Source organism: Haemorhous mexicanus, chromosome 15 (genome assembly GCF_027477595.1).
Source record: "Haemorhous mexicanus isolate bHaeMex1 chromosome 15, bHaeMex1.pri, whole genome shotgun sequence".
Classification (NCBI taxonomy): Eukaryota; Metazoa; Chordata; class Aves; order Passeriformes; family Fringillidae; genus Haemorhous; species Haemorhous mexicanus.
Genome location: NC_082355.1, coordinates 6,271,986 through 6,330,405, shown reverse-complemented (window position 1 = coordinate 6,330,405; position 58,420 = coordinate 6,271,986). Strand labels below are relative to the sequence as shown.

Here is a 58,420-nt window from a genome sequence, read left to right as displayed (position 1 = left end):
TTCTGCTGCTTCCTCTTGTGGTGGTAACTGGTATTTTTTTAAAAAACAAAAGCTGTCTGCATTTTTCCTATCAGGAATGCCTGGGAGGTGAAAGTATGCAATGGAGATGTTTTACTGAACCCTGTCCTTGTCGTTTGTGATGTTTTTTCCCCCTTTGTTGGGTTTCTACTGTTCTCGACGTTGAATCCGAAGACTGCAGTAAGAGGTTGCACTTCAGACTTCTCAAAGTGCTTTTAACAGAAGGTTTTATAGCTCTTAACCAAATCTGCAAAAGCATCCATAAGCTTGAACCCCCTTTTTCGTAGTGGGAGCTGGACAGTTCTGGCTTGTTGCTATCTGATTTGAAAGAAGAGTGACAGTAAAGAATTTTAAAGGGTGAAGTGTGTGCTTGTTCTCATATGAATCATATTGAATATGTTGACCCAGAAAGTCATGTTCTTGTCCCAAGATGATAGGTAAATAAAATATTTACATAAAATTCTATGGGAATGTCTTGTAAAGAAATACTTTCAAAAAAAAGTTATGTTGTAGAGTGACTCTTGGTATTTGCATTTTGGTGTCTCTGTGACTCGCTAATAACAAGGTCCTCTGAAGAGACCTGCTGTAAGATGTTGCACATTGGTTTTGATGTTTAAGCTTTCTGTAGCCTCCAGCCCTTCTGGTTCCTGCCTTGCTGTACTGTTAAAACCTCAGTATCTCTTGTCTAAGGCCTACAGTGCTTTGAATGCATTCTTGAAGATGACTATGAAGAAATCATGATTTGATTTGCCTCAGCTGGCTGCAGTGGGCTACATGAGCTCCAAGGAGGCTAATAACCAAGGTAGTCCAGCTCTTTCTAGGAGCAAAATACTACAGTCTGAAATGAATCAGACTGTGCGTCTCCTTTCTAGTGCCTCCAGTCAAGACAAGGAGGTGGTGGTGGTGGTACTGAAGTGCTCTTGGTGTCCCAGTGCTGTGCAGGGGAAAAACTGAAGAAAAGCTGTCTAGAACTGTAAGACTTCTGCACCCATCACAGCCTCATGTACAGATCTGGAATAACCATCATGGTCATGATACCTTGATCTGTCCTGCTGAGAGTACAGAGAGTGTTTCATGTGTGAGTGGTGTGATCTGGCCTCTTCTGCCTGATCTTACTAGATTAAGACAAGTAGAAATGAGGGCATTTCACTTGCAGGGGTGTTTCATGGCACCCAGACCAGAACTGGAAACCATGATCTGCCCTCGCTGCCTTCCTTCAAGAGCATTGCACAATTAAGAATTTAGGTTACCCCTTGAGCACATCTGCAGTACTGGCATGCACCAGCAGACGTGTGTGGGGCTGTTTTGTAAAGCTGAACTGAGATCTTTGGGAATGCAGATGTTGGTTCCGCATTTCAGGATTCAGACTGAGATCACTTCCTTGCTCTGCAGGGCCCTTTTTTTTCTTATTTTTCTTTAAATTTGCGCAGACTGAAGCTCTAGTGTTGCTGGGTGTCCACTATCCACATACAGGTGAGTGTGGAAGTGGTGAGCTTGGCAGAGAGGATTTACTCCTGAGGCAGAAAACAGCCTGTGTGGTAACAGTGAGCTCTGACTTCAATCTGAGCAACTTCCCTCTGGTGCCACATGGCAGAGATGCCCTTGAGACCTAGGAGTTCACTGTGCATAGTGAAAAGGATGGTTCTGGGTGCAGGTATGAAGATCTGGAGTTGATCTCTGCAGCTGCTTATTCTGCACATCAAGGAAGGGCATATTTTTGAACTGTTTGTGCTCCATTACAAGGTTTTTGTTGGTGATAGGAGCACACACTGTGTGTGTTGTGGGAAGAAGGAATTGCCTCACTGATTTTGTTTCCCAAAACTAAGATCTTTATCCTTATTTGAATGTTATATGGAAGAATGGGGAAAAGGTCCATTAATAACTTTTATGGTTATGAGACGTGAAACTGAATAAAATTCTTTCAAATTCCATCATCACTAAAAGACAGTCTTTAGAGTAATGGCATGTTCTCAAATAAATTTGGAGGACAGGATGCTGCCTTTCTATTTCCTGTCACAAAATGCCATTTGCCAAGTCAAGGGGGACCTACTGTTCCACTGGTGACATTCAAACTTGACAAAGCACCTGACAATGGAAAGAAAACACTTTATTGTGACCATCTTTGTGATTCAGTGTGAGTCCTGCATTCTGAAATGTCGTTTTGGGAGTTTGCACCAAGGTCACTCCATCTACTGAAGAATTTTAAAGCTATATATAAATAATGTCCTAGCTTGCAAAATAGTACAAGAAATACATTTTTCTTTTTGTTTCCAGCTGCTGTGTGGAACAACCAGCAGTAAAAAATACATGGAGAGAAATTTCAGAAAAATCTTTAATTTTTTTTATTGGAATCAGCATGAATGTATGATTCAATAAATATATTTTATATACATTTAACAGCAGAAACTTTACATTCCATCTTCAAGCTGCTGAAATAGAACTTCTGTTTTAAAATTTTTTTACAAGCCAGAAAAATAATTTGCCACTGTGGCTGTGTGGTCATGCAAATTGTCTTAAGTTACAGGTTTATGTCTTCATGATGTAAAAATACTGATTTGAAGGAAGCAATTGCTTTGCACTCTGACCAATGTAGCAAAATATCCTTAAATGGAGTGTAAGGCCATACCAATTTTGTGTATGTATAGATTTATACATATATACATATAGTGAATTCATACAGAAAATACAGGGACATCCCTTTTTAAGGTGGGTAGGGAGAAGATATGTAAGTACTTAATGATTAAGCTGATTTATTCATTTTGAAAAATCTTACCTCTTAGGTTTCAAACACAACTGTGTTTTATATTTTGTATTTCTCACCTGCCTCCTTTGTTCTTGAAGAGAGAATAGCATGAAAATTACAAAGCACTGACTTTTCCATTCTTTTTTCAACTTGTGTAAATGAACCAGTAGAGGTACTCAGAGAGCACTTGCATTGCCCACTTCTTTCCTCCTTCTTACATTAACTCCAGGGATTCTTATTCTGAATGTTTTTCTGATTATCTCCTGTGAGATGTGGATATTTCAGCACCCACCTTGCAAAGAAGAAAGTGAAAACAGCTGCATATGCAGCTCTTCTTTGTTTTAAAGATGCTCATGTGAAGTAAAAGGGAGATGCTCCTTTTATGTATGCTGAAAGGTTGATCAGGTCAATGTAATGTCACTGCTTCTGCGATCTTGGTAAGACTGAAGAAGGAAAACACTCTGACCTTGTTGCCATCCTTTCCTGCTGATGAACAACCTTGGGAAAATGGGAAAATATCCTTTTTTTTTTTTTTTTTTTTTCCGCAAGCACATGAAACCCCGCGTAAATAGCTCCAGTCTGGATTCAGTACTTACAAAAGAACGCTGATACAGGGGCTGAGGTGGACCTGCGTGGCAAGAGGCTCTGTCCTACAGCCAAGGTTTGGGTCTGTATTCAACCTCACATTCTAACCCTGGGGGAGGGTGGCTGGCATTGCCCTCCCTGGGGACAGGGAGTGCTGGCAGAGGGATGGGGCACCCCAGAATATCTGCCGCTGCTGCTGCTGAGCCAGCCCAGCCTCTGCTGCCCCTGCTGTAAACAGCACCAAGGCGCTGTTGTGTTTGGGAACAAATGAGCTTTAGTAAGCCAAGTTTTGGAAACAAAGATTTTCTTCACACAAATGGCTTGCAGATGGGAGAAATACAGAAAATGGGGCACTACAATGCCACTGCTTAATAGCCTTTTTTTTTCCTGAAGTTTTTGTAAGGAGTTCTTCCTAGATACCAGATTTTGAGAATTTGACTAGTGAAGTAAATGCTGTGGGAAACAGATCATGTTTATCAAGGACAGAAGGAAAATGCTGTCTAGGTGCTGAGCTGTTCCTACTTCTATTTGTTTTGCATATTTTCAATTGGAGAATATTCCTGCTGTGTGTGTTTGTATCTCTCCTCCAAAACAAAACCAAATGTGCAATGGTTGTCCTGAAGAGAAATATCTTAATATTTTAATTTTTTTCCTAAATTCATTTACAAAACAATGTAAATGGGTGTGCGTTTATAGTTGGATGGGAGAAATTCATGGGTCCTCCTCCCCTTTTTTTATGTCACTTAAGTGTAAGTTCTTCATTACTCCTTAGTTGTAATTTAACAAGCATGATATGCTGTACACTGTGTTAGAAGGTGAGAGACAACACAGTCCATAAAATGTCACTGTCCACAATGTTTATCCTGTTCATGGCTGTGGTTTGATCTTGGGTGGATGGTGGCAAACTGCTTGGGACAGGCTTGTGCATCTTCAAGGTTCCAAGGCTGTTTCCAGAGTGGTGTCACCAATGCTGCAGGATGGCAAACTGTGATGGAATGCAGTGACCTTTGCACATCAGGCCATTTTTAGGTGAAGTCCTCTGTGTGTTGCTTTGTCTCTACTTCTCTCAGTCTCTTAATCCACTGAAGTGTTGCTGTATCTCATACACACAGACAAGTATGAATGGCCTTTAGCACAGTTACCTCCTATTTCAGTTCTTTTGAAACAGTCAAACCTTTGCTGCAGCTCGATATGTCCACGAAAGAAGAGGTGAGCTCTGGCCACAATTAGTGCTGTCAGTGTGTCATGGCCAGGCTTGGGAACCACACAAACTTCTCTTTTTGTGTAGGAATTCCATTTCATAGTAGGCTTGAGACGCTCCAGGTGCTATATTTTTCAGGATCGTTCATTCCACATGCATGTGGTGAGGTTAAGTCCCTTGGCCTTTGTGCCTCAGGTACCTCTGGAGCTGCTGGTGTCCCCTGACCCCCTGCCCCAGTCACAGGGAGCACCAGGCTGGTTGTACTGTGAGAAGGAGCTCCGAGGCAGAGCTCTTCCCAGTTGCTTACCTGCCTCTCAAATTCTCACATAATATCACTGTTTGGATCTTAATGTTTGTTTCCCAAAAGTTACAATTTGAACGCTCCCAAAGCTGACAGATCCCCAGATTAACCTGCTGTTGCGATCTGATGTAAGTGTAAGGATGGATGGATGGATCAATTATTGTTCTGAAATGTGTGTGTGACTTTTAAATGCCCTGTCAAGTTAAGTGACACTGCTCAGGGCTGGAGGGCTGTGAATGGGGTGGGGTGGGACATCTGGGTGTGGAGGTGCTGTTTTCACAGTTCTTCACTCTGAGCAGGTTAACTTGGGGATTTGTCAGCTTGGTCCATGCTGTTTTTGAGCTCATTTTATCTTCTGATCTAACCCTGGAATTGGAAGAATGACAGCATTCTGGACAAAAACAGAGCAGATGTGGGAAGATTGGAATAGAAAGGAAAGTACAGATTCAGTGTAGGCAGAGTAGAGTGTTTCAAAGCCCTGGTTCAGTTGTTTCCCTGGCTTAGAGAAGCACAAGGCAAAGGAACTTCTGCTCCCTTTGCTAAGATTTTGTTGGGTCAGCCTCTAGCTGAGCATCTCTTGTACAGCTGAGTTCTACTGCTGTGACCAAGGGACTGGCCACAGCCACTTAAAATGGTAAAGAGAGGATGTAACAACAGCCTAAGTCATTAGTGATTGGTTTTTTTTTATTATTCTAGTTATCCTGATCACAAGTGGGATTGATGGCAAGTGGAGGCATGCATCTGACCAAGGACTTGCCAGGATGGTCACATTCCTGCCTGTGAAGGATGTACCTGTGTCCCACACCTTGGCATGCAGCAAAGTGTGTTCCCAGCACCATTCTTAGGTAACAGGGGCTGTCCCCTCTCCACTTCCTTTCCTTGCTGGTTTCTTGAGCCCTGTTTTTAGAGATGACACTGCCCATGCTGTCCCATGTCCCTTCCTCCATGGGACAAGTCTAGGCTCCTGAATTCTCTTTCCAACCCTTCAAGGAATAGGCAGCACCGTATAAATTAAAGTCTTGACTCCCAGGAAGACTGTATTGGTTGCAGTGACTGCACTTAACTTCAGCAAGGAGTGAGTACTCCAGGTTCCTTTGTCTTATATGATCCTTGACCTGCTCTTCCTTTCTCTTTTCAGATCCCTGCCTTCACTCTGCTCTTGGCTGGGGAGCTGAACTCTCAGGATTCTTCTACTTTCTAACAGTGCAGCCTCAGCAGAGCAGACCTGGCTGAGGTCACAACATCGTTGTGGCACATCACAAGCTCCAGAGCTGGCCCTGCTCCTCAGGAACTCCTTGGTTCTTCACCCCAGCCCGAGTAATGTGGTGAGGACACTTCTGAGGATGTGTGAGTACATAGCCAGGAGAGGTGGCTAAGGCACCCCCTGTGGCACAGTCTTCAATATTGCATAGTTTTCATTCAGGAAAGGTCAGTGTTTTGGGATTGGGTGCCATGCAAGAAACACTGGAGCCCAGGCCCCAATTCTGTTCCCTTGCAGGCCATGTCCTGGTGATGTGTGCAGGGCTCTGACAGAAGCTTCAAGCAGTTGCCAGGCCTCCACTGTAATTGTGACTGCAATGGTGTCATCACTGCAAAAGTGGTTCAGGCTTGAACCTGGAGCAGTAATTTAGTGCCCAAATCCTGTGGTGTGTTAAACCTAGGCCATCTGGCTCAGCTGGTTGCAGCCTAAAGCCTGATTCATGTTTTTGTCAGACAGGTAACCCAGCAGGGCTGCAGTGTCACTAAGTGCCTGGATAAGGCAGATGTCTTCCCACACACCCTCTGGGGAAGGGGATTTTGGCTTGCTACAGTGCTAACAGTCCTGGGCCCAGCTTCCCAAAAGCCTTAGCAGCAAAAACTACCTGTGAACTCTGTGTCCCTCAGACCTGGCAGCTCCAGGCAGCTCTACCTGCCCCTGCTTGTGCCAAGCTTGACTCATGTGCCACAGCAGTGACATGATCAAAGCCTGGGCACGTGGTTACTGATGATACCTCATGCCCCAGTTTCCTGGATAGGTGAGGAGGATGTCCTTGTTTGACTTAAGCTATTTACGTAATTCAAGTGGAAAATCTGTAAATAAAAGCTAAATTCAAGCTGTGCTGATGGCTTATTTATGCTGGTATCATCCTCTGCCCAGGAAAACATGGATGATTTTATATTGGAAGCGCTGACATACTTGACCCTCAGTCTGGGGACAGGGTTAGTGTCCCCTCTCTTGGCTGGGAACTGCTGCTTCCTCTCCCTTGTGCTTTTTGAGGCTCTGAGTGCTGCAGGGATTGTTAAACCAACACACAGCAATCCCCCTGCCTTTCCCAAGAGTGGCAACATCAGCTTGTGCTGAATCTGTTCCCTCTCCCTGTGCATGGTCTGGGTCCAACCACAGCTGGCCCAGCCCCAGCACCGCTGGGACCCAGTCCTGTCCCAGGATGGGCTTCAGCACTGTCTGTAACTGACCCAGGAGCAGGAATATCACAAACACTGCTCAGAAACCTGGCAGTGAAGTGCACAAGGACTGCAGCTTAGGTTTGCCAGACTTGATGGTCTTATTTCAATACAATCATATAATTCTTGCTGCCTTGCACCACCCTTGTTGGCCTTGGATGGCAGGAGTGATGTGGCATGCAAACTAAACCTCTCCTAGTGCTTTCCCTTCCCCTTCTCTGCCAATCTTTGCCAGGATCCTCATTTGACAATTTAACCAGTAATTTCCTCTGCTGGGTGCTGAAATCATCCCTCTTCTTGTTTCCTGCCCCGTGGTTTGTGTCCTTTGCAATGTTCCAGCAGCAGGCAGGTGGTGCTGGGGCAGTATGATCAGGGGAGGGAGGAGCTGAAGCAGGAAAGCTGCAAACAGGGAGGCCACTGAATAACAGCCAGAGACTGGGTTCCCTCTCACTGGCCCTGCTTTCTTTCACAGAGCACAGTCAAGAAAGCTCTCAGTGGCCACCTTGGCATCCCCCAGGTGTCCTCTCTATGCCTGGCTGGCCATGAGAGCACTTCCCTGGGAGCTGTCACTGTGCCTACCTTGGGGAATGGTTTTAGTGCCATATTTTGCCAAGACACTGATCCCAGGCCCTTCAAAGTTTGCAGTGCTGAGGAACTGAGCCCCACAGGAATGAAAAAAAGGGAGATGAACACAGAGAAGTGCATTAGACTTGAGTGAAGTGAGAGACTTGTGCAGGTTCATTTGAGCAAGAGATGTGCAACTGTCCTTAAGAAATAATTGTTAAGGAAGAAGAAATAAGGAAATGGGAAGACTTAAAGAACCTGAAGTAATTTAAGATGCTAAAATTAATGACTATTAGCTTCTGCTTTGGTGCTCATCCTAGCGCCCTGAAGAACAATCAAGTATCTCAATTTTCTACTTAACTAGTACACTCTCTCCATGCAAATAATGGAAAACTATTGATGCAGGAGTAGCCCCAAGATGCCCCTTCCATCCACCTCCTTTGCAGAAGAAGACAGGAATGTGTGGATGCTTCCATGCTGGGAATGGACCAGATAAATCCTTTGCTGAGCTGAACTCTGTGGGTTGCTGCAGCAGGATTGGGGTTTCAGGTACTAGGGCCCACATTGTGCTGTCCACTGCTGCCAGTATCAAGATTTTGGAGTAAGGAATAGGATATTGAAAGAGATTGTCTGTCTTTGGCACAGGGATAAGAACTATGTTTTATTAAGTAATGGTAGTACAGTACAAAAATATGATTGGATACAACCTTTGAAAAATATGGCACCACTGAAAACAGCCTTTTCTCCTTTCATATATTCCTTTCTTTTTATAAATATACATTGTAAATGCTTCTAACCTTTTTTTCTACCAGCACTGGAAAATGGAGTCTTTAAATCACAGTCAAGATAAAGGGCAGCCAACAGTGTAATTTGAATTATCTTTGCTTTTCAAAATGAAAGATCTTCAGAAGAATAAGAAAAAGCTTCCAGAAAAGTCTGAGGAAAACAAAGCCAAAAAAAGTTCCTGTTTGGAGGATATGAGATTATTCAGTATTTAAAATTGTTTGATGGTTTTAGAAGCAAAGTCCCCAGGCCTAACAAGCAAAGTCTTCTAGGACAGGAGAATTAGGGCACCACCAGAGCCATGGAGGGAATGACCTGAGTGTTCCCAGGCAGCTGGTGCTTGGCCAAGGCCAAGGCTGAGCTCTGCAGATTGCAGCAGGCCACGTGCTCACTGCTCTGTCCTGGATCCTCTTCAGCACTTCTCTGGCTTCCATGGCACTGGGATCCCAGATGGATCAAGTATTAAAGTGGGAGAAACTCTTCTACCTGATCAAAATATAGTAAGCTGGTGGTTTTTTACTCTGGACAATTATATTTATGTGTAAGGAAAAAGAATTCCTGCTCACAAAGCATTACCTCTCCAGCAACATCTGGAAATATTTGGGATAAAGCTCTCTTTTTCCAAAGAAGCCAAGTGAATTAGGACTCAATTTTCTCTCTTTACTGCCAGACAACTGCTGTTTTATTCAGAGGTTTTGCTTCTGAGCCTCATTCTTAAGGAAAGATAACAATTATGAAGTTAAATTCCATCAATATGCTGGGAAGTTACCCTGCAATATCAAACCCTGTGCATTCTTACTAATAAGCATAATTGCTGGCACAATTAAAGCAGCCTACTTTAAAGATGAGATAAGTTATCAAAATGAGTTCTTTTGCAATAGAGACTAAACACAACCTGGCACAGATGGAGGAAAACCTTTGATTTTGAAAACTACCCAGACCTGCCAGGGGATCATAGGGCAGTCTAAAGTCTCGTCTAGGTGGTGAAACTCTCTGGCAGGACATCCCTGGGACAGTTAGCACTGTCACACCTTTACCAAGATTCCCATGTGTTTCCTGGTGGGATGCGAGTGCTGCTCACTGTCACCTGATGGCCCAACTGGAAACTGGCAGCTTAAGGAAGAGAAAAACCCACTGCTTATGGTGAGCATCAAATGTGCCCAAAGAGCTTGGCAAAGCTGAACTGGAAGCCAAGGCAGGCTGGTAAGAGTGTGATTCTTATTTCAGCCCCTAAACTTCAATGGGCTCCACTGGCAGCTGAAGTATGGGCAAAAACAGCATCTTTCTGATGATTTTTAGTTCCTACATGCCTTATTCTGTGCCAGGAAGTGGCACTGGAGCTCCAGTGAAGCAGCAGCTGTGACATAACTACATCTGCACCCCGGAGGTCCAGGATGAACACGGGATTCTCCCATGTACAGCTGGAGCAGAATGAAATGGGGTGGAAATACCTTCCTCTTCCTTGCTCTGCTCCTGCCCTCGGTGTTTGGGTTTGAGGTAGGACCAAAACTCAGCTAAGTGGGAAGATGGGGCATGGGACACAGGCAGCTCCTTTAGGAAGGAGCCCTGCAGCCCTGGAGAGCTAGCCCAGGTAGCCTGGGGAGACAAAAGGTGTGTGAGCCACAGCCAGATTGCCCCACTCCAAAGTGTAAGGTCCAGGCAGTGAGGCAGGACGTTTTTACCCAAATGACAGCAATCTGAGGGCATTCACCTGCATGAGGAAGGAGCTGTGGTATGTAGGTTGCCAAGCCTCTGCTGTGCTGCTGGGCAGGGAAGGAAATTCCCTGGATTTGCCTTTCATCTCAAACAAGGACATGGCATTTGAAGCAATGGCAAACCACAGCTGGCACAGCCGGCCCTGCGCACGCAGGGAGAGTTCAGTAATTCAGCAAAAAACCCAGAGCCAGCAGCAGACTTGGGCTCCAGCCAAGGCTTGGGACGCTGCCCCAGCATCAAACAACGCCTCTGCTTGACGTCTCCCTGCCTGGGAAAGCACCGTCTGCCAGGGGAAGGAGAAATCCTCAGCCCACAGGTTTTCTGCTGCTCCAGTGCGGGGAAAGGGCTGATGTGCTGGCTCATGCTCCCACTGAGTGACCTGGTGACCTGTCCCTGTCTAAGCAGTACAAAGGGACTCAGAAAACTGGGTGGCCTTTGCCAAAACATTTGCCCTAATCCACACAGTGACCACTGTGGTTTTTATCTTTTTTTCTCCCTTTTTTCCTCTTGCTATTTTTGTCCTTTTTTTCTTTCTTTTTTTTTTTTTTCTTTTTCTTTTTCTTTTTTTCTTCTTAAATGAAAGTGTTTGTAGTGCTGGTGAAAGGTTCTGAATGGCAGCCTTGGAGATGGATGTCCCTCTACGCAGCTCCAGTAAACCCTGGTGTTTTCTCTGGTGTTTTTCCTCCTGGCATCATCCCTGTATAGGACAGTTCCCAGGTTCCCTTGTCCTCTCACCTGCTTCTTTCTGTGCTGGTTGGGACACCCATGGCTAAGCAGGACTTCAACCTCCCATCCCAGGCTTGGGTGCTGCTGACCTGGGCCAGGCTGGACCTGGCAGTGCCTCAGGGCACTTTGCTGTGAGCTATTCCAGCTTCTGCAGGAGGGAGCTGTGTGCTCCCACAGCAAGCAGCAGATCCTCAGCCCAGCTCCCATCCTGAGCAGGAGAGGGAGGAGAGTGGATGCACCCGTGGGTGCCACTTTTCTCTCTGCCTTCTTTTGATGCCTAACCCAGAGCTGACCCCAAGTGCTTCAGTGCAGACTGATTGTCTCCTCCTTGGTGCTCTCTTTCCCCTCTCTTCCTAAAGTGCAAACGAACACAACAGAGTCACCCTGGGTGCTCACACCCAGGGGATCAGAGGGACAAGTGGGACATCAAGCCCTTGGCTTGCCCACAGGCCCCAAGCCAGGCTTTCAAGTAACACCCCAGAGGTGCTTGGCACATTTCTCCCCACCCCAAACACCAATGCCAACCTGTGCTACCTCTTGGGCAAAGAGAAACCCCTTTGCTCACCCTTTCCCACCTCCCTCCCCCCTGTCCCCATCCCCACTAAGCTGTGCCAGCCTCCCCCATCTCTCTGTCTAGCAGCAGAGAGGGGCAAAGCAGCCTGCTCCATCTTCCCATCCGTGTTCAAGGTAAAATGCAGCACCAAAATAGATACAAAAATAGAATTTTGGGTCCATTGGCCCAGCTTCACTATTAATATAACTGCTATGAAATGTCAGAAAATAAAAGCTGCTCTCTCTATACACACCTGTCCCCCCACCCCCCTTACTGACAGTATTGCCACACGCCCGGTCCTGTCAAAACAAGGCATCAAGATGCCTGTTTTCTCTATATTTTAAATACAATTGCTTCCATCCCCCCATTGTAAACAAACATGGCAGAAAGGGGTTTGGAAAAACAAACAAACAAAACTATTTTAAAAATCCTTCATAGTTTCTAGTGTTCTGAATAATATTTCTGCCTCCTGGGACTTGAATCCTGCCAGGTTGTTTAAAAGGACAGAAGGTACCTGTGATTTCTGATGAAGGCCCTGATGTCCTTCTCGGGTTTCCTTTGGATGCTCTCTGGTGGGGATGAGAGAGATAATGTATTTGCTTTTCCTCTATGCAAAAGTCACAAAGTGTTTGATCGGCAAACCCGTGACTAAAAAAAGTAAATATATAAAATAAACAGCAATCCACAGCCTCTTTCTTAAGTTTCCCTATCTATCCAGTTTTCAAAGTGCAAAACCTAGAGAAGCACAGAATGATTTTCTTGAGGTGTTTTTCCCCTTTTGTTAGGGCTTTTTCCCCCCACGTGCTTGACTGGAATGGCCTTTCTATAGCAAAAGTCAGATAAAGCGTAATTGAGTAGTTTCTGCACATGGAATCATGAATCATTCCAGTGACTTGAGAATCTAAGCTGTTAATAGGCTAAAAAAGGATTTTTTTTTGTTGGTCTTTTTTTTTTTCTTTTGTTTTCTTTTTGCATTATAATTAAGCATGAATATATATTACTATATTACATTGCTTGGATTGCTGGAGCAATCCACATCTTCCTATGCTGTAAAACTAACTCCCACCCTGCTCTCCCCAGATCAAGAGCTTCTTTTCTCCTCCCTGTGCCAGACACCCTCAGTTCACATGATTAAAAGTCCCTCCCAGCCCCCCTCCCCTCCCCATTTTTTTTTTGTTTTGTTTTTTTTTTAGTAGATATTGCCGCATTCTTAAATTCATGCATTGCTGCATTGCTATTGCACATATATAAAGGATTGCTCGCTCCCTCCCAGCTGCTCCCCTCCCCTCACTGGTTGTGCACATCCTCTCTGCGGACTATCTTGTAGATGATCCAGTAGAAGATGTTGAAGATGAGGAAGGCCATGGGGAAGCCGATGCGGGAGATCTTGTCGATCTTCTTGGCTCTCTGGATGAAGAGCTTCCTCATCTCCTCGGGCGAGCGGGACGGCGGCGGCACCGGGTTGGCCGTGTTGTTGTTGTTGGCTCCCTTGACAGAAATGCCATCCTTGGCTTGTAGGCAAGCTGGCCCCATCCCGTAGGCAGTGAAGTTGAACCTGCCTTCACCAGCTTCGTCCTCCTGGAACAGATTGAGCATGGGACTCTACTTAAAATGAGATATAGACAGTGCACCCTCGCTATAAGGCTCTCCGCTGACAGCGTCCTGCTCTGCACGGGAAAGATGCTCCCACTGTGCCCCGGCCTCAGCACCCTGGGGCAAACCCCCTGCTCTTGGGAGATCAGCCTTATAGAGGGGTGCCAGCTGCGTGATGCACAGATGCAAATCAGGGGATACAGGCACCCCGTGGAGGGTTTGTGGCACTGCTTTCATTTTTCCAGTTGCATCCCCTGTTTTGCTTCTGCCTCTCCCTACCCCCACCCACCTCCTATCAGCACCTTCTTTGCTTTGCCTGTGCAGTTTCAGCTTGCCCAGAAGGAGTGGGCTCCATGTAACTCAAGTAGCCAAAGCTGCAGCTGCTTCCTACAGAGTTACATGGATGTGCAGGAGCCAGGAGCTGTCCAGGAAAAGAGCTCTGCAGGCAGCGTGCAACCAGCCCTCACTCGCCTGCTCACAGCACCCCACAGCCACCCCCAGGAGCCAATTTTTAGGTGAAGAACTGAAGTGCCCTTCTGTGGGCCAATGGTAAGACATGGCTGCTTGTTGTAATGCCAATTACTGAGAAAAAATATAATTTGTGTTCTAATCTAAAGGCAAACAGCGTTGCTGTTTGGGGTTTTTTTTGTGAAAGCTTTGCTGGAATTCCAGAATGATTTAGCCCTATTTTATTGAACACAGGGATGTAATGACAGGGAAAACTAAGTTTGGTCCCAGTAATCCAAGCAGTGATTTGCAGAGGCAGAGTCAGAATCTGAAGTCTCTTGACTTCAGGTCATCAAGGCTAATTGTGGAGCAGTGGCACTAATTAATCATTAACAGAGGCTGATCCATGCTGTGTCCCCCAACACTGACCTTGCAGCCCCCTCCCTTGTAGCTGCCTATCCACTGTGCCCTGCTGCCCCTTCCCCTGTCCTTTGAAGAGAGTGCCTTTTCTGGATGGCCCCTACATCCCATGGGCAGCTGCACGGGATGAGGAGCAGGACACGCAGGACACTGCCATATCCGAGCAAAATAAAACTACCCAAATAAAATCAGCATCTGGCTTTCTGTGATGGACCTTCTCATCACGTCTGTAATGCAGGGGTTCAGGTAAAACTGCCTCTGCTTTTTTCTCATTGCACAAACAAACATGTCTGGCTTAACTAAACCACTCGATCTTTAATTTACTGAATTTTTTATCTTTTCATTTCTGAGGGCTCACTGGCTGTGGCTTTGTTTTGGTGAGTGGTGTACTGGGGTTAGAGCAGACAATAGTGCCTTTTTCAAGGTGCCATGTCAAAGGAGAAAGACAAAGATCACCAGACACACTGGGAAATATTTCCAAATACACTCTTTGTGGGTCTGATGATGGTGTCATGTTAACCAGACTGATCCATGCCACTGCATCATCTCACTGTTTTTTAGCCTGGTGTGTCATGCCAAAACCAGTCAGAGCTACCCAGACAAGTCAGGACATCAGGACAGAGCAATTAGTGCCTCTGGCAGCTGCATTAGCCAATTTACATATTAGCAGTCAGCTTAGTTTTCTGATGAGCCTGCAAACCTTGTTCATTCAGCTTTTGCAAGTGTTTTTGTTTATGCTTTGCTCCAATTAAATAGCTGTGGGATTGAGCAGGGACTGTGCTAACAGCCTTGTGTTCAGTGGAACAGCTCTAGCAAGTATCTCTTAAACTATCTGTGTATTAGTGGCTTTCTTTTCCTTCTTACTGTTTTATCAACAGACTAATTTGCATACAATAGCATAGCTCCAGAGATGGGATGCCTGAATCCAGATGAAGAGATAAATGCACTATGGAGGCACCCATGTGGGTGGGTTTAGCTCTGCCTCTGTTCAGCTGCATCTTCTGAACCAAAGCCTTGTTGATTTTGGAATGGCAGAGCCCTGTTCTGGTCAAAAAAAAATCTGTGGGTGCTGAGTCTCATCTGTTACTTCTTTTCCCTTGCATTTGTCCAACACTTTTCATCCCTGGTCCTGACTGGGTTGAGCACAAATGAACAATGATCTCCTGTTTTGCAGATAGGACGACTGAAGCAGAGAGAGACAAATCTAAAAATGCAGGGATTCCTGCTCCTCAGCCCCCTCTTCCTCCTGGAATGGAAGCAGTTTTGCAAGCATACACTGTGAACTGCTGCAGGACAGGCTGGACCCCGGGAAAGACTTTCAGTGGCTGGGACAGTGAAATGATGGAATTGGGAGAAGGTTTCTGGATGAGATGGATCATGGAAAGTAGACAAAACCGATGAGGAATATTTAAGGCAGACCTTGGTAGTCACCTATGGGCTTGCTTGAGATTTGCGTCAGCAAAATTGTCTTTGTTTTTTCTCTCCTAGAAAATGTACTGGATTTTAATGCTCTCCTGAGGGCTGCCTCTCAGGCCTGGTGCTGAAATTTTGCTAACCCCTTTCCTGATTCTACCAGTTATATTGGGACAATCCTTAACTGCCTCTGGCCTTGTGATCACAGCCACCTTTGTGTTTCTTTCTAATGTGAGGTGAAGTCTTTGCTGTTGGAGCCCAGGCTAGGGAGCTGTCGGAGCTGCTTGCATGCTCAGATTGGGATTGGGTCAGCCACGGCAGGTAAGCATGGAGCAGGCTAAGGCTCAGAATAAAGCTCTTTCCTTCCAGGAGGAACTTGCAGTCAGTCTGACAAGCAGATGCTTTTGAACATAGAGATGGCAGAGACAAAAGAGGTGTCACTTACCTCTGGGCTACTGCAGGCTGTTTTGTTGGGGGTGCTGCTCTCTGACAGACACCTCTCACACCTCCCTGCCTGCCTCCCCCAGCTCTGGCTGCAGCTTCTGGGGAGGAGAACTCACACCAGAACATTGCTGTGTGACACTTGTCCTGTTGAGAACAACCCTTTTGGCTGAGCTAGCAAAACCCAGCTTGCTGGACTCCTGGGGTCAGCAGGCTGTTAGAACAGGCACAATCCATTGAGGCAGCTCTGCTTTTTGGTGTGTGAGCCTCCTTAACATCTGACCAGACACTGGGGACTTCCCTGGGGGCTAGTGGCTTGGGTCAGTTGACCATAGTGTTCTGCTGGGACAGATTTCACTGTGTCCTTCATGCTTTATGTATTACCTTATGATGCCTCCTCTTCCTTCTGAACCTGAGCAGCTCTTTGTGCTGCCGAGACACGAAGTTGACGGCAGCGTATTCCAGAAGGGCAGAGAACACAAACAGCAAGCACACGGCCATCCAGATATCTATGGCCTTCACGTAGGACACCTAGGAGTCAGAAAAAGAGACAGAAATGGGGTGGCTTCCTTATCCAAATGCATTTTCACTTAGTGTTTTATGTGGCTGACATCTGTACTTGAACACCAGAATCATGGTCATTTAATGTCAATGTGTTATCAGGCCACTGAAACTCCTCGGGGGCTCTTAAGTAGCAATAATTCCATAGCTTTTAATTTATTCAGGCCTTGATTGTGATTGTTTATATGCAAGGAAAACAGTAATCCACCATACCAGAAGACCTTAATAAAGGGAAATTCAGTACTGTTATAAAGTAGGATGGTCAAGTGACTAAAAAGCTAAAATGTAGAGTGCACATCCATGTGAGATTGTTGCAGGGCTTTGTAAAGTACAGAGCTCCTGGTTACTGGGAGTTGTGGTGAGTGCTGAATCTTAGGGGAAGTTTTGCTGCTAGTCATAGAGAATATAAAATATTTTCAGGATGGGGCTGGAATTTGCTCTGTTTGTCCTTACACAGGAATTGTGCAAAGGCAGCAGGAGGATCTGTGTAGGGATTTCCTGAGGTGCTGTCCCCAAAAGGGGCACGAATTCCCTGGTGTTCCAAGGGTGTTCCCTACCTTGGGCAGTGAGGCTCGGGAGCCAGAGCTCTGGGTGGTCATGGTGAGCACAGTGGTGATCCCCAGGCCCACACGAGCAGGTGCAGCATCCATGTTGATCCAGAAGGAGATCCAGGACAGAATGACAATGAGAAGGCTGGGGATGTACATCTGGATCAAGTAGTAGCCCATCTGCCTCTCCAGGTGGAAACGAGCTTCTATACAGGTGAACTTGCCTGAGGAGGATGGGAGACACAGGGGAGGTTGTTGGGAAGGCACAGTGAGCCTCCTGTTCTCAGCCAGTCTGGGGATTCTCCTTTTCCTTGCTTTGCCTAAACCAGAGTCTTGTTAGGGGAGGAAATGAACAGCTGTTGCCCAGGGCATGTAGTGATAGGACAAAGGGGAATGGCTTCAAACTGAAAGAGAAAAGGTTTAGATTAGATATTAGGAAGAAATTCTTCCCTGTGAGTGTGGGGAGGCCCTGGCACAGGTTGCTTAGAGAAGCTGTAGCTGCCCAATCCCTGGCAGTGTTCAAGGCCCTGTTGGACAGGGCTTGGAGCAACCTGGGATAGTGAAAAGTGTCCCTACCCATGGCAGGGGGTTGGAGAAATATGGTCTTTAACCATATGGATTCTTTATGGATTCTATGAACATTAGCATAGCAAAGAAAACCTTTGGGCAGTATGTCCTTTGTCACTTAAATTTCAAAGACAAAAGAAGGTTCTAGGAGAGAAGATCCCAACCAGACACCCTCGAATTGATGCAGTTGTTACCAGGGACAAGAGGGTTTTGCACATTGATGTCCATTAGCTTTTCATTTGCTGTATATGTTTCCACATGTCTGTTATCTCTGGAAGTGTAGGACAAGGCCGGAGTGCCATCAGACAGAGCAAGAGAATCTGGCAAATGCACAGTCCTGAATTCCTCTCCACTGAACCCCTCAGGTAAGGGTTAACAGCACTGACCTGTGTTGTAGTGCTTCGTGCAGTATCTCAAGTCTTTTTCTTCTTTGAGGATAAACTGAGGCAATGTCAGCCCATCAGCAACTTGCACTGCTCCTTTTTCTTGCCACTCAAATATGAGATCATTCATTGTGTAGCCAACTGTTGAGAGGAAGGGACAGTTGTCACATGAATCACATTAAATACTGATCTGGAAAGGGACAGTGTTGCAGAAGGGAGCTTGGAGACAGGGGGGCATCCTGGCCTTCCTTGACAGTGCTGTCATGAATGGGATTTGGGTTGAGGCAAAACTGCTTGTTCATGGTAAGAGCCAGGGCAACCACCTCCACTGGAGCTGCAATGGATTTTCTGCAATAAATAACATTTTTTTCTTGAATTTGGCTTGCCGAACTGTTTTCTACTGTTTCCAACTCGACTGCTTTCTCTGGAAGAAGCTCATCATCTTTCCCTCCTTTGGGATAAGCAACATGTACAAGTGGCAGATGTTCATCCAGAGAGAAAAAATCCCACTTGCAGCTGAAAGCACTTTCACCTCTCCTGCAAAGTGAAAGGCCAATGTAAACACGAGCAAGCCAGGGCTCCTCACATGGGATCTTTTGAGGTTTGGCTTCTCTAGCAAATGTCACGTGGGCTGAATGAATGGAAAATCCTAACTAAGAGGTTCTCCAGCAAGCCTCCAGTGAAGGCTGGGCTGGGGATGGGCTGCAGCTGGGAAAGGAGATGGCAGGGGAGAGCAGCAGGGAAAAGAGGCTGTCTCCTCTCGGAAATGTGCACAGGACTCACAGCTCTCCAGCTGCATGATGCACGTCTGGACGTCCATGGGGAAGTTCTTTAGGTCCATGGGGCAGGCCAGAGTCAGCGTGATCCTGAGGAGAGAGGAGAGCACAGGGAATGGCAAACAGTGGCACTGCTGGGGGCTGAGCTGGGGGGATGACAGATCATCCACCTCTTCCTGCCTGTGCTCCCACTCTGGTGCTGGACAGCATCAGAAATGCTGAACATTTGGGTCTGTGAGCCCATTCCCAGCAGAGCCTGCTGCTCATTTCATTGCAGTCTGTTTGAGACTGCGTGCAGCAGAGCCCCCTCACAAACAGCTCTGCTGCTTTTCCTGTCCTGCCTCAGGTTCACAGCAGGCTGGGTTAGCAGAAAGCCCAAGCCCACTCTCTGGAACCCCCAGAGGCATTTCTGGAGACTGGCACTGTTTGTAAATCTCTGAAAAGAACATTTGTGTGTGATTAAAAAAACACCAAAAAGAAGTTTGATCAAGATCATATGTTTGTGTGTGGGGAAAGAAATACTTCAGTGGAATTTTCTGCAGGGAAAATGCCTTGTGCTAAGCCAATATGAACTCCTGTACCTTCTTGAATTCCTGCAGAGCCCTTGAGACCTCTATTTCTGTCTCCATATTCCACTAGGTGCAGGTTGCATTTTCTGTGTTATATTGCTGTGCTGCTCTGTACCATGATCTATGCTTAAAATGTTTGGTTGGTTCAGCAAGCTGATACTAAATGATTTGCTCCAGATAGTTAGACTTGAGTTATTTGGTTTGATAATGTTGAAAATGCTGTTGCCTAAAGTGTTTAGGGTTTTCAGCTTTTTGCCTTGATGTAGAAATAGCAGAATTACCCAGGGGACAGAAATGGAATTTTTCTATCATCAGACCTACAAGAAACTTATCAGGATGGAAAGAAACTTTAATTTAAAATCTTATGTTGTTAGAAATTCTCAGCTTGAATTTGGAGGCATGTTGGGACAGAAGATGTGACAAAGCCCACTTTCTTGTAAATGTCTTTCCTGGAGTTTGATTATTGCTAGTAGTAGCAAAGAACCAGTTAGAAAACGGCACAGCACCTCACAGAGATTTTTTTTTTTAAAGGGAAAGACTATTTCTCCTTCTGCAAACTCTTTGAATTTACAGTATGCTCTTCTTTCTTTTTAATTTTCACAGGAAAATGTACTTACAAAGAAATCTGTATTTTCATTCAGAGATGAGTGAGATAGGAAAGTTGTTCTCTTTAAACAAGAACTGAAATATTTTCAGGTTTTTGCCTTGAAAATGGTGATTTTTCCATGTTCCCTGCTGAGTCATTGCTCTGTTGGCAGAGCAGCCCCAGGGCTGGGGCACCTGTGCCCCTCTGTGCCCCTGCAGGCCCCCGGAACAGGACTCTGTGCCATGCTCACTGCCAAGCTGCTGCTGTTAGTTTTGCTCCCTGCCTGGTTTTTATAATGAAGAACCGTGAGGTTTGCCCATTCAGCCCACACATGTGGCAATTCTCTTATTGTTTTGGCCATCAGGGAGCTGGGCTGGAACCACCTTGGTGTTTGATGGAGGCCATCTACTTTGCAGCATTAAGCTGTTTATTTCCCATTTTACAGCTCCACACTGCTCATCCTTCCCATTGCTGCCACTGGGAGCTGCAGTGTGAGATGGGGTGTGTAGGCGAATTTACATTTTACATGAGGTAAAAAGGTCTTCAATATAGAGTTAAAGCTTCCCAGTCTAAGCCCAAGAAGTTCGATCTTAATTTCACTGGTTTAAAATAAAGTGTGAATGGGGTTGGAAGTGAAGGTGGGGATAAGGCTGATTTCCTCTGGGAAATTCAGTGCAAATAGTTCAGTTTTGCTGATGGATTCTTGGTTCTAGCAATAAAGGGATAATTGGGAACAACTAGGCTGAGACAAAGCCATGGGGCTCTACTTAGCATTTTCTATGATTTTTGCTTTTTTTTCTGGTCCGGAAATGCTTCAGCTTTGAAAACAGTGTTCATGAGCTTCTACTGGCTTTCACATAGCACAGCTGGTTTTAGGCTTGCACTAACATAAGATATCTGAAGTAATTTTACATTAGGGATGTTAAGGAATCTACTCCAAGCAGAAGTCCTTGAACTGAAAGAGGTAAAGATGAGTTAAATTCCATCCCAGGCCAATCCTCTGTCTCAATATGCTTTAGCAGAGGTCCCTTCCCACCACATTGCTTCATCACTGCTAATTGAATGATCTCACACCTTAAAAACCCTCTAAATTTCTCTTTTCCAACAGCAAGCCCAAAGCCTTGGATGGCCTCGGTGTCACCTCACCTGATGCTGTAGAGGACGTTGCCGTTCCGGGAGATCCTCAGCAGCTTGTTGTCTGTGGTAATCTCATGGAAATGGGCCCCTTTCTCATTAGCAAAGAACAGGTCAGGCTTCCAGATGGAGTCCAGCATGGAGGGGTCCAGGTCCAGGGAGTCATCGGGGTACTCGTTGTAGGCCAGCCGGGGGTCGTTCCACTGCTGCCGCAGGAAGATGTTCACCCTGTAGTCCTGTACACAGACACACAGCAGAGCTCAGGGCAGCCTCAGGGTGCTGGCAGATGGGGAGCACACTCTAAAATCATCCTAAAATGAGCCAGACTATGTCCAGGCCTGCGGTTCCCAAGCTATGCCAAGTGGTTTTGGTATTATTCCTCAAGGAACTGTTATTAATTTTTAGCTTCGTAGCTTACAGCTATGGCATAGCGTGAGCAGCTGCCTGTCCCTGCATTCCTCTGTTACAGCAATTGTCAGCTGTGTGGGAAGGGCCAGGACCTCTCTGTCTGGACCCTGGGGTTGCAGAGAATAGGAGCAGATGTGGAGAGCAGAATGGTCACTGTCAGCAGGAGGATGTTCCAGAGGAGTAAGTGGGGAAAGAAAGTGAAACCAGCTTTCTTTCAGTGCTGAACTGTCTCATACCGTGGCTATCTGTAGTTCCCCCAGCACTGGGAAAGGAAAAGGCACAGTGAGACAGATTGTCCATGAAAGAAAAATTCCCTGTGTGTCTGCTAATACAAGGATAACTCAGATGAGCTGATGGGAGCAGCTGCCCTTGGTTAGAGTTTATGAGCAGGAGAGGGATATGCATGAAGTCTGCTCTCCTAATCCTGAGCATTCTGGGTTCCCCTCTCTACTGTCAAAATGCCATAAAGGCAACAGATTATATTGGGTGACCATCTTCCTTAATTGAAGGTAGTCCCTCAGCACTATGCAAAATTATACTTGCTTGATAACCACGAGTCTTACAGCTCCCCTAAGTTCCCCAGGCCAAGGCCGGCTGCTGAGGCTGAGTTCAGGCACTACTGGAAAATTAGGGGCAGTTTCTCTTCTCCCTGTCTGGCCAACAGCTTCCCATGCTCCTTTTCTTCTGACTTTCACATAAGAAAGTGAGCCAACAAATTGAAATGGGGAGAGGATGTGCCAGCTATCAGGAGAGGGATGAAAGCTCCACAACCATAAATTAATTGACATTTTCTAAGTATAGAGGCAGACTGCGTCTGAAGAGCAGCATATAATGAACCAATTCCCCTGCCCAGGCCTAAATGAATAGTCCTTCTCATGATTAAGGGTTTATTTGCTGCATTTCTAATATAAATGTACTTTGAAGACTTTTATTAGGACACAGTTAATGGAGGGTGTCTGATGTGCTTGCTGGTGTCTGATACCTGCTGCAGGTGCCTGGTGAGAGGTTCCCCTCACTCTGCCACCAGCTCTGGAGAGCACAGAGCTCTGGAGATGAAGGGTGCCTGTATAGGAGAGACTTTCTGATGCTGCTGCCTCAAGAGCTCATTTGACTCTGAGCCTACAGCCTCTTGTCCAGGAGGACACAACTCCTGTGGTGTCCAGTGGCACTGGAGGTTTGGGAGAGGATGTTGCAGTAAGGTAGAAAAATCATGAAGAAAGGTTTCATAAAATCAAGCCTGCTCTCCTGGAATCAGTGGCTGGCCTTGTCAAAGCCAGCATTTTGCAAGTTCTCATGTGAAAGCAATCCTGGTGTGAGCAATTTGTTAACGTAATCAATTCCTAGGTAAAAACAACCAGCACCTTTATAAACTGTTTTTACACCGTTAGATAGAAAAATGAAAACTATCTCTTATGAACAACTTTCCCTGCACATACACACTGGGAGTTTGAGTGACCAATCAATGCAGGATAACAACTTGTTACTAACCAATAAAAGTAATTGGCAAGAAAACTACTGACCAACTGGAGTCCCACACTGTGTGTGAAACTGTATGAAAAGAAGTTATTTGAATAAAGAATAGCCTTTTTCCACGTGAAGAAAATTGAGTCCCACGTGGTTTATTCCCATAAGAGGAATAAACCTCTTATGGGAATAAGAGGTTTATTCCCATAAGGACTTCCTAGCCTGGACAAGGCACTTCCTAGCCAAGCACATGGTCTGGAGCCTGTTTCAGGCCACTTGGTGCCATCTGCACCCTCAGAGCACAGGAGCTGTTAATGACATTAATGATTGTGACAACAGCAAATGAACCAAGGACTTGATGCTGAAAGGAGCAGACCTCTGAACACAAAAAAGAGTTCCAACACTCTTTCCTTCTGCTGATATTCCAAGTGTCACCTTCACGAGTCCTAGTGCATGCCTCTGACTTAATTATTCATCTCTGTCGACCCTGGATAACGTGTCTGGAGGAAATGTGAATAGCTGGGGACAGCTGGGGACCAGGGTCTCAGCACAGGGCCAGCCCATCACTGTAGCCTGGAAAAGGAAAGGAACCATGAATTCCCACTTTCCACAGCAGGCAGCAGCTCCCAGAGCTACCTGTATATTTTCAATTCTCCCTTTTCTGTGCATCAAGATCTGCAGCCATTGCAGTCAGGGGAAATCAATGTCACTGACCTAATAGGTAGAAAGCAAAAGGTTGTTTTGCTTATTCAGCTACAAATAAGCTGGATGCTAGCAGGTCAGCTCCAGTTTGGGACTTCTGTCATGTACAACACAAATTAAACTCATGTTTGGAAGAAACTTCAGTGGTAGCTGCCCAGAAGTGTGCTCAGCCTGATGGAGCAGTAGAAGGGGGGAGGGAATGGAGCCAATTTCCCTCCAACAGCCTGAGTTACTGCGGGTAAGCTTTGTTGATGGAGAAAATTCACTGCTTCAGCTCCAAAACTTGCCAAAAGGACAGAAAAGGGTGAGACAGGAGGTGTTGGATGGTTCGTGTTGCTGCCACCACAACAGACCACAGGCAGAATGATATCCATAGTCTTTGTAACCACGAGGAGGCATCTTAATTAAACACTTGTAGGCCCAATGAAAATTAACTTCTCACAGTGGGTGGCTGTGAGAAGGCCCCTCCTAGCTCACCTCTAGAGGGACAGCGTCCTGTCCTCAGGTCCTGCTGAGAACAGCCCAGGGGCACCTTGTGAATGTGTGGTGGGAGAAACTGCACCACTTCCACCCCAGGGATGTGCAGCAGTGTGGGGAGTAGGTCTGATTTGTTTTCCTGTGTTCCTCCTCTGGAGACAAGTGTTTGCTGTGGGTATTTTTTGTTTTGGAATACAGAAAAAAAGGCATTTATGTTGTGATATAAAAAGGGCAAGGACGAAGGAATATGAAACATGCTCTGCATGCAATTCTCTGGCTTTGCCATTTCAGGGCATTAATATTTTACCTCTGTGTGTGCATTTATGCAGCTCTTCCTACTCAGGGAGTTTACTCCACAGTCCTGGCCTGCTCACGGAGAATGTGGTTTTCTCCCAGACCCTTCTGCCCTTATGTCATTGCACTGCAGTGTTGAAGGTTCTGAGCAGCCTTTTAGGTTCCTTGTGTCGAGCCTCATTTGAACATCAATGTAAAGCCAAGCACTGTGACTGCAAACTGGACGTGACACTGCCTGAGGAGCCAGCAGAAGGCATGGAGAGCAGTCAGGGTATGTCTGTGCTGTGACACAGGCTAAGAGAAGGGTTACAGTGCTCTGTACCAGCTGAGCACCCTCTGTGCTGAAAGCTTTGTCCTCAGCATTGCAGTCAGGCTGAGGTGATGAGCCAAGCAACACTCACTCCTTGGCTACCTGGAGATATGCAGCATTTCTCCTGGATGCTGTATAGGAGATCTTAATTAGCATCCCCAAGAAGTCACAGTTATTCCTAAATGATGGACAGCATTGGCCAATTTCTGATGTGAACTTTCAAGCAAAGAAAGAAGAGGTTTGACTGGGGCTGCAGACTTGGCAAAAAAAAAAAAAATCTCTCCATATCCTTCTTATCCCTCACATTCCTCATTTGTGTGCCCATCACATCCAGGCATTGATTATCTTGTGCATCCTGCTCCCCTGGCTGGCTTGGGAGAGGGGAGCAGCAGCTCTGTGCAGTGAAGGCATTCAGGAGCTTTGCAATTTGGCACAAAGGCATTTTACTCCCAAGAGGGAAATGACACAAGGCAGGAAGAGGATAACTGGAGTGATCAAAGTAGTTCAATTTGATAATGCTGAAATGAAATTCTGTTTAGTGACCTCGCAAGGAGACAAGGAAACAGAAGATCATTTGAGACCTTCCCTTGCCAGGATCCCACAGCCTTGACATCTCCTGCTGAAAGCAGAGGAGACTGGAGGCAGTGCTGAGCAGAAGGGATGGAGCTCCTCAGGACACTCCCTGGGTTTTCCCTCCTGACTCAGGGGCCCTGTCAGAGCAGCCTCTGCACTGAACAGTTTTGGGGAGAGATTTCCCCTTTGATAAATTGGCATTTCGCTTATGGAAAAAACAGGGTAGAGACTGATCTCCTTCAGAAGGGGATTGTGGGACCCTGCCAGAGCATGAGGTAATTACCATTGAGTTAATTCTCTAGACTGGGAATGAACAAACACTTTGAAGGCAACCTGCCTTGTCAAGGAGCCCTACAACAGACTGCAAAACCACCAAGCACATCAGGAGCAGCCCTAGGAAGGGTTAGTAGCCAAGTAGCCAATTTGAATCCTGTGTGAAACCACACCTGGCCTAGGGGAGGAGGAGTCTGTATCAGGGAGGGGCAGGCACCAGGTGAGGGGTGGGAGCAGTACCCTGGTGCTTAATAAGTGTGGGAATTTTTATGCTGGAACCCAAAGCAGGAAGTTTTTCTGTGTCTTCCTACAAGAAATGGGGGATTATATATCTTTCTGAGAGAGTAGAGCTGCTGGGATGTGAGCTGCAGCCAGCACCCAGAATTGCAAATGTAGGTAGTTAGTAGTGAAGTCTTGTTTTTCAGCTTGAGGGGGTTTTGTGTCCTTGTATTTGAGTTGCTCAGTCCGAATTCATGGCTTCTTTTTGTTGTTTTTTTCTTTCCCCGTTTCTTCTCCATTAGTGCACAGACAAACTCCAATCACAGACAGCTGGAACACTGCAGGTCTGACACTGAGATGGCAGCAGACTGTGAGTAGTTGTGAAAACCTTTTCATTTTGTGTTGTGTGACTTGTTAGGTGCTTATCATCTCTGTGGGACTGATGGTTGGGTTTAAGAATGACTGACTGCAGGAAATTTTGCTCAAAACCTAAGTTTTGCCATGGGCTTTGTGCATTGAAACTCATATCTTGTGCTGATTTTGGAGTGAGTGGGACCCAAGTTCTTAATCAGAATCTCTGCTGTACTGGGGTTTGTGAGTCTTCATTGAATTTCTTGGTCTGCTTTGCGGGATGCTCTGTTTTCTTGTTGGGAATCTCATGTGCAGATGTCTCTGAACAAGCACTTAACATTTGGACAGTTGCAGCCTCCAGCTTCTCCTGTCCCCAGGAGATGCTGGGAGCTCAGTTGTGGCTGTGCTGCAGCTGGCTGGAAGGTCACATTTGCTTTGCTCTTTTCAGATGAGATAACTGTGGCATGAAAGCAGCAAAAATGAATTTGCATATTTACGCTGTGTCTAAGGGAGGCTGTGCTGGCTCTTCTGTGATTTTTCTTTCTTTTTCAGTCTCTTTGCTGTGTGTGGGTCCGCTTTAAAAGAAGAGTCTAGAAAAGCTCTTCCTGAGTCCAGCTGCTAGCATTGCTAGGTGATATATAAAATGTATTCCTTCCTCTCCCTGGGCCTCCACTGTGTATAAAAAGCCAGTGGAAGGCCACAAAACTGCAGCTTCCACTGCAAGAGTAAGCAAGGACATCTCTTAGTTTCAAGTTTGCTGTTATAGCAGGGAATTTGTTAATGAAATGCCCAGATAATCCTATCAGTTGCCTCATGCCCCAAAGAAAAGCCAAAGCTGGTGCAGTTTATTCACTTAAAACCCAAGACCTGTTCCCAAGGTGCTTCAGTTCTGCTTATTTGGAATGAGGAATTTCTGCATTTGGTATAGGTTTCATAGTCTGGTATGGCTGGGGAGTTGTTTATGCTTTTGGACAGCAGAAAGGGATTTAAGAGCTTGTGTTTGGGGGTTGTTTGGTGCTTGTCATAATAATAATAATTGCAGAGAGTGGCTGCACCTTGCACTTGTCCTTGGGAATCCCTTGCTGTTGGATGCACTATTGCAGTGATGCTTTGGGACAGGAGGATCTGGCTGTTGGGGTTGGTCCTCTCCCTCCCTTTGGAGCATAACCAGGGATGTGTTCCCAGTGTCAGCCTCCCTTGTCCTCAGAGCTCCAGGCAAGTGGGGCTGGATACAAGCTCTGAGCTGCAATCCAACATAAATGTCCCATCAATTATGTGCACCACTAGAGGCTTTTATGTTGGGTCTCCAGCTCTGCAGGATGCTTAAAGGAGTTGCTTCACTTCCCTTGCTCTAAATCAGCTCTGCCTTAGGAATTCAATTTGGTGGATGACTTTGCCTTTTAATTTTTTGTTGAATTCCCCCTAACCTTGCAGCAGTTTTCAGTTCTCCATTTATTGCCTTGTTCTTTTTGAACCTTTGTGGGGGAGGTAGCAGCTTTCTGCCCACTCTGGGGAGTTTGTGCCTTCTCTTGGCTGCAGCTGATTTTCTTTCCTTCTGAGGTTTGTAGACCCAGTTGTTTACATCAAATACCTGGGTTTGTTTCTTTTTTTCTGTATTTTCTCCTCTTCCTCTACCTTCCATGAGGCTTCAAGCCATAACTGAGCACTTTCCCTCCAATTTCTCTAATCCTCTGCATGGTGAGTTCATGGTTTACACTAATTTGTGATATTCAGGCAGGAGATATTTTAAAGCCTTCTCTAACTGCATGTGGGGTACCTGTAAAACCCTGTGACTTCTCCTGCAGGTAATAGCAATGAAATATAAGGTAGTGTAGTACTCAGACCTGAACCTGACCAGGCTTAGAGTGCCTAATGATGGGGATTTAAAACATCATTTTTTTTCTCTTTTTGACCAGTGAAACAGCTGGGGGAGCTTTGCCATCATCAGTCCCAGGGGTTAATGATAGGCTATGGCTTTGTTTCTGGTAAAACACTGATTTGCCCTCTCCATTTTCAATCTGCCACCCCTTCCTCTGATGTTTGACCACTTGTTTGAATGCAAAATGGTCAGGTCTGTCTCAAAAACCCTTCAAGACAGGACAGTCTGTTCTTCCCAGAAGCTGTTGGGGGGCTGACACTGCCTGTTTGTCCTGCTGCATCCTCAAACAGCAGGGAGGGACTGGCTGCTCTGCAAAGGAAATCCCAGGTTACAAATCCCCAGGACCTCCCCAGCTTGCTGAGATCTTCTTTTCAGCTGTTCCAGTACCTGTGTTTCTTGTGTTGCTGTTGTTGTTTACAAGCAGAGCTGCTGCTCCCACACCAGAGCATTAGCTCAGGCTGTGTGCTGCTGACATCTGGGCTGGCTTGTCAGAGCTGCCTTGGATATTTCCAGACAAAGCAATGTGCCCACAGGGTGTTCTCGGGCTCCCATGGGGATTTTTTTTCCATGGAAGATTGCCTATGAAATCAGTGGTATCTGGAGATGAGAGCAAGTCCCTGCAGCGTGTCTTGGAGGTGAACTGCATCTCTTGTGCTAGTCTGTGCTCATTTTTCGGAGCATTCTGTTCACAGGGATCATGTGGCACCTTTGGCTGCTCCAGTGCATCTCTCAGTGTGGGACAGATGCACTGAAAAATGCTTCAGCGGAATTTGCTCTGAGCATTGCACAGATCCTTTGTGGGCTTGTCCTGCTCCCTTGCACTCTGGGTTGGTATGCAGGAACAGCATTCATGGCCTGTAAGGCCAAAGGAGGTAACCAATAAACAGTAAATTAGGAACAGATGTGCATTTCAGAGGCAGTTCTTCCTCTTTTCCTTTCTATACAAATGAATCCATGCTACACTCCCCACCTGTGAGCCCTGACAAATTCTGCAGACCAGGTAGGAAATCTGTTTCCTTGTGCTTGGACAGAATAACAGCTTTTGTTTTCTCTTCCACTACTAGAACTGAACCATCCCAACCCAAATATTTCCAGCAGAATGATGTAGTGTCAGAAGAGACTTAGAACCTGAGCTGTGGCTCTCCTCTGACAGTCTGTGCATGCCAAGTAATTTGTTCAAGGGGTGTGATCTCTATGCAAAGCCTAAAACTTCCTGCCTGAATGCACAGAATGCCTGAAGCTGGAGCTTGGCATTCTTCATCCAGCATTTTTCTAGAAAAAGAATTACCAGAGGGTAATTAAGCACCATATTTCTGGATTATCTTTAATTAGCACAGCAGTAAGGCACAGTACCTCCAGAGTTTTCCTTTGCTGTTCACTGGTTATGTCACAACCAATCTTTAATAGTTTTCAGATGGAGCAATTATCTCCTGTTCTAGTGATCCTCTGCTCCTAGTGCCTTGCCAATTAGATACAGCCTTTAGCCGTGCTCACTAATTTTGTATGAAGTGAGCCTTAACTCAGAAATATTGGTTTTGATTTTCTACTAAAAATCATTGTCTACCAGAAATGTCTCCAAGAAAAACAATCATTGTAATCTTTAATAACTCTCTTAGTCTTTGGGAATCTGAAATCCTGGTGCAAGCTGAATTTGAGTTCAGCTGATTTCCCTTCTCTTTGAATCCAGATTCATTTTGGATTTGTGTCCACTTAAACACTAAGTATCTGTAACTGCTGCTGAGCTTGGAGCCTCAGGCAAACCTTCAGAAAAAGATTATTTGTTTTCCTTTCTGACCCTTGTCCTTTGCTCATGGAGTGTTTTTATAAGATGCTGATGAAGACTCAGTGATCCTCAGCTACATGAAATGAGTCTTGTTGACCATTAATTGACTCAAACTTTGAGCAAGCTTGGGAGCACTGAGTGTTTTTCCCTGGTCCCTCTGAGGAGGAGGGTGATGCTGCATTTTCTGGGAGTGCAGTGAGGCAGAGGCAGTAGCTGAGCAGCTGTGCTGTGATTTTTACTTACCATAGTTGTTTCTGCAATCGAACCAAAGCTGTTGATGAAAATGTTGCAGCTGACATTCACTGGTGGGCCTGCATGACAAACACAGATTGAACAGCAGTTCAGGGTGTGCTTGTGGAACAAAGAATTTCCACTCTGGAGTTGAGTTAAAACCTGCTGTGGGAATGGGGTGAGCAGGGGAGGAAGGCCTGGGTGACCCAGTCTGGGTTCTGATGCCAGTTTGACACCAGGCAGTGCTCGTGCTCTGCCTCTGTTCCCCTCTTTGGCAGTGTTTACAGATCTCTGCTCAGATGAACAGCAATAGATCAGAGCCAGCCAGGGCAGTTTCTTGTGTCTTGACCTGGCTATATGAGTGGTAATTTCACCTTGAATGTGATATCAAAGTATCCCAGAAAGGGGCTGAGATACAACAGACTTTTATTTAGAGCTATACTTATGAGATCCTCTCTGTTCCTGAACTAGGATGATGAGCTCCCCTCAAAGCCAGTGCAGCAGGGTGAGCTGTAGGGATCAGCCTGCTAAAGCAGCAAATAGCCCACATGATGGTGGTGGTGTTGGGTTGACACTGCCTGCTTGACCCTCTGCATCCTCAAACAACAGGGAGGGACTGGCTGCTCAGCTGGGTGAATCCTGGATTACAAATCCCAAAGACCTCTCCAGTGTCCTGAGTTCTCCTTTTCAGCTGTTTCAGTACCTGTTTCTTGTGTTGCTGTTGGTGTTTCCAAGCAGAACTGCCTGTAAACCCCAAACCCCAGGTGATGATCCTGATCCAGGGCTTACAGCTGGGTAGGAGAATTCAGGGCTCTGCCAGCAGGAATTCTCTGGCTGTCCTGTTTGGGCAGAAGGTAATCCTGGTCGCTGGGCCATACTTCTCCTGGGCTCGATTTGCTTTCAGACCAAAGCTGTGCTTACCCTGCTCATACTGGAGAAGTTAAGGGGCCACCAAAGGAAAGGGGTGAGGGTTAAGGGATGACAAGATTGTGGTCTGAGGGCATGGGGGTCAGCCTGTTTGTGTGGTACTGATGCCCAAAGGTATGACTGGAAGTGTTTCATAACATTGCCTGGAAAACCTGAGGTGGAAATGCTGCATTTACACAGAGGGAGATGCCAAGAGCTGCAGTTCAACACAAAGCAAAATGCTGGAGAATGTTTTGGAGCCAGGGCATACCTGGTGCCTGGCCAACCTGTGGCTTGCTCACACATAATGAGATGTTTTGTAGAGGGATGAAGCAAAAGGGGCCTCTGCTCTGGGGCTGCCAAAGGCTGCTGTGGGCACTGCCCAGGATGTGGTGGGGAAAGGCAGCCCAGGCAGAGAGCAGAGCCACTGCCCCAGGGACCAAGGTCCCCTTTTACACCGGAGTTAATCCCATATCATCCCTGCCACTGATGCTTCTGGGAAGATAAGATCTCTGACAGTAGAGAGTGTGGATTTTCAGATTATTCCCCCATTTTTTATGGAATCAGGGATTGTGTCTGCATTTCAAACACTGCCTGGTGGCTCAGCCTGCTGGGGGAGTGATGTTCTTGTTAAGGTCACATCTGCAGTCTAGCAGTTGCTGCAGCATGAAATACTGGGGGGAGGAATGGCTTTAACGAGAGCCTTGTGCCTCTAATCAGTGCAAACTTCCTCCTGCGTGGAAATTAATGGATTTTCCTGATTGCTGAGGAACATTTGGAGCTTGGTTTTCTCCTCTTCATTTCTTTCTTCCTGTCCTGCTTTGGCCTCCTCTGAAAGTTTGTGCCTGTCCCCTGCAGTGATGCTCTCTGCTGGGGTTTTCTTGGTGTGAGTCCCAGCAATCTGAGCAGGCTGTGTCTAATCAGCCCCCAGACAAGCACTGCCAGCTCAGCAGCATCTCACACTGCTCCATCTGTGCAGCTTTCTCCAGACTGTTAAACACTGGCATGGCTTGAGCAATCAGACACAAAAATTAAATCTTTTTTTGCCCCCTGCCTTCACCAACCCCTCTTATCCAGAAGTTTATCCATAAGCTGAAAGCACACAGTTATCAGGCTTTAGTAGTGGTTTTATCCCTTCTGTTGAGCTCAGGGGCAATGTTTTTCTGTTCTGGATCCATTCACAAACCACATAAAAGGTCCTTGAACAGGTGATTCCCTTCCCAAAGGGCACAGTACAAGGAAAACACTGAGCTGATTCCCTGAATGTGACTGCTCATGCTCATGACTCTGACAGGTGTGGAATATTTGCCCCCCCCCCCCCCCCCCCCCCCCCCCCCGTTCCTGATCCAGTGCTGACATGAAGCTGAGTGTGGGGTGGGTTGGCCCTGTGCATCTGAAGGCTTTTTGGGGCAGCCCAGGTCTTGCTGGGGCACTGAGCTCTTGTCAGTGTGTCCAAGGTGAGCCATGAGCTCTCTGCAGGATTTGGTGATTTTTGGTATTTTTTAGCTTGTGAGAGGCTTTAGAAAATTCCCTGCCTGCCACTGAAATATTCTTCCTCTCTGCTGGGATGCAGCTGTGGAGGGATGCAGTTTTCCAGCAGCAGGGATGAGGGCAGAGTCTGGGTGAGAGGTCCCTGCCAGGCTCCTCTCTGTCCCTGCTGGAGCTTCTGACTTCATCCTCCAACTGAAAACCCCAATGCTACTTATTTGTTCTCAGAATATGAACCCACAGCTAAGTCCAGACTTTACAGCATTTACAGAAAAGCTGCAATCTTCTTTTTGTTAATCTTCCCCTCCCCAAAAATCAATCTGATATGGATCTTTAGCATTATTTTCATTTAGATCTAAGCAATTAAAATGTCCTTATGAGTTACTGCAGTTAATTTAAATGATGTGCTTTGAGAGCTACAACCTCAAGCTCTGTAAAACACCTCCTATGTCTCCCATATAAATTGGAGCCTGATTTACGTGTGGGAGGCTAAGCCAGCAAAACTGCCCTGAGGGGAAGGTGTAGTTCATTGAAATAAAACTGAAATTAAATTATCTCAAATAAAAATGCAATACAGCTGCCTTCAGCAGGAAGTGAATGTATACATTTCATTAAATATTAAAGTTTAATTTGTGTGTGTGCATAATTTAGAGGTAGGCAGGTTTACAGGGTGGTATTTTAACTCCTTGTCATTTGGATAAGAACAGCAGTGTCCTCTGTTGCCTGGTTGGTTACTGGGTCACAGGGTTCCCACCTTTCTTTGGGTTTAAAAGCCCAGCACAGAGTTTATTGTTCAAAGCTGGGTGCCAGGTGCTGTCACCAGTGATTAATGGGTCCTGGGAATCCTGTCAGCCCTGCCAGTGGCTTCAGGGGAGAGGGAACTGGTTGCAGGAAACAAAAGAAGTGAACAAAATGAGCTTTGGAGATGGTTGGGCAGTGGCTGAGAGGAGCAGGTCCTGTTTTATCTCTGGGTGTGATCTGGGGCCAAAGAACCCCTGGGAAAGAGAGCTCGGTTAAAAAGAAAGGAAAACAAAAAATCATAGAATGGTTTGAATTGGAAGAGCCCTTGAAGAACCTCCAGTTCCACCCTCTCTGCCATGTGCAGGGACATATTCCATTAGACCAGGCTGAAAAAACCCCACACTTGCTAGAAGAGGTGTTTTGAGGAGAAAAGGGGTTTTGTTGCCTCTGCCAGGGCTTCCCTCAGCACTGCTTGGCTGCCATGGAATATGGGGTGGACTGGAAATCTGGGTGGGAAGCACAGAGCACTGCTGGGCTGAAGAGCCCCTTTACTGTGGGGGACAGGGATGGGGTCGGGCTGCCCCTGGTATCTTGTGGGATTTCTCTGGAGCTGATGGGAGAGGCTGCTCTTGGCTGCAGTGGCTGTAAGGGGGGAACATTGCCTGCCATTAGTGGGTGCTGTGGGCAGCGACTCCAGGGGAAAGGCAAGTTGGGGATTTTATCTTTACCTCTAAGGAAGTTTAGCTCCCTGCCAGTCATTGCTTGGTTTGACAGGATCCTTGATCCCTGTATTGAGATTGATACACTGAGATTCCCTGATCCAAGCAGGGACTGGGGGGCCCTATGTTTACAGTAAGTGAAGTTCTTACAAGGTTGTTTTCACTCTGAGCAGACATTGTTGATGTCTTTCCAGAAATCTACAGGGATCCATGTGCCAAATAGCCTTATAATACATACTTGGTAAGAACATTAATATTCATATTTCATAGAGCATTAGGAAGATGTGAATGAGGATTGGATGCAGTTTTCAGTCCCAAAATAAGAAAAAGCTGGTTTTTTGCATACCTTTAAAATTTGGTCTGATCCTGGCATCATATCCCGAAGTTCTCCCCATCAGCTTGTCCAAGAAGTCAGAAGGAGACATGGGTTTGGGGGCAGATCGAGCTGCTGCTTCAGCTTCCTTGGAGGCTGCCAGGCTGTGCAAGAGGAAATAAAGAGGAGGTTTCAGTGTGTATCCCATGCTGGGGAGGGCTTGGGGTCCAGAAACAGAGCAGTCAGCATCTTATTCCTGCTGAGGCAGGATGGGTACCCATGTGAATTCCTAATGAGGCTGGTCTCAGCTAATTTGTTTGCCCAGCCCAAACATCTCCAAATACAGAATCCCAGCTGCCACCAAAGTAGAAGAGAGATGATGAGCAGTGAAAATCCTTTTGTGAGTTTAGGTATAGCTCCTTGGTGCGCCACTAAATTACAAATGTGAACTCTGGTGCTGAGCTCCACAGGTAAAATACACTCTGAGATTAGCCTTGGGCAGCAATTACTGCTTAATTACAGGCCAAATAGAAGGAGCATATTTCAGTACTCTGACAGTATGATTTTCCAAAAGGCAGGTAGGATCAGAGAAATCTGGAGTTTGAGGCTTAAATGAGCATCACGTGGTGCTACAGGTCTTGCAGACCCTGTGGGGCTGGAGGGGAGAGGGGTGGTTCTGCTGATCAGTCCAGCCTTTGCTACTGGTACCTGCAATGCAGGGTCTGAGTTCAACACAGAACTGGAATGTCTGGAGTGTGGTCCTGAAATTTTACTCATGTTGGGCTGGAGATGAAAGGAAATGGAATCTTTCTGGGACCTGTGTGTACTCTGGGGCAGAAAGTGAAATCACAAATGTATCTGTAGAAGACAAAATCCTATGGCTGGCCATGTGCCTTCTGACTCCATGGGAGTCTGCAAGGTCTGCAGGGTGATGATTTGGGCTTAGGAAATTGTTGTTGCCATCTACAGAGGAGCAAGTAACCCTTGGTATTAGGTGCTCATTCTCAGCTTTGCGGGAAGGTTTCACTTCCTAGACAGGAACAGACACCGTTCAGTACCCTCCCTCTGGTTGTTTGACTTCTATTTGAACACCAGTCTCTTCCCAGGCTGCAAGTGTTGAGTAAAATTGCCTAGATGATCCCAAAAAATCCCACAAATCACCTATGCAATGTGGTTAGGGTGAGCCTGTGGGTTCAGGTGCCTGGTGCTGAGTAAAGCCTGCAGGCAGCATTGCAATGCAAATGTACAGTGAGCCAAAGGAAGCTGCTCAGGAGGAAGTGGGCACTTCACACTCTGCAAAACTGATTTTTTTTTAAGTACAAAGGCTGTGGGAACAGTGAGGAGCCCCTGACAGGGAGCAGCTGGGAGGTCTAAGGGAGTTGACAACAGGCACAAGTTATTTGGCTACACATGTCCTCACAAGTGACACCAGGGTCCTCACCTTGGGAAGCTTTGCAGCAGTCAGACCTGCAGCAGTAGTGCTAAGTACTGACACAAGATCTTTTGGAAAGAATTTGGGACCGTAACTATGCATGGTGTTAATGTGATCCTGCCCCCAAAGATGAGCTCTTGCAATGCAAGTTTGAGCTGAAACCCCAAAGAGACATGTTCTCTTAATAAAGCCTTGATAAGAGCATTTTGAACCATTTGATTCCTCAGATCTTTAAAAAATCAGATGGGATTCTACAGTGCTTGGGTGCCTAATTTCGAAATCAGGAATCTGGTAACTGCATTGCATTGACTTTCTTTTCTGGTGTCAGCAGTGATGGTCTGCCAAGCCTTGGTTTTCAGTCCTGCAAACTCACAACTGCAGTCTGGCTCCTTTTGCGAGTTGCAACAGAGTTCTCTGATTGCTGGATTTTTAACTCTTAAAAACTGTTTAATTTGCAGTGAAGAGGGGAGATTAATTCCAGATCACTTCCAGTGAGAGCCTAAAACTGGGATTTTATTCACTCCTTTGTGTACTCCAAATCCACTCCCCCACTGGAGGGTTTCTGAACAGGCTGCTGCACTTCTTTCTGACAAGGTGTGCATCTTGCTCTTGCCACAACCATGGCCCCTTTCTTGTCTTGTCCCCATCTCTGCCCCAAGGAAATACTGCAAGGCAGAGCCAATGTGTTTCAGGGGTAAATGGGGTTGTGGAATGGGTGATGTTTTTTAATTTAATTTGTTTTTAGAAGGAAAGCAACAGGGTGCAATTGATTTGCAAACTCAGAAGAAAGCTGGGAGTGGGAGGACAATCAATACTGGGCTTGACTACTGCATTCCAATGGAGTGTCTGCATGGCAATGAGTCCAGAGAAAAGATTTCAATTAAGCAGCAAATGACTTGGTAACCAAAGACTTCTGCCACTTCAGCAAGATGCCAGACAGTGCAATACACTGATTTCTTCTCATTAACTGTAGACTGGATGAAGTATATGGAAATGGAAAATGTGTGTGGGAGGGGAGAGGCAATACAAACTTAATAAGCATCTAATAATCTTTAAGTGGAAAAAGATAATTAGAAACTGCAATTCCCCTGGCATTTGTTTTAAAAAATGAGGTGGAAAAAAGAAAAGAAATCAGCGCTCATCTTTCCCCTAAATTCCATGTGAAAGCCTCTACTTGATATATTCAGCCCACTTCCAATGAGTGAATCTATGTTTCTTGGGTGCCATTTTCTGATCCTTTCTGCATCAAAGCTACAAATAAATTAATTTCATAGGCTCACTTCCTGCATGGCAATAAATATTTGGTTAACTGAAGCTCAGAAAGCTCTGGCAGGGGACCACCCTCTCACAGCCCCACTGCTTCCAGCATCTTCATGCCCATCCCTGTGACCAGTCCCTGGGAGCACCTCTGGGCATGTGCTGAAACTGTCACACAAGGCTTCAGTGGCTTGATGCATGTTTTAAAATCTGTCTGGCTGCTGTGCGGCTTTACCTGGGAATGGTGAGTTCTGAGTTCCCCCCAGTTGGTTTGGTTACTAGATGCTTTCCTAAAACTAGACTCCCCTGGATTTGGCAAGAAAAGAGTGCATAGGGAACAGCCTTTCTAGAAGCAGGCAGCTGAGTCCATTCTCTCTCTGAAATAATAGCACAAAACTCCACTGGGAGCTACAGAGAGGCTGATCCACCCCTAGATGGATTCTGTCTAACAGCCCCAAAATCTTCACTCTGGTTGACAGCTGAGCTTTGCAATGGCAGCCTAGCTCAGACAGCACCCAAAAGTTCTGCCAGCTTCCTCTGTATTCCAGGTCTGTCTGGACTAGTGCTTTATGTGCTGTCTTGGGAGCTTTCTGGGATTTTCTCCATCCCTCAGTCCTTCCAGAACACCCTCGAAAGTCCCACAGGACTGTTTGTCTCCTGGCTCAGAGACGAGGAGAGGGGAATTGCCAAGTGATTCCAAAATTATTGGCACTGGAAGAGAATTGGAAATTTAGTGGGGGTTGTTGTGTTGCTCAGAGAGAAGATTTATTCTGTGAATAAACAAAGGGAGGCAAAGGCTGTAACAAACCCATTGAGGATGGAGTTTGCAGGGTGTAAGAGCTGTCTGAGCCGAGCATTTTAATAGCAGTCAGACAGAGGCTTATCTTATTTATGCTGCTGTAATCCCTAGTGGATCTGGCTGAGGAAGTGCCATCAGGCAATCATCACAGCAGCTACAATGGGAAGGATCTCTTCAAAGGGTCGATGAACTAGCATAATCTTCTGTGATATTAATGCTGGTGTGTAAGCAGACACCAGCAAGCCCCCAGGAGGTCCAGCCAGGAGCAGGATGTGAGAGTGGTGGAGATGAGCAGCCCAGCAGCTCAGGGTTGCATCCCTTAAAACAAAGCTTTGCAGGACACCTATTGCTGGTTTTTCCCAGCCTATACAGGCACTGTTTACTCTGTCTGCATCGTTTTGTTTCAGCTAAACAGATGATATATTCTTATAAGCAATTATTTGGTTTAGAAAGTGGCTCTTCTGCAGTCTGGATTTGTCTGTTCATTTGATTACTGGCTCTCCAGTTGGCTGTTTCCTTTTCTTCCTCCTCCCATTTGCGTGATCCTTGAGCAATATTTTTTGTAATTTTTTTTTGGCTGTGGCCATGGTCGTCCATCTAATTAAGTCCAACATCACAAAATGCCCTGTTCTGGCTGAATGCTGATACTGAGAAATACATTTTTCTTTTTTTCTTTTTCTTTTCAAAGAGGAGTGATGAAGGAATTTAATTAGCACGGGGCTTCTATTCCCTTGTCAAATAATTTAATTGTTAATCATTAATTCTGAGTGTAAAAAAAAATCATGTCTTACGGCAGAAACAAACTGTTGCCAAACAAGTGTTTGCAAAGAAAATATCTCTCTGCAAAGTGTGGAAGGCTCAGGTCCCTGTGAAGGTAAAGTGGTGTCACATCAGTGGCACCAGAGAGGTGGGGTCTCTGCAGGCTGGGGAGACAGAAGATACCTTACCCCTACCCTGGTTCTGTGCTGCTCAGCAAAGGTTTCTGGAGTGATTTGTTTGGGGTTTTTATTATTTTTGAAACACAGCAAGCCAGAAACCTTGGCAGGGATGTGTTGGGAATAACGTCCAGGTGAGCTGCCTCGCACATTTGTCCTTCAGATGTGATGTATTCTTTAGGAAGATATCCCAGGGGAGGGAAGTATCCATCAGGTCTGAGGCAGGCTGAGGTGTGCAGAATAACTGCTTCCCCCATTACCTCCAAAGCCAGGCTGGGGCAGCGCTGGGGCTGGGGGATGTGGGAGAATTCATCAGTTTGGTTTTATTGACTCCAGTGGGCTCTGAGAGGGGCAGCTGGACAGAGCACATCAGAGAGCTGGGCACAGAAAGGCACTGTGCTGTCCATAATTAACATGGGTAACCCTCTTCTTCCTCCTCCTGAACCCTCTCCCAGGCACAGAGCAGATCCTGGAGCTCAGCAGAGCCCAGCCTGGATGCAGAGGATGCTGTGGCTGCCTGTCTCTCTCTTCTCTGCAGCAGGAAGGACAGATTGTCCTGGAAAGAAAGAGGGGCAGCCCTAAACTCTGCACCCAGACATTTATTTCTGACTGCACACCAACATGTTATCTAGAGGGGAATGCTGCCAGACCCTTGCTGGGAAGGCTTGGCAGAGACTGCAAGCAGACTTTTTATTTTAATGATTAGATTTACTATCAAAATTAATAGCACAATCAATATTGATATGCAATTCAATTAAATAGGATGAAACTCATTGCTGGCTGTTTTTCTCCATCACCTTGTCTGAATTTCTGGCCTGCAGCATTAGAGGTGGAAAGGAGATGGAATAGTGGAGGTGAGTGGGAGAAGAGAGCCCCAATACTGAATTTTTGGCCTCTCCCAGTGCTGAGTAGGAGGAGCTGAGAGTGTTACAGATGTGCTGGTTGCACAGTAGGGATCTCAGCCCCTTGGTCGTGCTCAGCTGCTGGTATGTTACAGCCCCTGGTGTGGGGTGCACTCAGGGGGGAATTTTAAAGTTAATTCTCACAGGTGGGAAGGGAATTTGGACATGGTCATTTTCTTAATTCAGTTGAGTGCTCATGCAGGAGAGGCAGGGAGCAGGCCTGAATACAGGAACAGGATAGGAGAGTGGACATGTACAGTGAGACTGGAGAAATATGGAAATTGAGAACCTGGGGAGAGATTTCACTCTGAGAAAGAAATGGGAAATGAGCTATTATTTGTCTCCATTAGTGGCAGGAGGATGGGGACAGGAAAGAAAGAGTGGGCTTGTTAAGTGTTTCTGTCCTGGATGGCTGTGCTCTGCTGCTGTGAGCTCTTTAAACCAGTTCTAGCTCTTGCACCAGAAGTAACTGCATTGCAGTAGTCACAGGATGTAATCAGTTAAAGTTTTAACCCAAAGGATCCCAAAACACTCTCAAAGGTCCTGCACCACCCCTGTTGTCACTGGTCCCTGTGGCTGTTCCTAAGGAGAGGAGCTGGGAGGCACTTCTTCATGAACCTCAGGGAATTAACCCTCTATGGTCATTCCCATCCAGGGAAAGCTGTAACAACTTCACTGGAGTGAGAAAAATCTCTTCAGACTGAAACATTCTGGTGTCTGTGCTCCACTGCCACGTTCCTGCAGCCCATGGCTCCTATGCCATATGGCAAAACACTGTCCAGAACTATAAACCATCCCAATTACACTGATTAACTCTATGGAAAGACACCAGCACTTGGAACATTTGCTGACGCTGCCTGGACAGAGCAGTAAGAAAATAATAAATGACTAGACAATTGGCTGGGGGGAGGAGAAATCTGCATGTTGTATATGCCTGGGAATAGCACAGGGAGACCAATAAATTGTATGGGAATAATGCTCAGCTTTGTGCTGGGTCTGCTCCTCACTAGGATTGTTGTTGTGTGGTTACTCTTGCTTATCACCTACTAAAAAGTGTTTAAGTTAATTTTTGATCCCCAGGCATTATCCCTAGTGACTTTATTATTCCCTCTTCCAGAAGCATCTACAGCTCTTGGAGCCCATGCAGTGACTTTCTGGAGAGGTGTGATCCTAAGCCTCTGAGACAGGTCTGAAAACAGTTCAAACAACAGAGAAATACAAGTCAAAGCTCAGGTTTTAACCAGTTGTGAGATAAATTCAGCAAGTACCAGCATTGACTCTCACCTGTACCTATATTGAGAGGCTTACAAAAAAAAAACGAAGTTATAATTGCTTTTTGTTTTTTGTTGAAAAACAAAGGGGAAAACATCCTTGCAAAGACAAAAGCATGTGTCTGTAGCTTTACACACACACACTGCATATTCCTTTTAAAGTCAGGAGGGCTAAGTCAGATATTCAAAGTCGTGCATAAACAGCCCTCCTGAAGGCAGTAAATAAAGGGGGGAAATGTCTTAACAAGATGAAACTTCATCATCTAGGTAAGAATATTCTCTTTGCTGATGTGCTCCTGATTTGGTGTTTGGATGGAGAGCTGCAATGGGAACCTCAATTGACGTCAGAGGGTTTTAGATCACAGACCAGACAAGTGTCAGAGAATTCCGAGAAGTCGTGGGTGCTCCTTCTATCTATAGCTCTGCAGTCACTCCCATCAGTTCAAATAGCTCCCTACAGCAGCTTTCTAAAAATTAGTTTTACTTTAAGGATTTATGCTGCTCGTTATGGTGGGGTAAGGATATTGTAACTGTTTTTTTGCTAAATCAGAAGTGGTATGAATAGAATTCTTTTAAGAGATATGACATGTAGTGAAGAGTGGTGGTGCATTTTATCTTCTGAATCGGAACTTTTTGCTGCAGATCCTTTGAAGAGGTCTCCTGAGCTAACCTGTGTAACCTACCTACAGAACTGTGGGTCCCGTGGTAAAACTGGGGCTCTGATGAAATTTGTGCTGTGTAAAGTGAGTTGTGTGATGAGAGCACTCACGTTGATATTTTCTGATGGAATTGATCATTGTAATTGCAATGCAAATACCCTGCTGGACTTGAGTGTTCCCTCTGTGCCATCTGTGATTCCTGGTGTAATTCATCAGTTTATTCATGAGTAATAATGAAGTGTAACTTCTGGAAGGAAAGGCTAAGCCCTGGGTCCCCTGCCCAGGAGGGATTTTTCTCCTCCTCACTCCAGGTGCCCTCTGACTTTGTTTTGTCAGGGAACTGAAGAAACCAAATTCCATTTTTTCAGCCCTGGTGCAGGAGAGCCAGTTGTGTTTGAGGCTGCTGCTTTGTCAGCCACAGTGCTGGGAGATGATTTCAAAGTCCACAGCTCTGTGTCAGGGTGTGATGGATGGGGCTGGAAGCTGGACAATGCTTACAATTCCTAGGCCCATGGAGTGGCAGGAGAGGTGGGATACACACATTTTGGGTTGTAAATGAGATCTTGGGAGACCTGGTGCAGGAAAGAATTCTGTGTTGTACGTGGGTGTGCCAGCAGCTATTGCCCTGATCAGCAGGGTTTCCAGAGGGTGAAAGCACTGGGAGCAAACAGAGACAGGATTGTGAACATACCCCTCAGAAAGTCACTTTGTGAAGACAGGCTGAGAACAAAATTCTTATAAGGAAAGGTTCCCTCACCCAGCAAGCTGGAGGTTCTCCCCTCTTCACTGAGGTAATAATACCTGTGGTGAACATATCCTGCTGTAATGGGGGACTGAACCAACATTGCACAGGCACCAGCAGGGATGTTTGGAGCTAAGGCTCTTTTAAAGGGTGCTGATAACAGCTGGCCCTTGCAAGCTTTCAGGTTTTGTAACTCTCCCATAAAAGAGAGGAAGGGGGGGGGGGGTGTCTCTGCTCGAGGCTTTATACAATGCATCTTTTTATGGGCATTATCTGAAACAAAAGAATAAAAACAAAATTGGAAGAAATCAAGTAAAGGCGAGAAAATCATGACTGTGGATTTCCTGCAGGATTCCTGGCTCAGCTGCGTTTTGCTGCTAGCCCGAGTGATCCAGCCCTGATCCCCCTTGCGCTGCCGTTTAATTGATTTGTGTTCTCTCCCGCCCTGCCGGGGCTGGGCACAGGATTTGCATTCTGGGCGAGTGGTCTCAGGCAGGGCTGGGGAGCTGCTGGCGGCAGCTCTGCTCTAAAGGCAGCCCGGGATGATTGATGGCACTGCAAGCCCTGCTGCTCCAGCCATGCGACACTCCTGGGCTTGGCAGCCCCCTGGTGCTCTGTTCCCTCTTCACCCACCCACAGCGAGGCACTGATAAACACAAGAGGCTTCCCTGGCTGGCTGCTAAGGCTCTTAGGTGTTTTGTCTTTTTTTTCCTTTTATTTTGTTTTATTTCTAGCAGGCAGTGAGCCTCAATGGAAGAGTGAAGAGGGAGAAATCAAAAGGAAAGCAGAGGCGCTGAAGTATTTTCTTATGTTTTGCCCTCCCTCTCAAAATCTAAATTTTGTGAGGTTTGGTAAATTAAGATTTCTCCTGCTCTTTTTGCTAGCACTTATACCCTGCAGAGATGTATTTACAGGATGCGAGTGGTGCCCAGGCAGATGTGGTGCAGTCCCCAAATCAGCAGCTCACCGTGGTGCACTGTATGGATGAACTAATTGTCTGCACAGTGGGCAAAGCTCAGCTCCTGTGAACAATGGGTGCATCTGCCTCCGTTTATTTCTGTTTTCTGCAGGCCCCCTCTGGGCTTTGGCCTTGCTGAGGGGAGGACAAATATTGTATTTCTGGATTTTTTCAGTTTTTGTGCATTAGTCCCTTGAAGCCTCAGAGAGATTTAAGAGCAGCTTGGAGGTGTCTATGGGATCGATAGCACCAGATCAGCTGGACTGCATCAGCACTTTCCCCAGAGGGAAAGGGAACTCTGACATTTTGCACCAATCTTGGCTAAGAAATCCCAATGCAAACCACCTCCTTTGGAGGGAAATGGTTTCTGCACTGTCTGCCTTTGTAAACACAAATGTAAATTGTTTGGATACTTTGAGGAAAGAGTGAGAGAAAAGAAATAGGTGAATTTTTTGTCTCTTTAAAGGGTACTGACCTGTTGAATAGCTTATTATGCTGGTACAGTGCAAAAGTTGCTCTTTCCTGGGCTGTGCAAGTAGGTCTGGAAGGTAGCAGTCAGACTGAGTTTTCTTGTCATGGCTGCTGCTGATCCTTCCAGTGCCTTGCAGCAGGAATTCCTGCTTCTTTCCCTCCTTCCTTTTTGCTTCATGTATCCCAAGCTGATGCTGGGTTTTGTTCTGTTGGTGGTTGGGGTTTCTGTAATTTTGTTGGATTTTTTTTCCAAACTAAAGTTATCAAAAGTTTTTGGAATTGCTTTTTTTGTCCATCAAAAAATTGAATCAGACTGTGCTGGGAAGGGTGTACTGGAATGACATTTTCTAGCTTTTGAAAGCTTATGATGAATCATTTCTCTTGGAATGTGTGAGGTGCACAGGTATAACCATAGTTCATGGAAAAAAAAACCCCAAAATTTGTGCCCTAGCTGATGGATGAAGGTCAGTAGAAACATGCCAGGTAATGAGAGTAAAAGGGTAATATACCAGAAATAGTGAAACCCTAATTCAATGTGCCACAACAGTGAGAGCTGATACAGGCAAAGGAACCAGATGGAAGTCATAATTTGTAAACAGCCTATCTATTGTCTTAATGCTGATCACTTTGGGATCTCAGAAAAGCTCCTGGTTTAGAAAATGAGCAGGTGAGAATAGGTGATGTGATTTGACATAATTAAATGTTGTGAGTTAGTATGCTTTTAAAAGCATGATTTATTTTTATAAGACCCTTGTCTTTCATCAGTACCTAAATAGAAATTCTGTTCATTAGGTGGTCTGACACCTTGTTTTGACACTGGATTTTGGAGAGTCCTTTTAAGCTGCATGCTGGGGTGAAATGAGAACAGGCCTATATGCTGGTTTCCTATTGCAAATGAATGATTGCTGCTCAGTGCTGGGATAATAAAGTAATTTAATTTTGGACATTTATTTACTTCTTAATTCAGACGTTGAGATCCTTTTCTATCCAGGTCAGCTCTTGAGGGTTTGGGGAGATGAATTTCTTCAGCTCACAAGGGATGTGTTTGCCCAGGACCAGGGGAGCTGCTCTGTGCTGTTGCTTATGAGAGAGCTTTCCTTTCTGGCTGGAATCACTTGGTCAGCAGCAGAGTGAACTTCCTGAGCCTTTTCCTGTGCTGCTAAATCTGGGACACTCAGAGTCAGAGGGCTGCTGACCTGCTTCATACCTAAGGGTCTCCAACTCCTCTTATGGGAGAAGGAGAATAAGAATTCCCATGCCTACATTGTTGCTTTTGAAGGAAGTCTCTGTAGGCCTTTGCATGTAAGGGCAGAGTCTGACCATTCCCTCCAATCTCCATCTCTTTTCAGAAGCAACAGCTCTCAGGTATTTGAACAGTAAATCTCTGTTCTGCCAGTGGGACTTGCTGCAGTGTGGGGTAATGTTCAGAGCGAGCCAAGGTGGACAGCCAGTCTGCATTACCTAAAATCTGCCCAGCACCACTGCCTCAGACACCAAGGGTATTTTCTTAGCCCACTGAGAAACAACAGCATTCCTTTTAATAGTTTTGATGAGCAAGTTGGTTATTTGGGGTTTTCCTGCTCTTTGTACCCAGCCTAAGTTGGGGAGGGGGGAAGAATGGGGTTTTTTCACAAATGTTTCTGGACCCTGTCTTCTGCTCTGAGGCAGGTCTGAGCTCTGAGCAGGTCTGGAGTTGTTTAAGGCAGTTGTTTGGCTCAGAAGAATGTTAAGACTAGGCTGTCAGAAAATGTTTTATGTAGTTTACGTTGATTTGTTTTAAATGCAAGAGTCAGGGTGGATGGATCAAAGCCCCTACAGAAGGCAGGGTCCCAGATATTTTGTGCTTTTACTGCAATGAAACCAAATTAATCTTTCTTTATAGAATGATTTATAAGGGTTTCTAGAATTGTCTACATGGTCACATTTTCAAACCTTGGGTCTGTAAACCTTTTAGCAGGGTCTCTAATGGGGCTATTGAAGGTTGCAGACCAAAGCAGCTAAAAGTATCCTTAGAAACATCTGGTCCAAGACTTGCTAAATCACTTTTATTTCATGGAGATGAGGGACTCTGCAGAGGCACAACAGGTCATAAGGCATAACTCCTAGTGGATTTTAGTAAGCATATATATTCTGTGACTATTGACAACATCTGTTACATCATTTATCTTGTGGCTCTGGAAGTCTCAGGTTGGGGCTTCACTCTGTAATGTTACCTCTCCCTCCAGAGCTAGAGCTGGAGCCTTAGAGATTGAGAGGAATAACCTGCACTTTCTCGGTGTTTTCAGGGAGATGAAACCAGCAGCTCTCCAATCATCCCGTTTACTTGCCAAGACTATTTTAGGAGATGGTTTGTTCGTGGTTTTTTACCCTCCCCACAAAGCTAAGGCTTCATGTTCTCAGTGGCACCTTCTTATTGCTTATAAACTGGCAATGAAGAGCTCTGTTACTGACAGGAGAGAATATAAACATGCCAGTATGCAATCCAATAGGGACTGAGGCTGGCAGCAACTTTTAGCCTGTGAGTCACTTGGAGCAGTTGCATGGAATCACTCCTGCTAGCTGACAGATTGTTGTTCAGAAGGGGCCAACCCTGATCTTGAGTCACGAAGGTCGTGCTGCTGATTCCTGATATAAGGACCAAAATCAGGCCCAGAGATTTTCAAACCCTCACAAGACAGTGTCCATTTGGGTAAGGGGTCAGTTCTAGGGCATCTTTTCTCTCCTAATTTGACAAGGTGCATTCCTACTTCTAGCTCATGCAGTGGTGTTTCTGGACCATTACAGCTATGAAAATTCAATGGTACCACAGACAGTCCAGGCAAAATCATCACAGGATAAGGGAGCATTTTGTTCTGCATGAAGGGATTCACAGCTGAACACTCAGGGTGTGTAGTTAGACTTTGGGAGAATGACTGATTGTAAATGTCTCCACAGATATAAGCAGGATATCTGGAAATCCCTGTGTCCAATTTTGCCCCAGACTGTCCAATCTATTTTAAAGAACTAGCACTTGGCTTTACCTAGATACCTGTAAGGAAAGCTTGGTCAAACAAGCTGTTTTCATTTCCCATCCCTGCCCAGGTTCCCAGTAAAAGCCTGAGTCACAGCTAAGTGACTGCAGTCTGAGAAGGCAGGTAGCAGGATGGGAAGTGATCTTCCATAAAGGAAAGGCATGTCAGAATAAGTCACATATCACAAATTCCTTCTAAAACACCCCAACTGGAACAGAAACAAATACTATATTGGCGGTACCATAATGTTTGCATTCACACACCAACTGTTACTCTTTCCCATGGGGTCTTGTTTTTTAAATGGCTGGTGGAGGACATTTCTGTTAAGCAACAAATCTAGCCTTATTTACTATATTGGCTGATTTTCCTATATTGGCTGTATATAATTTTCCTAGGAACATTAGATTTTCTTTTTTAAAATTTTTTTTAAATATATATTTGTGTGGTATATATGCTAACATACTATGGATTCTCTCTGACAGGCTGACAAAGCGTGGTGCACTCTGTAATTTAAAGCAATGCATACTTCTCTTATGGATTATTGGATTATCAGCTTTGGGTTTGTTAAACATCATGTATGGCTGAGTGCAGGAGTAATTGGCACACATAATTTATGAATGACTGTTTATTAATAAACTTCTCTTACTGAAACTGAAATAGCAAAGCTATTCCTGGACTAGAAAGGCTGGTAGATTTTTGGCCTGTAATAAATTGAACACATAACACAAAGCGGGAGAGAAAAAAAGAAAAACATTGCGTAGAGTCAGTTCTGATTTGGTTTTTTGTTTGTTTTTTTTTAAAGGTATTTAAAACATTATTGCAGTACATAAAGCAATTTGATTTCATCCTTTCCCTGTAATTGTGTTAAAGCATTTTCAAATATTCTTAAATTCTGATTTTGAGGAAATTAAAGTTACAAAAATACCTTTTGGGTGCAAAATGATGTAATACCACATATGTCTGTGTATAATCTGTAACATTATGAACCTTTGCATTAGAATCTGAAGTGACTGGTTTACCAGGGGTTTGAATTGCCTATGACTGTGATGGATGTGCTGAGAACCTGTCAGTGCTCACACATGTGGTGTGATGGAGCACAAGTGTGAGCAGGATCTGCAGGACCAGTGTGCATCAATTACACTTTTCTGGCACTTCAGAGGCTTCAGTACCAGGGACATAGCAAATGCAAGCCTGGAAATACTTTTTTGTTTTTCAGTTATGTGATTTTCCTTTTGCTTTCTGGTATTTGTGTTTAGTCTTGTTTGTTTTGTTTGTTTTTTAACCCACTGCTTCCCCACTGTTGAACTAAGAGTTTATTGCACATCCATTTGCTCCCTCTCAGCCCATCCCACTGTGTCCTTCAGGGCTGCAATAGACTTGTCACTAAGATGAGAAAGGATGGCTCTGAAGTGTTGGTTGTTGGGCACTGCTTCTCAGAGATAGGTAAAACAAGAATTCTAGAATTAACTAAAATCACCAAACATAAACATTTACTGCTTTGAGTTCATGAGACAATCTTGCTGTCTCTGAATTTCTGTGGAATTACAGGAACCAGTGGGGATGTTTCATTATTTTATATCTAGAAAGGCTTTTGTGTTCAAAAGGAAAGAGAATGTTAGCTCAAAGTCTGGCCAGTATTGCAGGTCTGCTGCTGTGATTCATAAAATGATAAGTATTATGCCAAAGATTTTATGCAAATAATGTCTATGTTTTCACATTAAACTATGAGATGAGACTTTGGCAAAACACAGAAGTAAGAGCCGTGCAACTGAATGGAAGGCTGAGACTGATGAGCAAGTTCAGATCATGAAACAGGGGTTTTTCCCCCTCCAATTGCCTATATCTGGTGTCTCTCACTTGCTACAGCAGACTGCATTTTTCATTGAAATATAGAAGCTTCTACCATCCAATATTTTTGTCCATTTAATAAAAGCACTGCAAAGACAGATGGACAAGAAGCAATTCTTTAAGACTAAAGCTGTTCCTTCTATCTTAGCCTTAATGAGAAACTGAACACATCTAAACCAGAGTTAAAATACAGCTGGGGGATAAGAGGCATAATTGGAAAAATCCCCGACCCCCCCCCCCCCACCCCCCACTTTGGCTTTCATTTAGATTCTGCACAGAAAGAATATTCAAAACATCATGAAAGAGAAAAAAATAAGTTGGGAAGGAAGGAGATTACTCTTTGCTTTCAGTGATTTTAAACATGCCAGCTAAGGATAGAGGGTGAGCCCTCAGAGGCAGGCACTGGAAGCATCCCACGGAACTCACCTGCAATCTGAGCATGGGGAGGGGGCGAGGTGGGAATATTTACCCGGGCAAATTCAAGTGCAGCATTGCCAGCCGCCACTAGCTGTCACTTTGCAAGCAGCCGGGCTTGGTGTTTTCAGCACTGCGGTTAGCGAGATTGCGGTGCTAATTAAACGGAGTAACTCCCTGAGCCGCCGAACGTCCCGAGCCCGGGGCTGGGCGAGAGCGAGCCTGGGGCACCGAGGGGAGGCAAAGGGCAGCTGGGGGCAGGGGCCGTGCCCAGGGGCTGTGCCCCGAGCTGGGCTGGGCACTGCGCTCAGCCCGCCCGCACTCCTCGCGTAAAGCCGAGCCTTACCTGAAGAAAACGATCGTCTCCCACACGTAGACTCCGAGCGCGTTGACGTTGCACATTTTTCCAGCTCTCGCTGTTGTGTGTTGTTGATTTTCTTTTTTTTTTTTTTTTTTTTTTTTTTTTTTGTACTCCGTGAGGGGTGGGCCGGTGGGGTTGGCCAATAAAGTAACCGGGCACTTGGGGAGAGCGGCACAGCCCCGGCACGGGCTCAGCACCGCGGACAGCGGCGGGCGGGCTCAGCACCGCGGACAGCGCCCGGTGCGCGCCCGCTCAGCACCGCGGACAGCGGCGCCGCTCCCGCCTGGGCTCGGCCCTCCTCCGCCGGAGCCCCCGCCACCGCCGCTGCAGCGCCGCTCGGGGCCGGGGCTGCCCACTCGGAACCCTCCCTTCAGCGGGATGTCGCTCCGGACATCAGGCTGGCGACAGGGGCGGCCGCAGCGAGTGTAGGTTTGCCATCAGGGTGCTGGCGGTGAGCTGGGAGGGGGGGACGCGACGACCCTCAACAACCCAGGGTTTAATCTCCGCTGCTGGCCGGGGTGTCCTCCTAATTACATCCACAGGAATTTGTCAGTGTGGAGCCGTGCTGCAGTCCCGCTTGTGGCGCTTTCCTGCCCGCCGTTTGGCTGCTGTTGATTCCTGCTTCCGGGGCTATTTTCCTCCCGAATAAGTTATTGCTGTAGGGAAGGTGTCCCATCGCTCAGGGCTAGAGCGGAGGGGAGCGAAGGGGAAGTTTCTTGGGAAGCACTTCCATTGTGCTCGGAAAGAAAGTGGCTCAGTGTCCTCCTAATGCATCTCATCTCCCCTCTGCCCTCTCTCCCCTGCTAGGACTCGCCGGATCTTGGGAGTTTCTCGCTGCATTAATTTACTAAACTCAACAAAAAAAAAAAAAAAAAAAAAAAAAAAAAAAAAAAAAAAAAAAAAAAGAGAGAGAGAGAGAAAAGAAGGAAAAAAAGGAGAGGGAGGTGGAGAGAGGGAAGGCTGAGGGGAGGGGGCAACTCAGCTTCTCCACCATCCCAAGGCCCTCCTCTTAACTGTGCTCATTGGTCTCGGGGCTGAAAAAACTACTCTAGGACGTGGTTGGATAAACGCATGTTGTTCAGCAGAGGCCGTTAACCTTTAAAGCGCTGATACGTTTTGGTTTATTTTAATCTTTTTAACCCGAATTGCTCTCTTTTTAAGAAGTCTCTGAAATTGTCTCCCTTGACAGGGCAAGCAAAAGGTGCCTTAAATCTCCATCTCGTGGAAGATCTGCTTGGCTGGCAGCTGATATGTGTTGCTGTGGGCTTTTAAGGAACACCTCTGTGTTGTGCTTCTTTTTTTGTTTAGCTTTATTGTTTTTTCCTTTTTCTCTTTGTTTTATTTGATTGGTTGTTTTTGGTCTTTTGCATTTGGTTTTTCAAAGAGCTTTGGCAAACACCAGAGCCATCAAGGCCAGGGAAGGTAAGGAGCTTTCAGCAGTTTCTGATCACAGCTCCAGCTGTGCTCGCAGGGTGCTGAGCTGGTGGTTGGGGTAGGGAGGATTGGGCTCCTTGGTCACTTTGTCAGTGTCAGTCTGCTGCTTGTCATCAACTTCTGAGAACTGAAAAAGTTAGCTCTCCTAAATAATCCAGGATTATTTTCCTTTTCTTCTCTATTGTCCTGCTGTATTGGGATTATTCTTCTTTAAGTTCTGTTTTGTTTACTTGTCCTGTGCTTTGTAAAACTCCCCATGGCAAAGATTTGCTTTTAACCCCTGTTTAGCTGTCATTAATCTGTTCAAGGACTCTTCCTATCCCACGCTGAAGGCTGGAGGATGACTGCTTTCTTCACCACTGTTGTAGCCCCTCCAGGCTGGGAAATAACAACGTTTTTCTTCTCCTTTTGAGTTACATCTCAAAGGACCTTACTGCCATACTAGAATTCTCCTGATGGTTTTGATCTTCTGATTTCTTTTTTTCTTTTTTCTTTTTTCTTTTTTTTGTTTTGGTTTGATTTTGTTTTGTTTTAAAGCAGTGTGTTTATGTAGCGAAGCAGACAGAAATATCCTTTGGGTCACCATTCCAAAGAAAAGAAAGACCTGCTTGGCTTCCAGCCACTGGTACAGTGGGAATTTAATCGGATTTACTCCAGCTCCTGGGTCTCAGTGTCTGGATAGATTAATAACAGGCTCTGATTTCACCTCATGGGGTGAATCACTGGGGACGTGATTCAGTGCAGCACTCCCTGCCTGCTGCTTGCTGGGTCCTCACTGTCCCTTCCCTCCTGACATTTGTCCCCACATGGATGAGCCTCTGTCGCTGTGCTTTTCCAGTCCCCTGTGTGCTGACAGACCAGAGGAGGAGCTCCAGACCAAGAGTGTTAACAGGACCCACACAGCAGCAAAGAAATGGTCTTTCCCTGTTGGTTTTTTTTTTTTTTTACTGGGAAGCAGTACAAAGAGCAGGAAGCAGAATCATCTCTTGGCATCTGTGGGTTAATTGTAGAGGCTGTCAGCCTTCTTGTTCCCTTAGAAATGGAAATGGGCTCTGTAGGAGATAGGGAAATATCACATGAGACATTCCTTGCTTGCAAGTTTGATCTTTATACCAAAGGAATCTGGGCTCGTCTCCTCTTGTCCCCACTTGCTGTCCTTGCACTCTCTTGGGTCAGGAGAGCAGTGGGGGCTGTGCTTAAGATAAAAAAAAAAGCAGATAAATCTGAATTTATATAGAACAAAGAGTCTTTTTGGTGCTGTTACTGTTGAAGGGTCTCAAAACTGCTTTTCCCAGGGAAAGAACTTCTCTGCTTTGCTGTCATCTCTCCTGGTGGTGATGGTGACCAGGGGGCCCAAGGGCTCTTCAGCTGATATTAAAATATTTTTTCCCACTGGAGAGAAACTAGAGCATTATTTGCTTTGACATTTGGAGAAATGGAGGAAAAAACAGGTTGCAAAAGAGATTTGGAGTAGGTCTAGGCACTGAGGTAATTTAGACCAGGGAGTAAAAAATAAATGTGAATTTAGGGATATAAGTTTTGCATGTCTTATTGGGATGGCACCAAAGGCACTCACACATTCTGCTTTACATTTCTGCCTGTGCTGTGCTATCTCACTCTTAACTGCTTGCCTTGGTACAGTGCCCATACTGTGCTATGTGAACTGTCAGGCCTTGGCCAGGATGATTTCAGATCCTTGGAATTCACATCCTCTGATTTTACCCTGGTGATTCCCGAAACAGCCTCACTGACACCCATCTGTACTTTGTGTTGTGTAGTTCCTGATGTTCTTTCATCTGTTGATATCTCTGATGAAGTTTCCCACATTTGTTCTGTACCATGTCAGATATTTAGATTTTCTTCTGTTCTCCAAGAAGTTAGGGGCAGATAAACTGGAAACAGGCCTGGAGATTGAATAATGTCTGCAATCAATTTTATCACTGCTACTTTAAGTCACCCTTGTCATCAGGTACTTTTCTCCCTGGGTCTCTCCTTGCTCCCTCTTAGACCAGGTTTTAGCTTTCTACTTGGTTTGCTGTAGTGGTTTGTGATTTATTTTTTAAGGGGAAGGGTTCACTTGCCAGGTCTGCTGCTTTTCAAGCAGAGTCCAAATGGTTTTGAAAGGCATTAGTCTTTCTCTGGTGGCACTTGCACAAATTACAGAGTTGAAGATAACTTATCATTATGTCAAATGAGGCTCTTAAAATTAGAATTACCCACTGCGTGTTCGTCTTGTTCTTGTTTTTAGTTTCGAAGTAGATGAGTCTTGTAAAACTCTCTTGTAGGTGAAATTGTCTGGGAAGATTCTTTGTCATCTTCTCTCTGGGCTGTGAGTGATGGATTCTCTTCAATGTAAGACCCCACAGAGATAATGGTTTTAATTTGTTTTTCAGCACTGAACTAAAACTTGGGGCCATCTGCTGGGAAGGGTGTGCATGAGGACTGATAAAAGCCAGGGAATATCAGTTTTTCCTTGATGTAGCTCCTCCCTGATCCTTTCCCTTTGAACAATGCACGTGGAATTCTTCTCTGTGAAGAAAATTATTCTTCCTGGTAGGCTGTGGTTTCATTCTGGTTTTGATAGTTGATAGAATTGCTTAAAGACAAGGAGAACACAGAAGGCCCTGGAAATCACTCTGTAATGAGGTGACCATGCACTCTATGCTGAGAATTAACCTTAAAGATTCATTCACAGCTGCAAGTTGGTTTCATTCCTGATCTGTTTTCCATCTCTGGATTTTACAGCAGGTAGAGTTATTTTAGTTTCTTCTTGCTTTTTAGAATTCAAAATCTGATAATAAATTCATCCTGGTGATTAAACTCCTTCAAGTTGACCATGCACTGCCTTTCTTCCCCAGATAAATGACAGGATTTTTGGTGAAGAGGTGGCCAGCACAGCAGTAAAGTACACTCAGCATTATCTTGGGAGTACTAAATCCATTATTGTCAGTTTGTTCTTTGGAGAATGGCTAATGAGGTAACAGTGCCCCAAGAACTCAGATTCTGCTTCCCAAGGCAGAGATTCAAATTGCTACAGCAGCACTACTTGCCTTTTTGACACTGAGCAAATGAAAAACAAATTTTAAATTAGAGTTAAGTTCACAGAATTTTACAAGGTTCTATAAGGCAATTTCCTATTCAGCTAATTTCCATGTCGAGTAAGCTATTTCTATGCATGATGGTTCAAGTAAATACAATTTTCTTAGAAACTTGAGAACCTGGAATTCTTTTTTTTTTCTTTTAAGAAAGTAATTCCTGGTAAAACAACACCATAAAGTGTTTCTGCAATAATTTATAATGCGAAGAAAAAGATTCTTTAGTTAAAAGATGTACAGATGAAAGAATTTGCTGGAACCAATGTAAAGGTCCATCTTCCACGACTTATGGAAGTATCCATGGTCTAAAAATATTTTTAGAATGGAATGCTGATGAAAAGTTTGATGATTTCTCTTTTGATATGCATTGGCTCTTTAGAAAACAACCACTGGTGTCTTGTATGGGAAATTCAGCACCCCAGGAGTGGAAGGCTACAAGGGATGGAGGTGAGGGATTTGTGGTGTAGGTTATTGATATTTTTGACTGAAATTGAGGACAAATATCATTTTGACAGCCTCCTGTATTTATTGAAAGGAATGAATGCAAAAAACTCAGGATGTAAACAGAATAGATTTTTTAAAAAATACACTAGCTCTGATTTTGTTTTTCCCCAAGCATCAATACAATTATTTGTAGTAAAAAATCAGAGTGTTACCATGAATTTTTCCTTTGGACAAATCAGAGAAGAGAAACTCCGTCCTGTTCATCATGTTGCACCACACTGGCCTTTTTTGTCTTCTATAACTTTCCCTTCCCATGAAAATAGTTCCCTGCCAAGGCAATTGAACTGAACAGAAGTGATTTATGTAGTCTGTGCAAAGAGAAAAGGCTTTGTTAGGTTTCAGGGAAGACATGGAAACACCGGGGGTGAGAAACAGCTTGGCTGAGAGATGGGAATCACAATGCTCTCATTAAATCTCCAGCCCATGGCCAGGCTGGCCTCACTTTGCATTTGCTGCCTGATTACCGAGTCCATGGAGCTGCTGTCTGGAAACAAAAAGCAGTAAATCAAAGCAATGGGCAGCTTTCAGAGGGAGCTGGAGGATGCCATGTTCTCCTTTGATTGGTTGTCTGAATGCAGCAGACACCAAAACATGTCCCTGCACATTTCTGCTTGCACGTGGAAGTGCAAATACACCTCAGCTTTTAAACTCTTAATGTCATGTGGAGAGACTTCTCCTTATAGAAGCAAATCTTCCATTCTCCTTTCAGATGACTTATCCACGGGAAAAGCAGTCCCTTCAACTGGTAGGGAATTTTGTTTGACATTGTGGGCTGTGATTGGGAAAGAAAAGGAGGGAGTAGCCTTGGTTTGGTGCAGTTTAATTCGATATTAGGCAAAACTTTGGAGACAATCACCTGACTCCTGTGTGGACAAAACCACTGGAGATATTTCTGATATTGCACTCTTTATACTCATAGTATTTTAAGTGGGAAAACCTCAATTAAAGAGCCAGAGCTGGGTTGCTGAAATAAATTTTGGTGAGCTTTATTGCATAGGCATGAGCTATTCTGAGGTACTTCTCTTGGTTTTTGAGAGATGGCTGTATTTTCTGTGAAGGAATCACCAAAATATTATAACATATACATACACATATTTTTGTACCTCCTAGCTATTCTCTGGAGACTCCCAGGGAAAGTGCCTCCAAATCTCAGCTGTGCCACATGTCCTGCCTCAAGGATACTCATATTCATTCCCAGGAATATCAGAGAACTTCCAAAGTCTTTCTCCCACATAAAAGCGATGACCATCTCTTTAGAAAAACTTTGTGGTTCCTGGACTTTTTAACAGGAAAATACTCCTTTTCTAAAGTCTGTAAATTGAAGCTCTGTCCAACTTACTGAATTCCTCTGGGCAACTCTTTGGATAAGGAACTGACATTGAGATTTGAAGCACTTCAGGGCTTCCAGAGGTGAACTGCCAGGGTGATTGCTTTATCCATGTTCAAATAGTGTCCAGATCCTGGAGCTGGGCCACTTTTCATTTAGCTGATGTTCCTCAAAAACCCAGGGAATCCTGGACAATCTCTTACAAGTCTCAGCATTCCAAAAAGCTCCAAAATCTTGGATATGAGAACTTGTAGACTGGGTTGATTATATTTGGGGTAGTTTTTGCTCTCCCAAGGATGTGCTCAAGCAGTTGTCCAACTGCAGGGGAGAAGAAAGTTCTGATAGCTTCTATGAACTTGTGGGAACTGAGGCTTTCCAGGACCCACAGCTTGGCTGAAGTTGGGCAGGTGTCACTGGGAAGTGTAAGAGAGAAATCTCCCAGCCCCCTGGATCAACGTCTTCACTCAGAATTGCTGGGAACAGGTTAGTGCCTGCATAAATTATACACAAGATGCTTTTTTAACATTGGTAAAGTACCACCTTTCTCTCAAAATTTCTGCACTATTTTGGTGGAAGTCTGAGCAGGAATCCTCAGTATGAAATTGCCACAACAGAAGGTGGACAAAGTTCTAAATGGAATAGGGATTACAGTGGACTTTGGGCAGTCTGACACTGCTTCTGGCACTGGGTGATGTGATGTATTCATTGTCTAATAAATTCCAGTTAGCATTGCTCCAGCTATCCATAGAGGGTGTGCCTACACTCCTGGATAAAACCTGGGACCTCTGGGGCCTTGTCTGTTAAAGTTTGTTGGCCCAATAAACTGGCTCACGTGGCACTGCTGAATGCTAGAAATCAATACAGCTGCTCTTGCCTTGTCCTAGCACAGGAAGGGAAAGCTCCAGGGACTGATTAAGTTCTCTTTGCTGAAAAAGCTTCTGCATCCTGAAACATTTTAAATAAATGCCACACGTCTGCAGGTAGTTCTGCATTTAATTCAGGTTTTATAAGAGGTTTGCTGTACGCTAAATAAATGCAACTTGATTATAAATAGCTTACTCACTGTAAACACACATCTTATTTAATAGATTGTACATCTCATTATGCTACTGTTTCTTAATTAGTAGTGTGAGTTGTCACAGTGAATTGTCCTTGGCCAGGCTTTCTCAGTGCTCTTGTGACTGAATTCAGTTATCCATTTACCATCACAGCCCAGGAAACAGCCATTTACTTATCAAATGTTTTAATAAGCCAGATAACATTTGTGCTCCTTTTCACTTGGCTCGACAGGCTCAAAGATGTTTTACTTCCTGTCCAAAGCCCTCAGTGGCATCAGCTGGCCAGACTGTCCCATGGGGCTCTGAGGTGGAAGAATCTCTGGGAAAGGCATGAGAACTGTGGGTATGGAGTGGATTTGACAGATTACCAAATTTGTAGGTGCCCAAAGATTTTGAACACCTTTTCTTCTCTTGGACTTGTGTTAATGAGGAGTCAGAGTGAGGGTTTGGAGAATTCTGGCTGTGCTGGTGGCTGGCTTTGTGTGTGGGGCTGTGAGTGTGGTACTTCTGCCAGCCCTGGTGATGGTGAGTGCAAGTGACACTTGTCTGATGAGTCAGGTCTGTCCCTACGTGCCCCTCAAGGATTCAGGACTGAAATATCATTGAGGACCCATTTGGGAAGGGAGCTGGAGCTGCCTCAGGGCCAACACATGTGTTTCTTTCCTGTTCCAAACGCCAAACTCATGCAGTTGGGAATGTGCCAACACCTCACACTTGCCTGTCTATGTAAGTCTACATGTCCATGTCCATTTTGTGTTTATCACTGAGCAACAAAAACCCCCTTTCCCCAAAGAAATGAAGAGAGAGTCTGTTGGTTTATGCTGCCCTGTAAATGATTTAGGTGAACCTTCATGCACATGACTTGTGTGGTTACCAATTACCATTCCCAGAGGAGGAGCAGGAGGGAGAAAAGGGGAACTTGTTATGATGGGAGTTAATAATCAGTTTAATTCACAATCTCCAGCTCTTCAAAGGAGTTGCTAATAAGTGTTTGTCTTCTCTTTCCCTCCCACTCCTTTCCCCTTAGGAGCCTAGTGAGAGACATAGACAGCACTGATCAGAGAAGGCAAATTGTAAAGGGGGGAAGAAATCCCCAGTGGAAACTCTTTAATCTGTCTCTGGAAAGGCCAATTTGTGTTAATAGGACAAAACTGTAACGTTTAATATTAATTATAGGGACTGGGGGAGGAGCACATGAAGGATGGAGGCAGAGAATAGACTGGAGGGAAGGAGAGATCTGGAGGGAAGGAGAGATCCCATTGCAAGAGCTTTTTGCTTTACCAGGAAACAGAGCAGCCAGCTGAACTCTTTTTCCTATCTGTAGCAATTACCAGCTGGATTCTGCTCTCAGCCAAGAAGTTTCAGGTGTTGCAGACAGACCCTGCTCCTCTGTGTGCCCCAACGCACCCGTTGGACACTGCTGAGCTCAGGCAGGGTGTGTGGAAGATGAGGAAAAGTGTGTGGGGTGGATTTCAGTGCACAGAAATCCCTCCTCACCTGGGCTCTGGAGGATCTCAACACCTAAACATGGCCAAGGAGAGAGACCTTCCCCTCTCTGAGGAGTCCACCTCCAAAATTTGTAACTGGGTGTTGTGGGCAGAGAGCAAAGGGGGAGGAATGTCCTGAGGGCAGCAGGGACTTGCCTTGCATGCCTGAATTAATGCAGCCCTATCAGTGTCAGCTCCTGCTTCTGCTGTTCATCTCAGCTCTGCATTTGGCACCCATTTCTTCCCTCCAAAGT

The 58,420-nt window shown here is 45.4% G+C and overlaps 1 protein-coding gene across 1 annotated transcript; it reads right to left on the bottom strand.

The window, feature by feature from the left end:
• Positions 1-12,819: 12,819 nt before the first annotated feature.
• GLRA1 (glycine receptor alpha 1) lies at positions 12,820-49,302 on the bottom strand. Its single transcript, XM_059860520.1, has 10 exons — positions 49,247-49,302; positions 34,235-34,365; positions 30,047-30,114; positions 21,489-21,585; positions 21,083-21,329; positions 18,789-18,871; positions 18,009-18,146; positions 17,065-17,279; positions 16,331-16,477; positions 12,820-13,234 (listed from the first exon to the last, which is right to left on the bottom strand). Exons 1-10 carry the CDS (start codon positions 49,300-49,302, stop codon positions 12,920-12,922), a joined length of 1,497 nt encoding a protein of 498 aa, XP_059716503.1. The 3' UTR covers positions 12,820-12,919.
• Positions 49,303-58,420: the final 9,118 nt, after the last annotated feature.

Coding starts and splice junctions, on each gene's coding strand:
- GLRA1 (XM_059860520.1), bottom strand. CDS start 49,302: ATGTGCAACGTCAACGCGCTCGGAGTCTACGTGTGGGAGACGATCGTT. Junction 34,366..49,246: donor GAGACGATCGTTTTCTTCAG/GTAAGGCTCGGC, acceptor CCTCTTGCACAG/CCTGGCAGCCTCCAAGGAAG. Junction 17,280..18,008: donor CACGAAGCACTACAACACAG/GTCAGTGCTGTT, acceptor CATCCTCCTCAG/GCAAGTTCACCTGTATAGAA.